Source organism: Arvicola amphibius, chromosome 10 (assembly GCF_903992535.2).
Source record: "Arvicola amphibius chromosome 10, mArvAmp1.2, whole genome shotgun sequence".
In the NCBI taxonomy this organism is placed as follows: Eukaryota; Metazoa; Chordata; class Mammalia; order Rodentia; family Cricetidae; genus Arvicola; species Arvicola amphibius.
This window is the reverse complement of record NC_052056.1, coordinates 59,194,954-59,266,322: the sequence shown is the minus strand read 5'-3', so window position 1 is coordinate 59,266,322 and position 71,369 is coordinate 59,194,954. Positions and strand designations below refer to the sequence as shown.

Here is a 71,369-nt window from a genome sequence, read left to right as displayed (position 1 = left end):
TCTTTACATTTTAAGGTCTGTTTTAATGATGAAGAGGTGGTAGTCATGTGCATGTGACATGTGCTCTTGGAGGTCAAAGATGCCAGATATCCCAAAGCCAGAGTTACAGGTGGTTATGAGCCAACCAGCACGGGTGCTAGAAACTCAGCTCGGGTCCTCTGCAAGAGCAATGTGCACTCTTAACATCTGGGCCATCTCTGCAGCCCCTCAACATGGTCTTTTCCACTTACAATGGGATTCAAAGTCAAGGAACATCTGCATACTTTTCTGTGATTTAGAAAAGGAACAGTATAGGAGAGTGACCCATGGAGGGTTTCAGAGGTTAACTGAAGCAGCCCCCACCTGGAGCATATTAGAAGCACAGAATCCAAGGCTCACCATGGATTTATAGGATAAGAAATTCTGGGGTGAGGCCCAGGAGCTTGTGTCTTAATAAACCAGCCAGGTGCCTCTGCATGAGTTTAAGTTGACCAATGGAGGAGAAAGAAGAGGTAGAGGCAGAGGAAAACAGAGAAGAAAACCAAAGAGAAAGAGGAGAGGGGGAGGGAGGCAGACGATTAGGCAATCAAGACTAAAGAGAAAGGGGCCAGCAAGGTGACTCTGCTAATAAAAGTGCTTGCTGGTCAAGCCGGATGACCTGAATGTGATCTTGGAGCCCGTGTGTCCTGATGGCTTTCCTATTGCTGTGAAGAGATACTATAACCAACGCAGCTTACAGAAGGCAGAGTTTATTGGAGTCCAGAGGGTTAGAGCCATGGCCATTATGGCGGGAGAGCACACCACAGGCATATTGCTGGAGCTGGTGCTGAGGGCTTACATTTGATCCACAAACGAAAGACGGAGAGAGCTAGACACTGGGAATGGCCTGAGGTTTCTGAAGTCGCAAAGCCCGCCCTTGTTGATGATACACTTCTTCCAACAAGGCCATACCCTCTAAATTATCCTAAACAGTTCTACCAGCTGAGGACCAGACACTCAAATGTATGAGCCTAGGGGTGCCATTCTCATTCAGACCACCATACCTGTAAGGATAGACAGAAGCAACTCCATAGAGTTGTCCTCTGGCCTCCACACGTACATTGTGCACATACAATAATAACATTTTTAATTAAAGAAAAAGAATAAGAGCCTTGGGGGCAGCAGCAATGAAATTAATTTGGGTGATATATATATATATATATATATATATATATATATATAATATACTTTTTAAATTGCTCTCTAAATCTAATTCCAGATATCTATTTTTATTTCCCAAACAGAATTGGTCCTGATGGCTTAATCAAGGTGAATGACTTTACTCAAAACCCTAGGGTTCGGCTGGAATAAAAGCACAATTCTGACAGTTTTAAAGGAAGATACAGAGGTGTACTTCAGAATAAGTGAGCTCCAGACACCACCCAAAGTCAATTTTCTTTTACAACTGGCACAACTAATAAACAATTAGCCAGAAATGTGTGGAATTCAGATGTAAGGTTGCTGGGACAAGGCACTCACACATGGTGTAGAGGTGGCTCATAAAACTTGGTTCCCAAACTCATCTCAAGTCACAGCCAGACTGAATTTTAAAAGGCAGAAAGGCCGACTGCCGTGATTGTGATGCTTTGTGATTGCTGGGTGTCATTTACATAAGGATCCTGGTCATCAACTTTTGCTCATCCACTGCTCCATTTGCTCATCATGCATCTATTCATTTAGTTACCAATTTTTATTGAGGTATAAGGTTGCAAGGTAAAAGTTAAAGTACCCAGTTGAACATGAATTTCAGATGAATAACAAAAATTTGTATAGCATAAGTTCTAGTAGGTCTTAACAATGAAAGCCCAGAGTCAGATACTGGGGGAAATGCTGAGATCAGAGAGACAAAGGAGCAAAACCACAGCCACTTTACCTACTCAACTTCACTGCTGAAAGAGACTGAGCTCCTCTCTCCTCCTGCCTTATCACTTCCTCTCTCCTCCCAGCCACAGCACTTCGTCTCTCCTAGTCTAGCCTTATCATTTCCTTTCTGTCTGTACAGACATCCAGAGCTCTATGGTTAGCTAGTGGCTAAGCTCTGCCCTCTAATCTTCAGGAAAGATTTATTTGTACAAACAAAATATCACCTTTCCCCTTTTATTGTCTAAAAATTTAAAAACATGTTATAACTTATGTAAGAAACTATATACAATAAATACAATAACTACAATATATACAGGCAATAAATACATCAACAATGTCTAGTCCATTAACAATAGACAAATTCAGAGAAAATACTCCATATCTATCCTATCTTGGTGAGTCCAAAAGGTGGTACCTAATTCACTTTCTATTCTAACTTGCATTACCAAAAAGACTATCTTTTGATGTCTCTCAACCTTATATATTTTACATTTCTTCAGTGAATTTCTTTTCTGAATCTGGTAACGAGGAAAACTAAAACTATAGCTATAAAATCATCAATCCAATCAAAGACCCCAAAATGGAAATAACAGTACCTGAATAAGCAGGAAGTACAAGCTAGCAGCTTCCAAAAAAAAGTGAGAAATGACAAAAACAGCTGGCTGCCTGGAGTCACCCCGTTTCCTCTGCAGTGTTGGGACACTATCTTTGGCCTGTAGGCCTAGCATATCTGACAGATTTCTCTGTGAAGCAGGATATTCTGAAGGACTCTCCTAACTTGTCTTGGCAAAATTTGGCAGTTGTCCTGCTTGTCCAATTTGGATAGCACACTGTCAGCGGTTGAGGCAAGAACACTTTCCTACCCAGTAGCTAACCTTTGCCACAAAGAAAGTTTCTTTGATGCTCATCATCTTCTCTGAAGTAGATTGGTGCTGCCATTGTCCTAAAAAAAATAAGAATAACCTATGTTAATAAAACATCTTAAATGCCATAATCTGCAGATCTCTGAAGTGTTTGAAGATGGTCTGCCTATCTAAAATATATCTCTGTTTGACCTTGAAAACAAAACTAATATGACTACAAGTTCAATTGTAATAGGTGATTAATTGCTAACCTGCATTTCCTTGTTATCCTAAATAGTTGGGAATAATAGCTTTCAAGGCCTAGACATTTGATTTACATTGTTAAATGAGTTTTATAGGTTTTATAACAAGATTAGAAATGTATGTACAGTATGTTCTAACAAAAATAATCTCAACTTTGTATCAATATACAAAAATCCAAACCAATGCAAAATATTTAAAACCAGTAGTAGCTTTTTGGTTAAAAGTAGATTCAATAATCTACTGTTTAATCCTATTTCATTATATCCCCCTTTATTTCTTTTCAGAGTAGATTCAATAATCTTATATCTATATTTCTCCCTTTTTTGAAACAAGAACTCTGAGTCTAATCTCCTTTATTCAACTTTCTACCTATAACCAAGCCCCCTAAACAATGACAAATATCAATAACTCATTGAATGATCATAAACCACACATCCTATCTCTTGGGCATGTAGGCGTCTTGCTCTTAAATTTACTTCTTGCTATATGGGGGTGATAGCATCTTTAGAGGATCCTGAAAAGAAAAATTGGGGTTAATTGTCAAGTTCTGGGAGAGAGAGCTGTTTCATTTGTTGTCCAATCTCTGTGTAATGAGAAAGTGCAGGATTTGTCTCAAGTCCTGGCTAGAGTAGTCTGGAAGGTTGGATCATCTCAGCTAGCCACCTCAAAATGGTCCTGAGCAGTTTGTAGTCCAAAGCTGATTTTTAGATGGTGATTTTCAGCTTAGTGGTGTTATCATGGTCCTGAAGGAATCATCGTTGTAGGACCCCATCATTCTTTTGTGTATTCCACAGTTTGCTGTTAGACATGGTCATGGTTCACTGCAGAAAACTTAAACATTTTAAATGTCATATGCAGCAGATCTCAAAGAGATTAAATGATCAATATTTGTTATGTACATCCAGAGTACAAAAACTTAATTTCTAGTTACCCGATAGAGACTCAAACCCAAAATCATGTACAGAAAGCTAGAGGAAGCATTTTTCTAGAGTTAATTACTACTCTATGTGACCATTAATATCATGATAAAAAACTTTAAAATATATTTTAATCTTATAAATTTTTAGATAATATATATACCTCAAGAAAAACTTCAAAAACTCAAAATAAAACCAAAGGATTATGAGATTAATGGCAACAAAATGGTCATTTAGTTTTTGTTTCTCTTTTATCCAATATCAGGTGACCCTTCTGACTTGAGACAGAGATTTTTTATTTTAATAAGCATGCTTGGGTTTAGAGAAGGATTACACTCCAACTTCAAAGCCAGCTTTAATTTTTAATTGGACTGAGGCTACGAAAAGAACATTTGCCTTATATGTCTGTAAAGAAAAGCAGAAACATTTAGGATGATTTATGAAATTATATCCCATTGGAGATATAATATACAAATAGACCAAATTACTCTTTTTCTTGGGACATTTTATTCTGGATAATTTGTTCCTTTTCTTCATATGTCTCATTTGTCCAGTAGTCTTCAAATTCCTTAGCTCCTGAGTAGAAAAAAAAAACCCTTCCCCAATTCTAATTTTGGAGAAGTTCCCTTGTGGCAAGTAATATCCAATCAAATGAGTTTACACAGAACCTCCTGCCTCAGTGTCCTGAGGGCTGAGATTAAAGATGGGCACCACCTCTCCTGGTTTGTTTTCTGAGACAAGGTCTCTCACTGGAACACAGCACTCACTGACTGACTAGAATGGGTGGCCAGTGAGTTCCAGGCATCTGCTTGTGCTGTGATCCTAGGCTCAGAATCAACCCAAGCAGACACAAGCGGGTACCATAAGGCAAGATTTAATGCATGGCAGAACAAAAGAAGGGGGAAAAAGAGGAGGCTTATTGATCAGGGCCACAGAATAAACTCGGAAGCTGAACTGTGACCCTGACTGTTAGTTGAAGCAAGCATTTAAGCACACAAATCACCAACAGTTGTTGTCAAGTTACAGTTACAGTTTTTACCAATAAGGATCTAGAGAATAGGGGCTTCCTTGAATGTTTCATCATGGTTGATCGACTTACAATGCCAGCTTTCAGTCCAACCATCAGATTCATTTGTTCCTCTGTTGTTAGGAACAGCCACGATGTTTCTAGAGAACTGAAGATACATAACTATGATTATGGTATGGCTTAAGGAGGAGGTGGATCAGCCTTGGAAGGTTCCCAGCACCCCTAGGGCTTGGGGGCCTGAACTTTGTATCCATCCCATAGGTAACATAGAGTCTAAAGTCAAAATGGCAGCATTTAGGACAAGAAGTTTTTGCCTGTTCTCAACACTTGTTTTTGCCCAACCCAAATCCCTTTTTCACCTGCTCCTTCCCCCACTGCAGCAATCTTGGCCAGCTTTTAAAACATAAAACATTTTTATTAGATAATTTCATACAGGTGTTTTGATCATATTCACCCCTGTTCCATTCAGATTGACTTCCAATATCCCCATCCCTCCCAATTGTGGGTCCTTTGTTTGTTTGTTTGCTTGCTTGCTTGCTTCAGTAAACCAGACTACAAACTGTCCTGATGCTGGGATTCCAAGGATCTGAACTCAGATTCTCATGCTCACATGGCAGGCACTTCACCCAACTTATTTGCTTAGCCTTTTTTATTCTTTTTCCTCAAGGCCCAGTGAGCCACATTAGTTTATATCCATTTATGTCTCTGCATAAACTAGGGAGAAATGTATCTGTTAGTATCTAAGGTAAACAAAGACTATAGTGGAAAGTCATCGTGGATCCTTAGTTTCTTCCAGAGCAGAATTTGTATACCTGCAAAGAGTGTAAGGATAAGAGAAGAAGGAGGAGGAAGAGGAGGAGGAGGAGGAGGAGAAGGAGGAGGAGGAGGAGGATGAGGAGGAGGAGGGGAGGAGGAGGAGGAGAAGGGGAGGAGGAGGAGGAGAAGGAGGAAGAAGGAAGAAAGAAGAAGAGGAAGAGGAGGAGAAGAGGAAGAGGAGGAGAGGAGGAGGAGGAGAAGAAGAAGAAAGAAGAAGAAAAGAAGAAGGAGGAGGAGGAGAAAGGAGAAAGAGGAGGAGGAGGAAGGAGGAGGAGGAGGAAGAGGAAGAGGAAGAGGAAGAAGAAGAAGAAGAAGAAGAAGAAGAAGAAGAAAGAAGAAGGAAAAGAAGAAGAAGAAGGAAAAGGAAGAAGGAGAAAAGGAAGAAGAAGAAGAAGAAGAAGAAGAAGAAGAAGAAGAAGAAGAAGAAGAAGAAGAAAGAAAGAAAGAAGTAGAAGAAGAAGAAGGAAGAAGAAGAAGAAAGAAGAAAGGCAAAGTTGGTACCTTTCAGCGGGCCCTACCAATGTGTGACACTAAACAAACACACCATGCACAACAGTGCTAGTGCAGGAGGTTTACTGGGGGAGTAGGGAGGGGACAAGAAAGAGCAAAAGGCCATGTAGAAGTGGGGACATGAGATAGGCAAGCAGACAGACAGACAGACAGAGAGGAGGCAAGAAACAAGAAAGGAGAGGAGCAGGAGAGGAAAGAAGGGGCAAGGGGTGCACGTGTTGCACAGCTGACAGTGGAAAGGCACCTGCCAACAGGTGATAAGACACTACTTGGCAGAGGCAGGCTGCTGCCATAGCAGAAACTAATGGGGTGGGAAGCGCTAATTCTGCTCGCCTTCCTGAGCAAAACTCTAAAGTAACTCTAAAGTTAAATTCATAAACATAAAGAGAAAAGGGAATACAAAAATCAAAAACCGGGTCTCCGGCAGCCCTGAGTATAATCCTAGAATAAAACTGGAATTTCACCCATTAAAGTGTGTGGAGTAGGGCCATCGAATTAATCCCAGCACTGGGGAAGCAGAGGCAGGTGGATCTCTGCAAGTCCGAGGCCAGCCTGGTCTACAGAGTTGAATTCTAGGACAGCTAAGGCTACTCAGAAAATCCCTGTCTTGGAAAAGAATAGTGCATGGAAGGATCTAGATATAAAGTTACAGATGCTACTGTAGTCATCAGCTGAGACAAAGCAACTGGCAACACCACTATTGCATTGTTGCTCTTCAAAAAAAGTGTTAGGCTGGGTGGTGGTGGTGCACGCCTTTAATCCCAGCACTCGGGAGGCCGAGGCAGGCAGATCTCTGTGAGTTCGAGGCCAGCCTGGTCTATAAGAGCTAGTTCCAGGACAGGCACCAAAGCTACAGAGAAACCCTATCTTGAAAAAAAAACAAAACACACAACAAAAAAAAAAATTGTTGGAGTGCGCACGCATGTGCGTGTGTGTGCATGTGCGTGTGTGCGTGTGTGTGTGTGTGTGTGTGTGTGTGTGTGTGTGTGTGTGTGTCCGTCCTAAGGTTTGCAAACGTGGGCAGTTAGGGGACAACCTGTGTGTCAGTTCAGGATTCCACTTGATTTTGTTAACAGTCTAGGGGTCTTGATCAGTTTGTTTTCTCTGCCAGTGAAATAAAAGACAGGAAAACTCTTAAATGCAGTGGGTAGCAGCCGAGAAATCTCAAACACTGCAAGCAGAAGCTCACAGAACTGGCAGTTGAAGAAAGGATTCTACTGTGAGTGAAGAAACACACATACAGCAGGCACAGAGAAAGACCCTCTGCTAAGTGGATGGCAGACTAGGGAAACCAAAGCCCAGTTTCTCCCTATGGGCTGCTGTTTGTTTGCTTGTTTATTTTTCAAGTCTTTGAAGGGTCTTCTGTCCCAAGCCTAGAGTTGGTCTGCTGGAAGGATGGTTGATTGATCGACAACTGGTATGTAGACATGTCCTGATCCCACCTTGAACTTGTTACATAAGTCCATCAGCAAGGGCCTACTGGCGGGAAAAAAGCCCACAATGCCTTTGTTTTAAGATGCCAGGCTCTTGTCCCAGTTGCAAGGGTGAGGAAAAAGCCATCGACTTTAGAGCTTCACTGTCTTTAATAGTCATGGTCCCTCTCCTTGCTTGCCGATCAGGGAGCCCATCTAATCTCTACGTGCCCCTGTTTGAAATAGGGGTCTCTTATTTGCTGCTTCTATATGCCAGGCTACCTGGCCCACAAGATTTCCCTGGCGTCTCCTATCTCTGGCCCGTCTCTGTGTAGAAACACTGGGACTGCAAATGTCTGCAGCCGCATCTAGCTTTACGTGGATTCTGGATACTCACACCCTTGTGTGGCAGATGGTCTACCCACGAAGCCATCTCCCTAACCCCACATTGCTGCTCAGTTTCTGAGGTAACATTGGCGGTCTATCATTTTCCCCCTATTCTCTGTGCTATTGATTTTGCTAAGCCTACAGTGCTCACCGGAATCATGTCCTCCAGCAAATCTGCAGAATCAGTCATGGTCAGCATTCACCCTAAGGGTGGGAAACAGCACTGGCCTCCAGCGCTATGCTGTATGCATTAGTCACGTTGCTGATGCGGTCATAAAGCATCAATCAAAAGCAACTTAAGGAAGCTGGTCTCAACTGAGGTGCACCCCTCCCCCCACAACCTCCCTAAACACCACCAACTAGGGACCAACTGTTCAAATATCTGGGGCCACGTCTTGTTCAAACTCTCCTACCGTATCAACTAAGTGTCATGTTAATGATTGGTATGGGTTGACTATGAAGTGCTAATCACAGGCTCATATAACTGGGGAATTGGTTACCAGGTAACAGGCTTTTGGGAAGTGATGAGGGGTTTGGGGGTCTCTTACCTCATCAGTTAAATAACCCCTGAATGGCTTCATTGCATAGCATCATTGGGGGCTTGTTAGAAGTGGGAGATGAGGCTCAGATAGGAGAAGTGGGCCACGGAGCCTGTGCCTGGTGGACATACCTTGCCGTGGCCTCTTCTCGTCTGCTGCTCGCATTCTCAGCTGCTTCCTGGCTTCTGTGATGGAGCCGCTCTGCTCTGCCACGCCCTCTCCACCATGACAAACAGAAACTGCAAGCCAAGACTCATCTTTTCTCCTCCAAGTTGCTTTTCTCAAGTTGGCCAGCTTTTAAAACATAGAACATTTTTATTAGATAATTTCATACAGGTGTTTTGATCATGGTCACCCCTGTTCTTTTTTGAAATTTGAATACAATAACCGTAACCAATATTTCTACTTCATTTACCATGTACAAAAAAAATGATAGGAAACATGTTTAAGCGTATTCTCAGATTTTTTTCTTTGAATCAAACTGTATAAAAGCTGTGCCATTATCTCATTTTATAGATGGAAAAATTGTCTTAGAACAAGTAGGTTTTTCAATGTCATTGAAAAGTGATTTGAATCCAGGTCTCTGTGACTCCAGGTTAAGAGCTGTGTTGTTTGCTTATATGCTCGGGGCCTCACTACATACAGGACCCTCCTGGAAAGGATTCCGAGCTACTCCTGTATTTAAGTCAGAGTAAGTTATAAAGGAGACATTCCTAGGAAGTATGAGGAGGGGATAGAGTGAGAAATTGTGAAAAGTAGTCAGTCATAAAGGGTGAGTTATCCCGCCTGTTAGCCGTGAATCCCAGTTCTGCCGAGGACCTCTGGCAGACAATGTAGAACATACGCAGTTGTCCCAGCCTGGAGCGTGATAAAAGCTCTTCCCCTACCACTGTTGAGGGCTGCTTCCTCACCAAACCCCTATCCGTAATTGTCTAAAGGCTTAACTTTCTCACGTCGTTTGTCCAGGCTTGCTCAGTTTGCGGCAGAATCTGCTCTCAGGCAGGAAGTCACAGGTATATGCAATGAGCAGCCATCAGGATCCACAGCAGGCTTTACAGAGACTTAAATGAAATTTTAATATTTAATCGTTGTTACTGCTTCTCCATGGGCCTGATGCAAGTCCCTGGAGGCTGTAGGGCAAGGTATGACTGATGAGGAGATGTATCAGAATTCACACATGACCCAAAAGCCTGGCAATACCCCACCCCTGCGCCCACACTGCTTAGGTTGATCCTTGCTGCCAATACCTGTGTCAGACTTGTACCTCGGGCCTCTCTTTCATACTCGGCAGTTTCGGAATCCTAGCATGACCCTGGCTAAGCTGTCAAATGGAACTCCTCAGAGCAGATGGTATGTGTTTCTTCCTTAAAAAGAAAAAAAAAATACATTCAGGAAGCAATAAACTCAGGATTTTATAAAGAAAAAAGAAGTGGGTTCTTTTTCCCCTAAATTAAGCTATTTAGATTAAAGTGAAAGCTGCATCTAAAGATACATTTAAAACTTCAGTGGAAAATGCAAAACCATGGTTTAATTTCATTCCACTGTATTTCATGCCCTGCCAGCTCTTTGATGCTGTTCAATCGGGGGTTTCCCCCTACCATCCCTATTTAGCTAACAACGTCCAGGGTCACCTTGCTAAGCAAGCAGAGCTGGACACTTGACTCTGGATGGCTGATTTTTGAAATAGGTTAGAAGAATCTTAACTTGAAATTCTTGGAGCGGTTCCTGAATACCTATGATGATATTCCAGGCAAATGTGTTGCAGAAATGTACACATTAGCATTTTTTCCCCAAGGGGGAAAAACTTAAAGTTTTTAGTGAATCTCAAAGTTGTAAAGGTTAAAAACCTTTTGATTGGAAATGGTTCCAGAAAGCACCGAATGCCTTGGGGAAAGGCAACAAAATAGTCCTCAAATCTTTTCAAGCCCAACAGAGCTCACTACGCACCCAGAATGTAACACAGTCTCTTGGGTTCTACATTTGGTTTGAAACCTGTGTTTTAAATTCAGACCTTCACATGCATGCAACTTTGGTTTTCTTTGGAACATGGTCAAACACGAACAGACTTAGGCCCTTCAGAAATGAGTCACCTGGAAAGTCATTGGTCCAGTGTGCTGAGTCACCTGGAAAGTCATTGGTCCAGTGTGCTGAGTCACCTGGAAAGCCTTGGTCCAGTGTGCTGAGTTACCTAGAAAGTCATTCATTGGTCCAGTGTGCTGAGTTATAAAAAGACTGGATAGAGAAAGTAGAGTCATGTACTTGAATTAGCAGAGGAACTAAAACTTCCATGTCAGGCCCACAGGATTAGCACTGGGTGGTCCTGAATCTTGGACATTTAAGTAGCTGGCAACTCTGGTTTACCACAGCAGTCCCCCAAATAATTGACTAATTTATTTACTTGAATGATTTTTAAATTCCTACCACATGCAAGGCATTGTGCTAAGACAACAGAGATTTTCACTGAATAAGGCAAAGTCTTTGCATTCTCAGACACTAAATTCTACTTGAGACCACAGACATAGAGCTAGCCATAAGATTATCGTGATGAGAACTGATGTTAGTCCATCTTAGCCTGGAGCACACAATCTCGTATTCGGGAGCAGGGCAGAGATGGAAGGAAAGCTTTCCTTGAACTAACCTGAGAGCAAACACAGAAACTTCCATATGAAAGAGATGTGTTTCAGCCCACACCTTCTTCACCAAGTTCCAGATTCAAATACCTACCAATCGCTGACTCTGTCCTCTGGAGTGACTCCAAGGCTTTCCATAATTCAACATGCCCCCAGACACATCCTATTTGGCATTTTCCCACAACAAAATGTCTGGGGGCGATTGAGTTCATAAGCGTTCCTCCTCAGTGTTGATTGTTCCTGCATAAAAGCATGCAAAACAAGGGCAAGGAAAATATCTACCCTTTGCTTTCCCAAATATCTCCCCAAATCCTATCCATCTGACTTCCCATGTGCTTTCAAGTGTGTCCTTTTTATCCTTCCTCACCAGTTAGACCTCTTCTCCATCCTTCTCAATGCCATTATATATTGAACATAGACTTCCAATCAGTCTGCATCAGATAGGAACAGAAGACAGCCCAGTGTTTAAATGAAACCAGCTTTACAGAGTCATGGACAAAGGAACCATAAAGGAATATTGAGGAACTCAGGAGGTGGCAAACCATCAACACCCTTAAGACTGAATAGATGAGGGGAGACAGTATTTATTGAAGGCTGGAGAGACCTGGCGCCCATGAGCCCATAAGGATCTATATTTGTAGAGATCCAGTGCACCAGGTGCTGAATGGAGAAACACCTCAATCTCACCCTTCTCTCCTGTCTTTGGCTGGTTATTCCTGTGGACTAAACAAGACCTGAAACTGGAGAACAAGTCTAAGTGATGTTGTTCTTACAGGTCAGTCCCTGAGACAGGGAAGGGCGGAACTGGAGGTGGGGAAGGAGCTCACATATGTGTTTGCCTTTCTCCTGAAATAGTACATCCACCATAAAGAGCAAGGCAGGAGATCGTTTAAGCTTTGAAGGACATGGGGTCTCTTTTAGTGCTCAGCTCATTTGCTGTGGCAGGAAAGGAGCTGTGGATGATCAGAAAGCCCATCTTGACTGTTCCTGTGCTGGACAATGCCCACCAACATTGAGGGTGGGCCTTTCCTGCCCGCTCCACTAAGGACACACACACACAGTTCCTCTGGGAACCATAATCAGAGACTGCTTGCTCATTTCCCAGGTGCCCAGACCTGAATAATCACACAAAAATTATATTAATGATAACACTGTTTGGCCAATAGTTTGGGCATATTCCTAGCTAACTCTTACATCTTAAATCAACCCATTTCTATAAATCTGTGTATCACCACAAGGCTGAGTAAGGTGCCAGTGGTGCCCTTCTCCTTCGGCAGCTACATGGCGTCTCCCTGACTCTGTCTTCTTTCTCCCAACATTTCTATTAATCTGTGTTTCACCACAAGGCTGTAACCTATCAGTAAGGTTCCAAGGGCATCTTTCTCCTTTGGCAGCTGAACAAGACCAAACCAGTCAAAATTCCACTGTGGATAAAGGATGGGCTCACAAAGGTCCCACCTCTAGCTGAGGAGCAACTGAGAGCTGATGGCTGCTGGAGGAGGGAGACTCTTCTTTGGGGGTGTGGCCACTTGAGGGTGCCTGTGCTCTGATGGATACCTCTGCTTCTGTGTGTATGGAGACAGTGCTAACAGACTCAGCGGGATATTTATATATCTGTATCTAGAAATGATATGGGAGAGTCTTCTGTTTGTGTTGATTTCATTGGTTAATAAAGAAACTGCTTGGCCTGATAGGTTAGAACATAAGTGGGTGGAGTAGACAGAACAGGATGCTGGGAGTGAGGCAGATGCCTCGAGCAATCATATGCCTCTCCTCTCTGGGTCAGATGCGATGGAGCCAGCCTCCAGGTCAGACATGCTGAATCTTTCCCGGTAAGACACCACTTCATGGTGCTACACAGATTATTAGAAATGGGTTAATCAAGATGTGAGAATTAAACAATAAGAGGTTGGAACTAATGGGCCAGGCAGTGTTTAAATGAATACAGGTTGTGTGTTGTTATTTCTGGGGCTAAGCTAGCAATGCGGGAGCTGGGTGGGATGAAAAGCAGGCCCGCTCCTCATCACTACATATAAATACTTGACATGAAGTTGGGATGTTTTTGGAGGGAGTCCTGGAAGAGTTGGAAGGTGAAATGCCAGACAGATATGACCAAAATATATTGTACACATCTATGAAATTTGTAAGGAATAAAAAATTTAAAATCAAAACATGAAGCCTGAAAGAAAAAGAATATTCCTCTCCCCTCTCCAAATTCACTTTGACATCTCTCCCTACTGCTTCATTTATAATATCAAATAACAAACCAAAAATAGAAAAAGCAAAAGGAAAGAATAATGGAACTGCACACAGCCATTCTGTAATTGTGTATGAATAGGGAAATGCTAATGTGCTACTTAGAGAAAATGTTAATACCTATCCAAAGTGTATTTATAGATAAATATTCAAGTAGAAAAAGTCTGGAAGAAATGTGCCAAGGAGTGGTATGAATTATAGGTGACTTCTCTTTCCTTTTTTTTCACTTCTTACATATATTTAAAAAGTAAGTATGTACAAATTAAGAAAACAATGTTTTAAAAAATCAAATTAAGAAAAATATCTGTGGGGCTGGAGAGATGCCATAGTGATAAAGAGCACTTCCTGCTCTTTCAGAAGACCTGAGTTCAGTTGCCAGCACCGATATCAGGAGGTTCACAATCACCTGTAACTCCAGCTCCGGGGGATCCTGAGGGGGTCCCTGCAGGTGTCATATGGGGAGGAAAACCAGGTCAAGAGATGAGAACAAAAACCTGGTACAGATTGACTTCACCAACCTGGGTCAGATTTTGGGGAGTCTAATGCCAGGCGGTTCACTGTCAGCATATTTAAACAGAGTACAATCTGGGAAAGGTTTCCAGGCAGCAGGCAGCCCAATTCCAGGTGCACAGTGAAGCTTAAGGCGTGACTACACAGAAACTCCTTTACAAGTACATGTGACCACGAGGGTGGGGTCTAGGCTAAAAGGCCTAGAGTCTGGTGTGGTCTCTGACCATAGCATAGAGGTCAGCAGGCCATAGAGTACTTGTGACACCTCCCCTAAGGCTGGGTGACAGTCCAGGGAGGGAAGAGTCTGGGGTCGTCATTCTGGGGAATTGGAGTGAGGTCTGTCTTGATATCAAAAAGTCACCAGGTCATTATCAAAATTTACTTTCAGCTTTCTGGATGGAATGTAGCTATTTGATGTTTATCTCCTCCACTGAGACGACACCCCTCTGTGATTAACTGTTTCTCCTAGCTCTTCTCTGTGAGTGCAAGGACCTCTGTGCCCCCAACAGGATTCAGTGCCCTCTTCTGGCCTCTGCAGGCATTGCACTCATGTGCACAAACTCCTACACAGACACATATACATAATGAAAAAGAAAATAAAAGAGAAACATTTGTAATTTTAGGGAAACACTTACCAGAGGGCTGGAGAAAGAAAGAAGTGTCAGGAGTATATAGGTATACCCAGCCTTTTGAAATTGAAGCATAAGGTTGTCAGTTATAAAGTTTACACTGTAGAACCCCAATAGAGTAAGAAAAAACAAAAGCAAAACCTTCACCTCATAATGTAATAAGTTTAAGGTTTCTTTTGGGTGGCATTCATAGGTATCCTGGGGAACATGCCACCTAGTGGCCAACAACAAACATACTTTGTAAAATCCCTCCAGTAGGAGTGTGAAATACACAGGAAGAAAGATTTTACTTGTAGAATATGTACCTATATATAATTTTATATATATTTACATTTAAATTTATTAATATATATTAATTGCTATGCATATATGTGTCTTCCTTGTGTGTATGTCTGTACTATGTGCTGTGTAGTGCCTGGTGACCTCAGAGGTCAGAAAAGAGCATTCGGGTTCCTGGAACTGGAGTTACAGGCAGTTGTGAGCTGCCATGTTGGTGCTAGGAATTGAACCAGGACTCTCTGTAAGAGCAGCCAGTGCTCTTAACAGATGAGCCATCTCTCCAGCTCCATTTTAATGAATTTCTTTAAAAAGATTTATTTAAGTAGGGTGTTGTAACACACACCTTTAGTTCCAGCAGAAAGCAGGCAGATGGAGGAGCATCTTTGTGAGTTCTAAGCCAGCAGGGTCTCTACATAGTAAGTTTCAGGTCAGGCAGTTACTCACATGTATGTATGTGCACCACTTGTATGCCTGGTGCCTGAGGAGACCAGAAGAGGGTGCTAGATCTTCCAAAACTGGTATCAGGTGGTTGTGACCCACTGGATGTGGGTACCCAACCTGAGTCCTATGAACGAGCAGGAAGTCATCTCTACAGTCCCCAGGGTTTTAAAGATTAATGCACTTAAAAAAAACAAAGGTAGCTATTTAACCATAGAAAGAAGAATCAACTGAGTTAATTTCTCTGCATCTTGACTTAAAACAATCCCAAATACAGTGTCTTAAACCTCATTCTCTATTTAGCAAAGCTGTCAGTGATAAAAATACTGTCATTCTCTATCAATAGCAATGATCTCAGTAGAAGAATAGACAACCAAGACAGAAGAAACCCAAAATCCCAACTATTGAACACTGAGCAGAAAGGCCACAATGAATAATTCTGAAACTGCCATCGGAACCAAAAGTTAATGTTACCGAGCTTTAATTTTTTTAACACGTATCAAGAACAAATACATTTAAAACAGCTCACAAAACTTCAGGTCACTTCTGAAAACCAACAATAGAGTCCTCTATGCTGGGTCCTTCCTCTGGCGCTGGCTGATTCCCACTGCAAGCAGTTGAAACAGGTGCCGCAGGGCCAGTGAGTTCCTTCTTCTGTTGCCTGTGGTTTCACTTAGAGCAGAGCCTCATCTCCTCGCCCCGCCCCTCCCGCCGGGCCCCGCCCCGAGCCCACCCCCCCGTATCCGCCCTGCCCCGCCCCGAGCCCATCTCCCGTATCCGCCCCGCCCCTCCCGCCCCGAGCCCACCCACCACCGTATCCGCCCCGCCCCTCCCGCCGGGCCCCGCCCCGCCCCTCCCGCCGGGCCCCGCCCCGCCCCGAGTCCACCCACCACCGTATCCGCCCCGCCCCTCCCGCCGGGCCCCGCCCCGAGCGTGACGAGATGGAGAAGGGCGAGTCTGTTGCGCACGCCCCGGTGGCCAGGTCCGGACCCGAAGGAAAGACCTTAGCGCCAAGGAGGCCATGAGGCGCGGCGTTCGGCGGGCGCCTTCCCGGAAGCGGAAGCTTGGGGGGCGGGACAAGGGCCGTCGGGACGCCTCGGCGGTTAATTCTATTTTCCTGACGGCTTCGTTTCCCTACGTCTGGGCGGTTCTGAAGTTGAGAGAAATGGTCAGGTCCGGATCTCGCCCGGGCCAGGTGAGGGCTGCGGACCCGAGGAGTCCACTTTGGGGTGGCGAGGGACTAAAGGGACTTAGGAAGGTGCTAGAAAAAATAAAAACAAAGACTGAGAGTGGTGAGGACGTCGCTAGGTGAATTCATTGTTTTAGGCGTCCCAGTCTAAAAAAAGCGCTGGGTTTGGTGTCAGATCCCAGGTTCGAACTCCAGCTCTTATCACCGGTACAGTGACTTAGTTTTAGTTAATCCTTGCCTCCATATCCAGCTTCTCGGCGCTGCCACCAGTGCTTTAGTGAGCTGATCTCTGTACCAGCCCTACCGTTCTCAAATGCATGACTCTCGATGTACTCTAGTAACTGCCCAAAGTACGACAGGAACCCTATTTCAAAATAAATATTCTTTGGCTTGGAACCGAGCTGTTTTGGATCCTCTTCAGCCCCCGCCCCAGTCCAATCAAATCCAACACAGCTAAACTAGCTTTGGCCCTGCAGTTCCCTGCGTGCTTCCATGCTTTCTCACACTGTGGTAGTTCCACTTTCTGTCTGGCCCTCAGCTCAAGAGCTGTCTCTAGACTCTGTTTAACGCCCTCACACCATTTGTTGGGTGTGCTTTTTCAGGCCACCTTCCATATCTTGTACTAGAATATTCCTTCCCTATCTTGGAGATTTAGAAATCTTGGCATATATGACAGATTGGGGTTTGGTTTTGTTTTCCATCATTTATCAATATACCTATAATGTCTTTCCTACTAATGTGAATTTTGCATGCTTTTTTTCGTGACCTGTCTTGAGACTTCCTTTTTTGAATGGATGCATGTTGCCAATATGTGCATGAATATATGCTCTAATAATCAAATGGAAATTAAAACCATGTGATAGTTTCTAACACAAAATAAGTGTTAATGAGAATGTCGATACTCTTGTATACAATCCTGGTGGGAATATAAACAGTAGAGCTGCTATGAATAAGTGGGTGAAATTTTCTCAGGAAATAAGCCAAGCATGGTGATACACAACTGTAGACCTAGTACCTGGGGACCTGAGGCAGGAGGATCATGAGTTTGAGGCCAGCCTGAATAACAGTGAAAGTTTGTTTCATAAAACCAAATTATTTAAAGTACAGCTGATATGACCCAGCCAGATCCACGACTAGGTATTTATTCAAAAGAATTGAAAGCAAGATTTTGAAGAGTTGTTTGCATTTTCGTTCATTGTCGAATTATTTACAATAGCCAAGCATAAAAGTAACCTAAATATCTACAAGTGAATGGGTAAAGAAGTGAGCGGTTCTCTAACGGAATATTATTCAGCCTTAAGGAAGTTCTGCCGTATGCAATAGCAAATGTGATGTTTGAGACATTCAGAGCGGCAGTGAGCTAGTCCTAGAAGGACAATACCGCATGACTGTACTTTGGTGTGGGACCTGAAGTGGTTCGGTTCAACAGAATATAATGGCGACTGCAGAGGCTGGGCTGGGGAGAAAGTGCGGTTGCTACTCAAGAGGTATAAGTTTTAAATGTATGATAAGAAATCTAGAAATCTCTGCCTGTAGTTAACAAAGGGACACTAGCTCACTCAAGCATGACTGACAGGCCTTGCCCTTCTCTCCTATTCCCTCTGCCTTGCTAAAAACCAGTAGATTACAGTCTTAAAGGTCTATTCCCTTATTTGGCCACTCTCTCCTCTTGAGGCTGACAACCAAGATCCAGCTATCAAACTATTGAAGTCCAGCAATCAAAAGCCCTCTTTGACTGCTCTAATTAGCTTGCCCATTTAAAATTACACACCTCATCCTAATTGGGGGGAGGGGGTTTCCTTATGCCTTCATAAACTGCCCTTTTCCTATGCTCCACATCTGTCACCTCTGTTTAGAGACAGTCCTTTGTCCTCTTGGGATAAATGCTCTGGCCCCCTTTCCCTTGTCCCCTCTCCTTCTCTATCTCCTATCTTTGTTTCTTATTCCCTGTCCTCTGTCCCTCTGGGGCAAATAAATCTCCTTTGTGCTGAGAACTTGGTCTTGGGGGTCCTGAGCTGATACTTTTCCTTTCAGTTGATACTTTATTTTGTTAAGGTAGATGAAGTATTAAATATTTATATAACAGTCTTTATAAAAAAAAAGAAACAGCTCAAAAGATTCTGAGGCTTGGTTAAAAATGATAAAGTAGCCAACTTGGTGGTGCTTCCTCTGATTGACTGGAAAAATTTGACCATCATTTTTTTTGAAAAGAAAGTTTCATAAACTTTATTATTAAAAACCTTTCTCTAATGGAAAATATCACAAAAGAAAATTATTCAGTCTCAAAGTCTATATAACTCAGTGAATTCTGCATAGTTAGAACAACCCTGCTGAAGCTGTGAAGCTTCACATTGTATTTTATACTTTAGCTATCAAATATATTTTTATGTACTTTTCCATCACCAAAAAATGAAAAAGCCATGGCTTTTATAACTGTCCATTATCTGCATTCAGTCCTTCTTCATCCCTAATGTTTATTCCTTCTTGTTTTTTTCACTTTTCATATTGTATCCACCTGTATATTTGTTTACATATGAGCATCAGTGTGAATGATAATGAATCATATTTGGTGTGTTGACTAGATAGGAATCAATGTTTTCACACTAACCAGTTAGCAAGGAAAAAAGAAAGGTCCTGCCCTAGTTCAAATTTATTAGTTGAAATTAGCTAATAAATGTAGAACCAACTGTATAGCAAAATGAATAAATCAACTTTTGATAGATCATTGACTTAACAGGAGTCATAAATGGATGTTCAGACTGCCTAGCGAAAGTCTGACGATATCCACATTGTGTCAGGGTATCTTATAAAACGCTTAATTAGAAGACTAAAAAAATAGTAACCTTAATGATGAAAATCCTGGCAGACACCATCTTAAATTCATTTATATCACCAGTAACAGGACAAACTAATGTCATTTGTCTACTTGTATCGAAAATGACACATCTCTTATAGTGTTCCTGCCAGAAATGGATAGCCTGAGTCTGATCCTGAGGAAACAGTCCATCTAAATGTCCAGGGGGTCATTATGCAATATAACTAGCCTTTACTTTTTAAGTATGTCAAAGCTAGGGAAGATAGTGACAGCTCAAGGAATTTGGATTTTTTTTTTTTTCGAGACAGGGTTTCTCTGTAGCTTTTGGAGCCTGTCCTGGAACTAGCTCTTGTAGACCAGGCTGGTCTCGAACTCACAGAGATCCGCCTGCCTCTGCCTCCCGAGTGCTGGGATTAAAGGCGTGCGCCACCACCGCCCGGCAAGGAATTTGGATTTAAGGAGATTCAAGGACTATAGCAATTTAGTGTGGTCCTGGACTAGGTACGGACTACTCTTTTGAAGGACAGTATCGGGATAAGTGTAATATGAATCAGGTCTATTTAGTTAGATTATAATCCCAAAATTTTGAATTTTTATGGTTATATTAGGGAATTTTGTTCTAAAAAAACATTTAAGAATATTATGATTGTGACTTATTTTGAAGTGGGCAGACAAAAAAATAATGGTCTTTGTTTTGAGACATGATTGTGTCAGGTAAAACATTTTTTGTTTTTGTATGATATTGTAGATTCATGACACTCCATCAGATTCCAAAGCATCTCAGAAAATGTAACTCTAACCAATCCAGTTTTGTAAAAAATGTATTCTCAATAATATTGGAAGGGGCAAAAAATACATAATGTGTGCCAGAGAGAGAGAGAGAGAGAGAGAGAGAGAGAGAGAGAGAGAGAGAGAGAGAGAGAGAGAGAGAGAGTTTCCAAATAGAGAACAGTAAGCAACTCAGGAAGTTTGGTAGTTACTCTCTAAAGTATGAAATATGTAAATATGCAAAGACTTAAGTGGATGCCAACACTGAATGGATCTAGGAGTAGAATGAGAAGAGGATTATGGGCTTTGGTGTCTTAAAATTTTGTTTTGAGTGGAGATGCTATTATCAGATACAAAGTTAAGATATAAGGGTATATATGATAGAAAGGGTATATATGATTGCCCTGCTCTGCAAGTAAGTCTCTCTAATCTGCTTCCCCAGATACTCAGTTTTCCTCCCTGAAGACATCCTTCTTACACAGCTTCCAAGGTGCTGAGTGCATGTAAAAGCAATGAACATCTTTTCTTTAGAAAAGCTATATTAGTAAAATGCAGACATAAAATTGTTATTTGAGTTTAAAAAGAATAAGAGAAGCAGATCTAGATAAAAGCAGGATTTGTTTTTTTCTTTTTTGTTGTTGAGGCAGGGTTTCTGTATGACCATCCATACATGGTTGTCCTGGAACTTGCTTTGTAGACCAGGTTGGCCTTGAACTCAGAGACCCTCCTGTCTCAGCTTCCTGAACGCTGGAATTAAAGGCGTGCACCACCACTGCCCAGCAAGGAAGTTTTTAATGTGCTAGTTTTGTCGCACCATCTAAGAAGTTAGAAGACAGAGCCAGAATTCTGAAGAAAGCTTTTACTTTGTAGTGCATGTGGATGGGTGTAATCACCTCTGCATATGCGTGGGGAGGTCAGATCAGTTTTCTAACACACTTCACTTTATTTTTTGAGACAGGATCTCTGACTGAACCTGGAGCTCTCCACTGTTTTGGTTTGACTGGCTGGCCAGTGGTCCCCCAAGAATCCAGGGGTCCACTCCCCACTCCATTGCTAGGGTGATGGACAGGGACCCTAAAGCCTGACTTTTATGTAGATGCTGGGGGTCTGACCTCAGTTCGTCATGCTTGAGCTGCAGTCAGCAGCTTTGTCTCCCTGGCTTTGTTGTGCTGGACGAGCGCGCTTCCTCTAAAGTGCCTTCCTTACCCCTTTGTCCTCTATTTGGATTACATTATCAGAGAACTTGGAGACTTTAGAACATGCTCAAGGAAAGAGTATAGTCCTAATATAGTAGTAATAGGTCCTTTTGACTTAAAAATAATTTGAGTTTTCTTTGCAGACGTAAGAAGTAGACTAAAGGAACAAATGTGTGTGCTGCTTTCCTCACATTGCTTATAGAACAGATTTATTGCATAAAAGCTAAATTACAATTGTGCAGTTTTAAGATATTTCCCATTTATAAAGAGTAAGTGGCATGCTACCTACATGAAATGGAATAGTCAACCTCATAAAAGAAAGGAAGTTTTGGTTTATGCTGCAGTATGGATTAAGGTTAAAGATACTCTGCTAGTCACAGAAGGACAGATATTCCATTTAGAAGTGGTTTCTAAAGCCAAATGTTTTAGAGAGTAGAAAAGTGGTTGCCAGGCAGTGGAGACTATGATTCAATTTTTCTTTGTGGAAAAAAAAATATTTCAGGAATGTTAGGATGCCAACCTAATAGAACAATAATTATATATCTATTGTAATATAATTTATTATGTCATAGGTGATATCTTCAGGAAGGTACCCGGGATCTAAGGTAACACATGGAAAGAAAGGGTGAGTACTTGTCAAAGTTTCTAAGTTCAGGAAACACTTAGGTACATCTTCATTCAGGTCTTAGGGCTTGACTGTATTTGCCAACCCCAGGAAAATAAGTGGGCTGTGCCTCTACGAGTAGTTAGTTGTTATGCAAATTATAAATCATTAGTGAGTAAGTCCAATTCACTAATAATACGTCGGTGTCACACTGAGAAGAAAAGCACCAAGAGTGAGTCCAGATTTGAATTCTCTACATCAAATTCCCTGTCTTCCATCCTCTGTTTTATGAATCTGAATCTCTGCCTGCCTAAAGGCTGTCTTGTGAATGTGTCCCTGTGTCTGTATGTGTCTGTCTGTTTTATGTGTCTGTGTATAAAAACAGAGGATTTTGCTCTGAATTTCTTGAACAGTACAGAAAGCGTCACATGGGGGAAGGAGTAGGATACTTTATGGAAATCTTTAGCAGAGTTTTACAAGGGCTTTTGTCACTCCAACTGACCAGACAACATTGTTATCAGCCAGCATCCATAATAGTTGCTTCCAGCCTTTACGTGGTGGATTTTAGAAAGTTGCTTTCCACTTGTGTTTTGGGTTTTCAGCAAATGATACACACGGGCACGGGTCAGGGGCATGGAAGAGGGCATAAGATTGCAGCTGTATATTCGCTTAGGTTGTAAAAGTTGATTACAGGGAAATCCACGGCAGTTAGTTTGGGTGCTTCTCTTAAAGGCAGGTTAGAAAAAGGTCTACACACACAGTAGGAGAGCAGTCTTAGTCTTACGTGACCTCAAGGTATATTATTCACTCTGGCTGTGAGATCCAGCAAAAGTTCCAGTCTTTTAGAACAGAAGAGATGTTCTCAGAATATTGCATCACCACGTGGGTCATACCAACTTGACTGAGCGATTTTAGTGTCTAGTAGTCCTCATAATATCCACAGTGTGTTCATTTCATGTGTGGTTAGATGAACTTTATTCTTCAATCTTTACTGGAAAGGAAGTGATTAATTACATATTTTGGGTTATCTACTTTGTTTTCTAGGACACACCCAAGGAAAGTAGCACATTTTAATGCAGATTCTGCCTGTCCTGTTTATTCTGATTCGGAAAGTCAGGTAATGGATACAATAAGCCAAGTGAATGGATACAATATGCTATTTTAATTAGTCCTCAAGTAAAAGCTAAGAAGTGGGACTGCATACAGTCCAAAGGTAAAGTGTGGTTTGCACCAAGGAAATATGTTGGCTGTTGAAAAATGTATTTGAGCCAGGCAGTGGTGGTACACACCTTTAATCCCAGTGCTTGGGAGGCAGAAGCAGATAGATCTTGGCCTGGTCTATAGACTGAGTTCTAGGACAGCCAGGGCTACACAAAGAAGCCCTGCCTTGAAAGACCAAAAAAGAAAAAGAGATGCATTTGAAGTGGCGGGATGTAATTTATCTCTAAGCGACCCTCTTCTTCCAGACGGAGACTGTGCAGGGACTTGATGGCTGTGCTTCTTTGCTGCGTGACATTTTGAAAAATGAAGATTCAGGTTTTATTTTTTAAAGTTCTTTGCTTATCACCTTTTATCAATGAACTTGTTCTTCTTAATGTTTACAGAAGTTTGTTTTTTTATTATTAACAGGCTCGGAAATAGTATATTCGGAAAACAGGTGCAATGCCAGACCTTTAGGAGGCAAAACTTGCAGAGCTAAAAAGAAAGGACCTGGAAAACATGCTCCTTCCGTGGTTCGCAAAGAGATATGTAAGCATTTCCCCCATATTTACTTAAAGGTTGTGCGTCTGAGAGTGAGTGTGTTTGTGTTTATTTAGAATGTGTGTGTGTAGAGTATGTTTGTGTGTGTGCATATGTGTGTGTCTATGTAGAGTGTGTGTGTGTGTGTGTGTGTGTGCGCACGCGCAATGCCAGGCATCTCCCTCAGTTAATCTCCACTGTTGCAACAAGGTCTCTTTCCTGAACCTGAAGCTTACTGGTTCTGCTAGAGGGTTGACCAGCAAGCTAGGGATCCGTCTGTCTCTGCCTCTCCAGCACTGGGAGTGCAGGCACCACTGTGCTCAACTTTTCACACGACTGCTGGGATTTGATCTCATACCCTCATTCTTGGGCAGCACGCACTTTATTGACTGAAATATCTCTCCAGCTCTTAAAGATAACAATTCTGGGATTTTGATAAATTATCAGGCTGATACAGATGTCTTTTTTATTTTATTTAGTTTAAGTGTGTACTTGTTTTCTATAGTCAGCTCTTCATTGCCAGATAGTCACTCTGTTAGCTGTCACTTTCTTCAGAGCAGGGGATGAGGTTCTTTTCTGGGTGTGCAGTATAGAAATTTCTAACTTAATGATGTTAGGAAGTGTACAGTCAGCTTTGTTTACACTGCCATTGTTTGTTTGCTTGATTGTTTGAAACACGATCTCACTGTGTAGCCCTTGGCTGGCCTGGAACTCATTATGTAGATCAGATTGGCCTAAACTCGTAGAGATCTGCCTGCCTCTTCCTCCCTAGTACTATGATTCAAAGTGTGTGTCACTATGCCTGGCATATTCTTTGTTTTCATAGCTAATCACAAACTGGTTGCATTTGGGGTATATACTTACATATATTTTAAAATGAACTTGTGAGCATACAATTTAAGTTAGTTAAAGAATAAACTTGTTGAACTGTGCAGTTAGGACAAAACGCCTGCCAGTGATGGACATTGAATGTGTCCAGAGACATGGTAGTTCATACTTTCATGGCTATCCTTGCTGAAGTGTAGTGACTGAGGAAATATTTTAAAATACGAACCTTTTGAGAATATTGTCTTTTAAAGACCTGTAGCACAAAACAGTTGACACAGTCTACATTATGAAGTCCATTCTTAAGTTAACATGGAATTATACATACTTATGAGGTACAGTCAAATGTTTCTACACATGTATACAGTGCAGAGTAATCAAATCATATTACAATGGGAATTGTGGGTGGAATCAGCTAGTCCTATTCTTCAAGTGGTCAAAATGTCATTCAGTACATAAGTGCATGCTTACATTTAGCACAAGGAGAAAAATTTAAAAAAGCATGTAAGACAGTCTCCCTAGATATTAAGAGATAAGATGTAAGCAAAAAGCCTAGAAAATGGAAGTGGAAGGACTGAACATTGTCATCCCATCTGATCATCAGTTAAGAGTGAAAGCCAGAAAAACAGCTTTCAGGTTTTCATTTTGGAGACCTATCACCGTATATTGTGTTTCCCTACACTGTGAATAGGGTAGGCACTAGCCAACATGTGCCTACTGACCCCCTGAAATTGACTGATACAACCAGTGGGCTGAGTGTGCGTGTGTGTGTGTGTGTGTGTGTGTGTGTGTGTGCACACATGATTACTGTGGCTGTGCACCCATGTGCATACACATGGCATCTGTCTTTCCTTATTCACCCCCGCCCCCCACTGAACCTGCAGCTTGTAGGTTTGAGTAATCTGGCTGGCAGTGACCTTCGTGGTTCTCTCTGTCCCTGCCTCCCTAGGCGTGGGTTAAAGGCCATGCTGTCAGCTCTCTGGGATCCAGACTCAGGCTCTTGTGTTTGAGCAGCAGGCACTTCACTGACTGAGCTACCATTGCAACCCCTAGGCTGGAATTTTAATAAATTTGAAAACTGATATTGATGCAATTATAAAACTAAGAATTTTGGAATAATTTGCATGTGTAAGTCTACTCTTTTAACTATAAATTATATTCAGTCTAAATGGAGATGAAATATCTCTGATTAGCATCTAGTTTAAGGTATGCTTTGTGTAAAATATATGCTGAATTTTGAAGATTGAATACAGAAAGTATTTTGTTCTGGGCATTACACACTGAAATGTTAGTATTCTTGCTACATTTCCTTATTTATTTTTATGGTGTTGAGGGTCAAACCCAAGGCCTTCTACGTGCTAGTCAAGAGCTATACTATTGAGTTGCAACCCCAGCTCTGGCTACATTTAAGTAACACATGGAAAGTAAGTCATCCTTTTAACTACATTGTAGTGTGACTACTTAAAATTTTAAATTACATATATTGCTTATATTTTGTTTCTGTTGGACAGTCTTAACTAGGTCAGTACCATATAGCCAGTTGTGTTTTTAGAAACAATATTTAGGTTTATTTTGTAACTAAAGTTTTGTTGGAGTCTGCTGTTCATATATTCTCCATGGCTGTGCTTGTGCTGCCCTGGTGGCACTGAGTAGCTGCAACAGAGACTTTTATCTCAGTAAGCCTTTAATGTTGACTCTGGCCTTTTAAGAAGGAAGCTTGTGTGGAGTTTGTTAATTTGAGTGAGCGGTGACATCTGCTGGCAGAGACAGGGCAGTATGTGTAGCTCAGGTGACCGAGACTACAGAGAGAAGGTGGAGGAGAACTAACGGCTGGAGGACTTGGGCCCGTGAGCATGAAATCAGAACTCCTCAGGTTAGACAGTTCTTAAGGAACCAAAGGAAGTCTAAAAAGAGAGGCCTGGGACTCTAAAGGAGAGGACAAGGCTGTGTGCTCTGTGGTTGTGTACAAAAATCTCCTGTGTTTCACCTTAGACTTCAAAGTGAAAGTATTTTTAGAGGATATTTCCTATTTTGTTTATTATAAAATTGTATTTTCAATAAAAACTGGTACTTTATAGGAAATTATTAGCTAATTTTGTTGTGGCTCATCTGGTAGAGAAGATCCATTATTGCTTTGGATATTTTGTTTGTTTGGTTGGTTGGTTAATTTCGGTTTTTTGACACAGGCTTTCTCTATAGTTTTGGAGTCTGTCCTGGAACTAGCTCTTGTAGACCAGGCTGGCCTTGAACTCATAGAGATCCGGCTGCTTCTGCCTCTGAGTGCTAGGATTAAAGGTATGTGCCATCACCGCCCAGCTTATTGCTCTGGATTTAAATTGTCTCAGAGGGATCATGTTTGGAAGTATATCTTAAGATAGCAAGACTGATTTATTAACACAAAATATTTACTTATCTGGCCAGTTTGAAACTATTTGATGATATGACATGTTGAGTTTTTACTATGTACCACATATTGTTCTTATGGGTTGCCAAATTTATTTATAGCCCAAGTGTCTTGAGGTTGGTGATTTTATTTGCATTTTACTCTGTGTTTAATAACAGTGAGATTACATTAAAGTAGAAAAAGACAAGTACAGTATTATTGGTTCACTTTAACTGAGAGGGCTCCTTCAGATAAGGAGTAACCAGACAGTCGGGTTTTTATGATGTGTGACCAGCTTTGGGGACGGAATGAAAGAATAACAGGGAAATTGAAGGAGTAAGTAGGGAACCTTGATGTGAGGTGGTGATTGACGACATTAAGCAAATTCCTTTTCTACTCTCAAAATTATAGACTATACCAACCTTTCCTAGGGTTTCCATCTAGTGAGGAAACATTCAGGAGGTGAGGAGACTAGTGATTATCCTGTCCTCACACGAAAGAAGAGATGGGGCTCAGCTCTTGAGTGCGTGTGCGCGTGAGAGAGGCTGCTGTCACATGTCCCGTCACCCCTCATCTTGCTAATCTATTTGGTAGCTCTGGGGCTTGAACCCGGGGCTACATGCATGAAGCACAGGTTTTCTTCATTCCCTCCCATCTTATTTGTTGAGGCAGTTTTTTCACTAAACCTAGAGTTTGTTCCTCTAGCTGGACTGACCAGCTGACCAGCGAGCTCTGGGGATCCTCTTGTCTCTTACTCCCCAGCACTGGGGTCACTGATGCCTGTGGCTATGCCTGGCTTTTTAAGTGGCTGCTTGAGTGGCAAGCACTTTACCCACTTAGCTGTCTCCCCAGGCCCCAGGCTCTGTCTTATCTGAGAATTCCACCAGGCTTCTAGAGTGCAGTTTGAAGAGTTCACAATCACCTCCTAGTAGGGTTTCCCCAAAATGAACCTTTTGGGTTCTCCACACCCCAGTAATGCCTAACAGAATTTAAAGATTCACTTTCTAAACATCGAACTTCTCTCATTGTTAAACAGCATATCGTGTTGTTTGGTTATAGAAGAGACTCTAAATCCAAATCCATCAGTCAATGTTTCAACTCCCTTCTTTAGATTTCTCCAGTTTTCTTGGATGTTGCCCCACAAGATTCCATTTGGTTAGGAGCTTTCCCATAACTGTTTCAGTGTGACAGTGACTGTGAGCCTTGTGTTCCTGAGGGTTGGATTAGAGCAAACAACATCTTCTTTCCATCTCTAGAAAATTATCTTTGTCTCCCTGTGAATCTTACATAACATGTTCCTCCATGTTCAGGCATTGCATGCAGCTGTCCTCTCTAGCAGTCCATGCAGTCTTCATAACAGTACTGGTTTTGAAGACTCGCCACTGTGATAGTCTCCTGCATAGCAGGCAAGAGACAGAATTTGGGCTTCTTCCCAGGAAAGATGGGGACAGGGCCTGCAAAAACTGCACCTGCCTTCTGTGGCGCTTGGGTCTGTGAGGTGACTTTCCATGCAGATGCAGCAGGCATTCTTTCTGAATTTATTTTTGTAAGGACTTTGTCATCCCTCCTATGCTTTCTATTGTGGTATACTATTTGTGTTTTAATAAATAAAGCGGCCTGAAGATCAGAGTGTAAAGCAGCCACACTAGTCAGCCATACATGCCAGGGAGTGGTAACATACACCTTGAATCCCAGGACTCGGGAGATAGAGACAGACAGATTTTTGTGAGTTCAAGGCCACCCTGGTCTACACAAGATTGAATCTGTCTAAAAGAGAAACAGAGCTCACACAAAGGTGATCCGAGTACTTGGGATCATACAATCCCAGCACTGTGGAGGTGGAGACAGGAGCTGTATGACTGGATGGAGAGAGGAATATAAAAGGGAAGAGTCAGGAACTCAGTGGAGTGTGGAGTCAGGTTGTTGGAGAGTATTGCAGGATTGCCTTTTCAGTCTGAAGATTTGGTAGAGGCACAAGGTCTTTCTAGTGGCTGGCTGTTTTGCTTTTCTTATCTTCAAGTTGAACCCCAATATCTGTCTCTGAGCTTTTATTATTTGTGCTACAGAATATTATTCCTGCAGAAGTAACAATATTATGTCAGAATAGGAGTCAGGCCTCAAAGTCTTCAGCAACCCTAAACCCACTCTGCTTTGAAGAAACTGTATTCTTTTAGTCATTTTTAAAAACCATTCTTTTTAACCTATTTTCTAATAAGAATGAGGAGGTAAAGAAAGGTTAGGCATATCCTCAAGGGTACTCAGCTAGTAAGTGAACATTTTAGTATGTGTCCTTTAGTAGCCATTAATGCTTGTGTGTTGGAAGTGGAATTGTGTCATAGCTTGTATGTAACTTTTGTAGGTGCCATTCCAAGCTATTTTTCAAAGTCTATTTTGTATCTATATGCTCATTTCTGTTAATGCTATTTAGCAAACATTAGGGGAGGGGGGGTCTTGTTAGACAGGGAAATAGAATTTAGACTTTCTTTTGGTGACCCAGCCACAGAAGAAGCAAGATATGACTGCCTTACTGAATAAGGTACTGAGCCACATGGCTAAAATAGACAAGAATAATGGGCTAATATAAGTTAAAAGAGTTAATAAGAAGTCTGAGCTACTAGGCCAATCAGTTTATAACTAATGTAGACCACTGTGTGATTTCTTTGGGACTTAACAACTGCGGGAACTGGGCAGGACAGAAACCTCAGGTAACAGAATGGTGCCTACATGGGCAACTGCATCCACATAAAGCTTGACAGAACTTGGAAAGTAATTCTAGACAAAAAAGAATAGAGTTAAACATGGGTTATTGATAGCAGCACTTTCTTGGGTGGGCTCTGTTTGCTAGAGGCAAGCACTCTCACTTAAGAGAGGCTTCCTGACTCAGCATTAGCTGCAAAACCTTGCAGCTCTTTTAAGAGGTCCTGTCATAAAACACTTATACAAAGCTGACTGCATGCTTTTTGGTGGTGGCAGGGACCTTGAAATGCCATAGAGTTGTGGCAATAAACACGGCTACAGCCAGTACCTCTGCCATGAGGCTGAAATCTTATAAAGCCAAGGAATGGGCTGGATCCAGCCACCAATGCCACAGCTTTAATCTTGGCCATATTGTTTAGCAAATTAAAGACTCATGTGGTCAGAAAAAGAGAGATACAGTAAAGATAATTTCAGAAGAAAAAGCCTCTAAACAGTTTACAGTGTATTTAAAAATATATGTAGGCTTGGGAGAAAAGAAAAAAGGTTAAAGTCCTTAAAAGAAAAAAAGAAAGTAGTTGGGTGTTTAATCCCAGCACTTGGGAGGCAGAGGCAGGAGGCTCTCTGTGAGTTCAAGGACAGCCTGGTCTACAGAGTGAGTTCTAGGACAAAGATACATAGAGAAACCCTGTCTCAAAAAGCCAAAAATTAAAAATAAAAAAATCTAGATTTCTTTTATACTGGTTGTAGGACATTGCTGTGTCAAGGTCTTTTTCATTCTTTAGCTTATTAATACTAGGCGTGTGCTTTGCACATACACTAGAGAAGGCTTTAATAATGAAGTGCAAAACAGCCCTGCCTAGAGAAGCTAGAGTTTAGTCAGAGGGCAAAGATAATAAAACATAAGTAACATAGACCAATATATGTATCGTCTTATGATCTAAGTAGACACTGTGCTCTGAGATGGTGAAGAATAGGCATCACTAGACTCATATGAGGAACACTTATGTGAGCCTTGGTGAAGGGATTGGAAGAGATAGTTCGTCACAAGCAATGTTATAGCAGGCAGGCCAGGCTTCCTGGGTTCTCTGCTACCCTAGTGATGATCATTCGAGTTGTGGTTCCAAGAGATCTGGGAAGTAGGTGCTGGTCAGACTTTGGGAAACATTAAGTACTAGGTGAAGATTGAATTTATGCATTTTGATTATCTACTATTATTACCGGTTGGCCTTCTATGAAAACATAGAAAGTTATACAATGTCCTGCCTTTCTTATTCTGTTTTCCACTGAGAAGAACTGGACAAGGGACCGGGTGCAAGAAGCTTACTGAGCGTTCGTGATAATACCCGTAACAGGTGTTGAAACTAAAGGGAGAGCTTTCAAGTAGCCTTGAATGGAGAGTTTAAGACTTGGGATGGTTTTCTTCAGGGAGTTGAGTAAAGCCCTTCTATAAAACATATGATCAGTTGAACTACATCTGAGTCTTTTCCCACCTAAGATACTAGAGTAAAAGTTGTTTAAGACGCGTATTTAGAACTTACTTCCTTTCTCCACATTAGTGTCTTCAGAAAGTAAGAAATGGATATCTAGTGAAGCTTCGACTGGAAGTGAGAGAGACACACCAGACACAGCACAGCACTGGTCACTACGAGACCATTATAGAATGTACTCACCGATAATATACCAAGCCCTCTGTGAGCATGTGCAGACTCAAATGTCACTGATGAATACCTTGGCTTCAAAAGATGGCCCCAGCAGAATGCCTACTGCGTGTCATACTGTGTCTGGTTTAGGTTAGTATGATATTTGAATATTGAATGTAAGCTGCGATTAAATTACTTTGTTGTTATATAAGCACTATAAAATGTGAATGATACGTATACTTTTTTTTTTCACTTCTTTTAGAATCTCGGGCAATACCAAATTCTGGTTATGGCTGTTATACTTCCACTTCAGTCTGGTCACCTCAGCAGCTGTCCTGCCCTCTAATGGTTCACTCGGTAGGTATAGTTTGTATACTAAACAAGAAACAACTTAGTTATAGAAATTGTCATCTTAGCAATGGAATATTGAATTAACCGATCCAATGTACTAGGATGTAAAACCAATTTTGTGTATTTTTTGTATTAGAAAAGTTTTACCTGTTAAGAACATAGGTATTATTAAGAAGCAGTCCTGAGGAAAGAAACCAAGCATACCCAGTACCCAAGCACAGCCAACACCTGATGATGCGTGTCTTTACTCATTTAATTCTGTGTCTTATTTTCTGTTCAAGTGATTTTCTTTTTAAAATATATGCTATAGTTTTATACAGTTATATGCTGCTTTTTTTCACTTAATACATTGTTAGTATGACTGTGTTCTCTCTCTCTCTCTCTCTCTCTCTCTCTCTCTCTCTCTCTCTCTCTCTTGTTTATTTGGTTTTTTGAGACAGGGTTTCTCTGAGAAACTGCCTTGGCTCTCCTGGAACTCACATTGTAGACCAGGCTGGCCTCGAACTCCCAGAGACCTGCTTTTGCCTCCCAAGTGCTGGGATTAAAGGTGTGCATCATGAGACCTAGTTGATGACTTTTTATTACCATATACCTTTTATATAGTTGAAGCTGTGTTTTGTGGGTATTTTTCTCATAAGACAAATGTCTTTGAGCTAAGTTGTATAATAAAATCACTAGTCTCTGATTTGATATTGAACCAACAGCTAGTTTTATTATTTTAACATGTTCATATACATTCTATATACACACATGCATTTTTATTTCTGTGGTACTAAAAATTGAGCCCAGCACCTTACACATGCTGGAAAAGCACACTACCACTGAGCTACATCCCTAACTGAATAGATCTTCCTTAAAGTTCTGTATATGTGGTTTTTAATAAAATAATCATTTTATTTTTATTTTTTTTTTTTTGTGGAGATTTTGCCTGTATGTATGTCCGTGCACCACATGCATGATGGCATTGGGTCCCCTGGAACTGAAGTTAAAAAAGATTGTGAGCAGCCACGTGGATTCTGGGAGCTGAACCAGGTTCTCTGCAACAGTGGCAGTTCTCTACAGATGTGCTGTCTTTCCAGTCTCTTAGCTTGCTTCTTGTAATGTTTCTCAAAGTGAAAATATTTGTTTCAGTCCAAATGTGGGCTAGTGTTTTGATGCCTTTAAAGCATGTATGGTATTTGTAAACAATCTATTTTCATCATGATCTTATAATATTCTCATGTTGCAGAGTGAGCTACTTAAGCTCTGAAAAACTAGTCTTTGTTGTGTAGTGGAGAAATCCAGCTTGCTTGTAAGCTGAACCAATCACAAAATTGGTTTTTAATGGTAGAAAATTATTTTCTAATATTACTGGTTTGTGTTTTTAATTGTCTACTAGTGATTGTTCATACTTTTGAAGGCTTTTGTTTTTCCTGCTTAGGGAGTTCAGACTGATGACGATAACCATCTTGCATTGCAAGATCAAGCAAGCTCTGTGAACTGCCCTGATGTTCCCAGGAATTCCTCTAGTGTTCTTCCTGGAATTCCTTGTGGCCTTCCCCACACTGACAAAGCAGCTCTTCCTACGCCTCAGCAGCCGACTCTTGCTAATTTGTCGTGGATGCTGCCACAACAAAGAGCTCCTAAGGAAGCAGACCTACGAAAGTGTTTCCAAACACATGTGTCTCTGTTTCCAGCTCAGGGAAGAGACGTTCCCTCGGACAGTCAGGCACACCAAAGCCCCACTCAGTTACAGCCAGCCTCCTTGGCCACTAATGAAGAAAAATGTGCCAGAGAACAAATTGGAGAGACCACAAACGAAGGAAAGTATTTAAGCATACATGTGCAAGATGCAAAAATAGCCAAGAATGTGCAGCAGGCAGAAAACGTGAGCCAAACTGCTGAAAAAGTCAGAATTGCCAAGTGCTTGTTGGGAGAGCTCAAGGCCCTGGTCGCAGAACAAGGTACATGAGTGTTTCAAACTTTCTGTAATGTGGTATAATGCTTAATAGCAGTGCTGAGTCTTCTAGCTGTCATTCCAGTGACAGTGATTGCTAAGGAGTGTCTGGTGTTTTCACAGAACTGTGTCTTAACCCAGTAAGGAAAAGAGTTCTGTTTGTTGTCTTACATTTTAAGGCTTTTGTTTGTTTCCTGAGACAGGGTCTCATGTATTCTAAGATGGCTTCCAGCTTGTGTAGCTGAGGGTGATGCTGGTCTTCCTCCACTGCCTGTGTGTTGGGGTTCCTGGCACTTGACATGTATTGAGAAATATCAAACACTTCCAAGTGTGTATTCATTCTGCTTGATGCAAACAGACTTGAAAAGATCCAGTACTGAGAATCCATAGAAAGAAAATTATAGTAGTTAGATGACTATTTTTTGGTTTAACAAAGATCCAAATTTCCTTCCATTATTTTATAACTGACTGTTGAATTGTTCAACAGATTTCACTTTGCCTAGTAACCCATGCCACTTACTGGCCTTTTAGTTTGTGTTTAGTATTTTTCTCTTAAACCAATAAAATGTTTTTGAGCCAAGTTGGTGATTTTTCATTATGTATGTATTTTTCTGAAGTAGTGGCTTTTTCTTGGAATGAATTGCAAATATCAGAGCTATGAGTACAAAGCGCAGTAATTGATTGTGAAGCTAACAGAATAGCTGCCATTTATACAGGCTGACATACATACAGAACTCTAAAGTCCTTGTGAACAACAGCACAGTTAAGGTATAGGTTAAGTGTGCTAAAATTGTTACATTTCCAGAGCTTCAAATTAGACAGGGTTGTTTTTTTGTTTTTGAAATAAGAACTAACTGTATAGCTCTGGCTGGCCCGGAACTTGCTGTGTAGACCCAGACTGGACCTACAGAAACCTAACTGCCTCCGCCTCCCAAGTACTGGACTAAAGGTGTGCACCACCACTCTTCTCATCTTTAACCAAATGTTCAGTCATGCTCGCAACAGTGTAGGACAGCACCAGTGTTAGGGGTCTAGAATACTCACCAGGGCCCAACACTGTGCTCTTTCACTTGGGCGGCCTCACCCGAGTCTCACAGCAGAAATGGTCTCCACTCTCGGGAAGGAAATGACTTTTGGATAACAGTATCTCATTCTGATCTCCGTCAGCCAATAACAGACTGCTTTTTTAGTTCCATTTAACTATGAAGAAATTTAGACTTCAAGAGTAAAGTAATTGAAATGTTGGCCAGAGTATATAATAAATAAAAAGAGGAGGAAAGACTAAAATCAAGAGATCTGATATGCAGTATGGTCACTGACTATACTAAATAACAATGTAATTTTCAATTGCTCAGAGATTAGGTTGCCAGCCTTCTCATTACAAAAAATTAATACATGAGGCAATGCATATCTATTAACATAATTTAGATATTGCACTACGCATACATAATTCAAAACATGTTATATGCAATAAATCATGCAATTTCTTTGTGGCTTGACTAAGGTCAGAGATGCTATAGTGGTTGAGCCAGCACTTCACCCTCAGAGCCGCGAGCAGAGCCACGGGCAGAGCCACTCTAGAGAAAGTGAAGACTGCTCAGTTGCTGGACATAGTTGTTCACTGTGTGCGTGGGCTTTTCATCAAAGTGTTCAAATACTTGTGGCACTGAATATATTTTTATAACTTGATTATCCTTGCAATATTATATTAAGTAAACACTTTGACAGAAAGGAGGAGAGGACAAAAATAGATAGAAGATCTGATACTCGCTCCTTATATCTGTTGGCCATGTGTAAACATAGACACTCTCTACAGTTAGTACCAAAAGAGAGGGTACGCTGGGTCACAGTAGTGCTTTATAAAGTTAAGTAATGGCATATCCTAGGAAACCCACTTACAATATTTTGCCAAATTAATCACTACATATATATACAGGATTTCCCTGTGCATCTTTGGAGCCTGTCCTGGTACTTGCTCTGTAGGCCAGGCTGACCTTGAACTCACAGAGATCCATCTGCCTCCTGAGGTGATTTGATCCTCCTGAGTGCTGGGATTAAAGGCATGCGCCACCACCGCCTGGCCCAAAATTAGCTATATTTTTTAATGCAAGATCAAAGATTTTATTACTGATGTTTATAGAGTAGCCAATTATAGGAAACTTCGACAGCAATGATGAAATCCACTATAGATCTTTGATAAATGTCAACTAGGAGATATGTGTAAATCTGTTTCCCACTTCACTTAACTGAACCAGAAAATCATTAAATATAATACTGTGATTTAAGAGTAATCTTTCCTTACTTGGTGTAACTTCTTTAGAATTGATCTGAGTGAGCAAATACAGACAGCAAGATAAAGGGAAATAGAATTTGTATAATAATCACTAGTAATGAAAACTATAATGGGTATATATTTGTCTATAAAGATTTTTAGTAATACATGCTAATAATCTTTTCAATTTAAAATGCTGTTTTTACTAACCTGTCTTTTATAGAGGACTCGGAAGTTCAGAGATTGGTAACAGAAGTAGAGGCATGCGTATCCGGGCTTTCAGCAGTGAGTGGCCGCACAAACATAGACGTTGAAATAGCGCTGGCCCTGCAGCCACTGAGAAGCGAGAATGCTCAGCTGCGGAGGTGAGACCTGCTCTTTAGTGTTTTGTCTATGGGTACAGGAGTTCCACAGCCAGTGCACAGATGCCGAGTGTGCTAGCTAGGAGCAGTGCTCCAATATTTATGCCTTTCCTTTCTCATCTTCCAACGGCATCTACATTCTTCAACTTTCTACTACCTCTGCCCACTAGGATACATTTTCTCCCACCAATATCCCTCATGTCACTTATTAGCATGTACCTAGGAAGGTGTACCTGCCTCATGTAGTTTGTGTGATAGTCTAAGTTTTTTACAGTAACAAACGTCTTGGTCACAGAAAAAGTGTAGAAAAGGGAAAAGATTCCTTCTACTTTACAAAGCTACTGTCTCAGTATGTTTTCCAGGGGACAGATGGGGACAGGGAGTGTGAATATTACGTGTCTTGGACCAGAAGTAGTCATTTCGCCGTCCTTAACATTTTGTAGTCTAAACTTAAAACCAGTCAAATGCTGAGTCGTAATACAATTGCCTACAATGTGTGGTCAGGGAAGAGAACCCGGATAAGGGTAAGCTGAGTGCTGGTAGCCCTGACACACTGAGACACTGGACAAAACTTACTTAAATTTTTAAATACTTTTTTCTTTTTAGCTCTATTAACTTACTGGAATTATATTCTTAATTTGCTTAAGAAAGACTTAAACCAGTGAAGTAATTTTGAAATGTAGAGGAAATCACCCATATAATCTCAGTATTGTTTTTACTTTGAGTGTTTCTTTGATGACCACTAAAGCTTAAGTCCGGGATCTGTTGTGCTTTGTACTGGGGTTCGTTTTCAAATGCTTCTGCAGCTCTGTATTGTGAATGCGCCCTGAGTGTTACCATGGGGATAGATGGGACTTGCAGGGACCTACACGAAACTTGAAAGCTGTAAAGGATTCCTAGTTGGAGAGTAGCTCAAAGTCATGGCTCTGTAGCACACAGAGATGACATCTAGTGAGATTTCCTTGCTTAGGATCCTTAAGAGGTCATTTCTGGATAGGATTGCTGCATTTAAATGCGAATAACACTGTCGTACTGTCACCAGTCCTGATCTGAGGGATCCCTGTAACAGTCAGTATTAATCTTTCAATATTAAAATCAGGATTAAGTAGTACGAAATGGATAGCAGTGTGTTTGTCCTGTGCTGGCTGCTGTTCTTCATAGGTGCCGTCGCTCGAGTCCCCTCAGTAGCTGTGTACAGTATTATGCTATTTCATTTGGAGAGGAGGAGACCAAGGCACAGAAGGGTATGGGATTTGCTGAAACTTGTGTATTTAGGAATTGAGGGAATCAAGGTAATTTGATTTTAGAGTCTCAGATCTTAGCTGTGGGCTTCTACAGTAACTCCATGAGGAAATAGACACTGGCTTAATTAAAGGTCACTCTTCAGGTGTGTTTTGCAGAACAAAAGAATAATACTAATAAGTGCCTATTATTTAAAAGAGTGATAATCCAGTAATTGGTTCTTAAGCATACCAGAACCTATCTGAGAACATTATCCACTTAGCATGTCTCCATGGAAATATCGTTGCTCCTCACTTCCGTCCCTCAGAACATTTCAGAATTGCTGGAGTTCATTTGTAAACCGCTCATGAAATGGAGGCTTACTCTTTAATTTGTAACCAGTTATTTTTAAGTTTTCTAAAGGTGACTTAGAAAAATGAACTTAACTGGTATCCATTTCTGATTAATTGACAGCAGAGATTTTTAGCTGTCTGTCCTTAGGTAAAAAAGACTGTAGAACATTCTCTTGCCACTGTTAGTTACTTGACTTTTTAGAGGATAAAATTACTGAAAAATGAATTTGTTAGAGTTCCTTAGAATAGGCTGAGGCTTCCAGTAGCCATGTGGGAATTTTATACTATTTTTATCTTTATTCGGAAAGAATAATTCATAAATCTCACTATAAATAAAAAGTAGAATGGGTGGACTTATTTAGAAGTGATTTTCTTTTTTTTTCCTTGTAGACATTTGTAAACTACATGTTTTTAACTAGAAACCTGATCCTTTCCCTTCCCACCCACCCCACACAACTTAGTGCATCGCCATCTTGTGGCGAAAAGAAAAACTGCTGGGTGCCTTGCTTCCAGTACTTTGGGCATTTTCATGTCCAGATCTTCTGCCATATTTGAAACACAGTAGTCTCTTATTTATTCTTTCTGTTCCCAACGCACAAGATATCTGTAATCTGTAATGTTTTGTTGACTCTAACTATAGGAGCCCTTAGTACATCTCAAAATATCCTTGATGGATTCAGAGTAGAATGTTATATCGTATTAAGAACCTTCAGTTTAGAGAGTACCTTAATATTTGTGAGGTGACTTAGGATTTATGATCACTTCCTGATTTCAGACTCAAATATAAGCTCATTAGAGTCTAGACGGAGCATAACAGTTTGAGAGCAAACGGGCAGAGTTGAGGAGAGGTGGTGGGAGAGCCAATGTGTGAAAATTTAGATTTATTCTGTTGTCTGGAGAAATAAGAGAGACTATTGCAGGCCACTCGAACTTGGGTCATATGAACACTGAATTATTGTATTGGTTTGGGGCTTTTGTGTTTTTTTTTTCTCCTTCCCATTTTAGTTTCTACTAACAGTCTTATTTCTTTTTCCAAACACTTTACATTTGTGTCTCATCGTCGTCCCTCGTCCCTTGATGTGTGTGGGGGGAGGTGTGGGATTCGGTGTTCTGGGATGAACCCTGTGGCTTTGCATATACTGTGTAAGCTTTCTACCACTGCTTCATACCCTAAGCTCAAGCTCAAAAATAATGTTTTGGAGGCCTGGGGATAAAAGTGCTTGCTGCACATGTGTGAGGATCTGCATTTGTATCTTTAACACCTACATAAAAATTCCATATGGGCCTAGTGGCCTCTAGCTTGGGAGATAGAGACGGGTCTGTGAGCAAGCTGCTAGCTACACTAGCAAAGTCGGTGAACTCTGGGTTCAGGTAGAGACCCTTCCTGAGCAAAATAGAGAACAGAAAAGACACCCAGCATGAACCTCTGGCTTCCACATGCTCATTCACACTGTAGATGCATATGCACCAGCACTTGCGCCTTCATTCATGTGAGCATGTACATATCACACACACACACACACACACACACACATACACTCACACTGTCCTCTTTTAAAATGTACTAAAAATGAATTGTAACCATTATATCATACCATATACAAGTTAACTTGCAAAGAATGACAGCACAGAAGCTGGTGGGTGTAAGCATAGGGAGGGTCCTATAGGGTCCTCTATCTTTTACTGGAGAAGATTTCTTAATAATCCCAAAATATAAACTAGATGAAGTAATTATATTGAAATTCAAAATTTCAAGTTTTGTTTTTTAAAAGTTTAAATACTGTTAATCCAAAATGAAGAGGCAACCAACAGACTTTGAAAGAAAAGTGTGCAAAACATATCTTACAAAGAACTTATATCTAGAATGAATACAAAACAGTTACAACTTTATGTTGTAGCTCTGTTTTTGTGTTGTTTTCAAAATGGGTAAAATATTTGAACAGGAACTTTATTACAGAAAGCACACAGAGCTGGTCACAGAAACACATACCTGCACTTGAAAGATGGAAGTTAGAAGCAAGGGTAATCCTAAATTCAAGGGAAACCCTACACAGGAAGATCCTTCCCTCTAAATAAATAAATATAAACAAACAAAACAAGGCTTGGGTTGAGGACGTGTGTGGCCTAGTAGGACATCTCTCGCATGGCATGTGTGAAGTGTAGCTGGAAGTCTTCCTGTCCCATCCAGTGTTGCTGGACCAGTTTCTCTCCCACCTGCTGGTCCCCACAGCTGCTTATAAAATAATCATTCGGAGGCTTAATATTAATTATAATTGTTTGACCCCTGGCTCAGGCTTCTTACTGACCTGCTCTACATATAAATGAACCCATTTCTAATAATCTGCGTGTTGCCACATGCCCATGACCTACCAGTAATGCTTTAGGATCTTACACCTCTAGCCGCTGCTGGCGTCTCCCTAACTCTGCCTTATTTCACCCTGTATCTCTGCTTGGATTTCCCACCTCTACCCTGCCATAGGCCAAAACAGCTTCTTTATTAACCAATGGTAATAAAACATTCACAGCATACAGAGGGGGCATCCCATATCAATGAAGCTTAGGGTTGTAATGCATGGAAATCAAATAAGAACACAAAAAGATAGTTGTCGTCATCAGCCACTGGGAACCTGCAGGGTAGGAGCGCAGTTGAACATCATGGCACCATTGGAATAGCAGCAATAGAGAGCAGCCATTATTAGCGAGGGTGAGGAGCCACCTTGGCTAGTAAGAATGTGAAACGGTAAGAGCACTGTGGAAACAAGTTTGGGAGTTTTTTAGAAATGATGCGTAAATTTGTCGAATGATCTAGCTAGTCCACTTTTCAGCATTTTCTCAGAAATGAAAGCACATATGTTCATAAAAACTTATATTCATAGGAAACAAATGTCTGTTGACAGGTGTTCATAGTGCTATTCAGCAATAAAAAAAGGAATTGTTGATACATGCAGCAGAATGGGTGAACTTGAGAATCGTTATGCTGAGTGGAAGAAGGCAGGATGTCAGCATATTTATTTCAGGATTCCATATCTATAAAACTCTAGGAAATGAAAACAGTCTAAACCATGGTTAGTTGTGTGTCCAGGAAATGACAGGTATGAAAGTGGCCCGAGGAAACTCCAAATGATGTGGATCTTACTATTGTGAGGGTTTTATCACACATATGATAAAATACACTTCAAGTATATGTATATTAGTGTATATAGGCTTTATCTCCAAACAGTTATGTAAAAGTAAGCCAATTAAAGAATATTTACTTAAATGTCATCTGTCTTTGGTTAAAATCAAATATATTTAAGTTGAACACATTTAAAATAGTATATGTAATATCCATTCCTGAGAGATTGTTTTTATTGTTATGAATTTTTAGTATTTATAAAACAGCAAAAATTTAAAAGCAGTGAATAAGAGAGAAAAGAGTGGTTACTGGTACAGTTGGACTTAAAGGAGTGTTTTCATCAATGTGGGAGGAGTTTCAGGGTACACCTTGGCTAAGACACAGGAGTCAGCCAAAGGAATGAAGCTGCAGGCGCAAAACTGAGAGGGGACAGAGAGAGAGAGAGAGAGAGAGAGAGAGAGAGAGAGAGAGAGAGAGAGAGAGAGAGAGAGAGAGAGAGAGAGAGAGAGAGAATGAGTTCTATGTACAGGCTGTGGAGACCAGATGAAGATGTTGAGCGCCTTCCTCAATGGCTCTTCATCTTATTCCTGTAAGATAGGACCTGGAGCTGAACCAGAAGACTACTGTTTTGCTAGGCTTGCTGGTTAGAGAGCCCCGGTCACTGGGGCTGAGGTCATGCACAGCATACCCACTCCCAAGCTCCACAAGCTCTCTCACAACTGTACCTTCAGCAGGCCCTCCACACCTTAGAAGGGCAATACTTAGAGAACAGGATCGGGGGTCTGAGGCTAGGAAAGTTCAAATTGGCTAATGTTTTCAAGGAGAAGAACCTGAACAGTAGCATTCAAAAAGATGATTAAAAAAAAAAAAAAAAAAGCATTTTCCCATACAAGGTACCTGCTGGTTTTCTGGAAGATACCAGGAGAGGTATTTTGTTTTATATTCTGGTTCATCACTCTGTTCTGCCTTTTCTAGATCTGCATGTTTTGTTATTGAGGTGAACCCTTTAGGAAAAAAAAATAGCGTTCTGTCTGCCGCTTATTCTTTTCTACTTTATAATGTGTTTTAGAGTTTTTTGTTTTTTTTTTTTTCCCCAGTGGTGGATATTGAACCCAAGATCTAGCACATGCTCCGAAAGTACACTTATCACTAAGCTAGCCCCAAGCCCTTTTGGTGATCTTTCTATGGCAGTACATATGTATATTTTATTATTTTTCAATGCATATTAGTATTTCATCATATGGATGAGCTATAATGTGTATCACATCTTAAGGTGTTTTCAGTTTCTCATCGAATATAACACTATATATCTTGTATATATCTGTAATGTTTTACAGGCTTTTGTATTTCTATAACTATTTCTCAGAGTAAGTAACCTATGGGTAAAACCAGCTTTCCAGAGATGGAGCGATGGCTTAGTGGTTAAGGGCATTTGCTGCTCTCACATAAGACCCAGGTTTGCAGACTCAGCACCCACATGACAGTGATAACCATCTGTGACCCCAGTTCCAGAGGGTCTGACACCTCCTTGGCCTCACTAGCACCAGGCACACATGTGGTGCACAGACATGCAGGCAAAACACCCATACACATAAAATGAAATTAATTTTAAAAACTATTCTGTCAAAGATATATGTTTTTTAGCTTGGATGATGCCAAACTGTTATCCAAATGGTTACAATAAATTCCTACTGACTGAGAAAATTCCCCTATATTGTCACTAATGAAGAACTATTTCCTTTTATTTTATATTTTGTAATGTATGAGTGTGTGTGCATGTGTGTGTGTGTGTGTTCTGTACATTTATGTATTTGTGTATACACCTGGAGGCCAGTAGTATCATGCCACTATGCCTAACTTCTCATGTGAACACTAGGAATCCAAACTCAGGCTCTTTGTTTCTGTGGTAAGCCATCCCCTATCCTCAAGCAATGCATTTCTTGGATGCTTCTTAATCATTTAGCTTTCTTAGATAAATTGCTTATTTTATCATTTTACAGAACTTCAATTCTAAAACAAGCTTCAAATTGTGATGTGTTTAAACTTTATATTCTCTACTTGATGGTTGTTGGATTTTGAGTCTTGCTTAGGGATGCCTTCCTTAGTTAAAGATTATTTATATTTTCTTATAAAATTCGTGTTGTTGGATTTTGTGTTATTGGTATATTTTATTTTCTTAACTCTATCAAGAATTAATACTTGTGAATGGTATTTGGTAAGGGTACTATCATTTTAGATTCAATAACTAAATCAAATACTTTAGTTCAAAAAGTTTCCGGTTCTGGAAAGATATTAAATACCAGAGAGTTTTTGCTTTGTGCTAATCAGTACCTACTTACATATTCTTGTTTGTGAAACAGGTACATATTATGAAAACAGTGTTGATACCAACATTCTGATGAAGTAGCTATTAAAAATGAACTTTTCCATCTAATAATGAAATTGCTGGAGGCATAGACTTATATGTCTCAAGTTGTTAGTGTATCACAGACGTGAAGCAGAAATATATCTGGTAGTTGAAACCTACAGGTATTTTAGTTGACACCAATGACAGTTATTTTTAAAGGTAAACTACAGTAGTAAAGATTCTGTATATGTATACACACAAGTATTATTTCAAAAGGGATGTGAAGGAAAAGATATGGAAAACAAAGGAAACAGCTGGACATGATGGTGTGATGTGGGAGAGTCTTCTGTTTGTGTTGATTTCATTTGTTAATAAAGAAACTGCCTTGGCCCATTTAATAGGCCAGCCCTTAGGTGGGTGGAGTAGACAGAACAGGAAGAAGGAAGTGAGGTAGATGCTTCAGGCAGTCGCCATAGGCAGTCGCCATGCCTCTCCTCTCCGAGATGGACTCAGGTTAAGATCTCTCCTGGTAAGTGACCACCTTGTGGTGCTACACAGATTACTAAATATGGGTTAAAGCAAGATGTGAGAAATTAACCGATAAGAGGCTGAAACTAATGGGCCAGGCAGTGTTTAAAAGAATACAGTTTCCGTGTAATTATTTTGAGTGTAAAGCTAGCTGGGTGGCGGGACGCAGCCCCGCCCCTCCTTCTACAATGGTGCATAAGTATTGTCCCAGCTCTTGAAAGGTTGAGGTAGGAGAATCCGAAGTTCAAGCCACTGTGAGCTACAGTACTGTGTTCCAGGCCAGTCTTGGAAACTGTGGGGCCGGGTTATGGTGTCCTGAACAGTAGTTCTGCAACTATCTGTCTTGGTGGTGCAGATCTGTAGTCCAGCTGCGGAGGCAGGAAGATTTCAAGTTCAAGACTAGCCTTGGAAATTTGATTGAGACTTTGTCTCGTGTGTGTGTGTGTGTGTGTGTGTGTGTGTGTGTGTGTGTGTGTGTGTGTGTTCTATGGATATAAAAAGTACTTGGGGGGTCAGGGTCTGCTGTGTTCAAAATGGACCCCTGAATAGTGTGTCTTTATTGTTTTGTCCATTTAGATCTTGTGTTTGGTTTGGGATTTGAGATGGACAGGTGATGATAGTATTTGTCTTTTTTGGTAAATGTATGTATTTTTGATAGGGTATCAGATATATACTGTAAAATGAGTTTAGGATTTTTACAAGTCTTCATTATTTCCTTTAGGCAACTAAGAAGTTTGAGCCAGCGTCTCAGAGAAGAAGAGAAAACTCCAAAGGCACCTAGTAACCTTGAATGTAGGTAAAAGAACTTTAAGAAATGAAACAGAAGTCCTTGTTACTCTGGAAATGTTGGTGCAGACTTGTGCTTTCTCAATTACTTTGTCTAAGTGGGTTTTCTCTCTTTATCAACTTTAAAATTAGGAATTTAAAACAGTTACTAAGTATATTCTTAAGCCCAGGACTCGTGAGGTAGGAGGATTGCCACATTTTGAGGTCAGCCTGGGCAGACATATCGAGTACTACTCCAACCAGAAGTGTATGCAGTAAGACCCTATCTAGAAAAACAAGTTAATAAATATGGATATATCTTAAATAACCACATAAGTATTCTTCTTGTTGACTCTCCTGTATTTAAGGTCTACTGAAAGATTCTTGGGTACTTTCAGCCTTTCCTACAGTGTGAGCAACAATGAAGTGAAAATCTCTGTACCAATGTCTGCGCATACATACACATTTTACAGGGGAAATGAAGATCTCTGTACCAATGTCTGCACATACATACACATTTTACAGGGGAAATGAAGATCTCTGTACCAATGTCTGCACATACATACACATTTTACAGGGGAAATGAAGATCTCTGTACCAATGTCTGCACATACATACACATTTTACAGGGGAAATGAAGATCTCTGTACCAATGTCTGCACATACATACACATTTCACAGGGGAAATGAAGATCTCTGTCCCTATGTCTGCACATATATACACATTTTACAGGGGAGATTTCTAGGAAAATTGATAAGCCAAAATGTATATATAGTGACTGTTATGACAGATATTGTCAAATGACCCCTCTTTTTTCTGATGTTTTGTTCTAAATGGGGGTCTTACTGTGTTGCTCAGACTATTCTTCGACTTCTTGGCTCAATTGATCCTCCATCCTTACTCAGTTGCTGGAATTACAAGGTGAATACCAAATTGTCTTTATGGATCACAGAGCTTCACAGAGAAAAACAAGAGCATAAGAACAGATGAGAATGATTTTTAATGTTCTTGGAGTTTTTTCTTGAGTCTAATATATGTGAGAAGTACATTGATGCCCTAGAAGTTTTTTCAATTTCTGAATGATAAAATATTTTCAAAAAGTATCAGCAGAAAAGGGAAAAGCTCTTTTGTAATATATGACATAACAGACTTATTTCTTTTAATGTATAACTCTCTTGCAAAGCAGAGAAAAATCCAAGCAAGCAACAGAGTAAGCATTTTTCAAAAATGCCTAGCTTCAGAGTAATTTATGGTAAGTCTTTCTGGTTCTGCTGTTAACAAGGGTGTGGGTAGGAAGAAGGCCAGAGAGGAGGCCATACGGAAGTGGGAATCAGCAGTTGCCTCTCTAAGTGGCTTATCTCTTTGTATTCTCATAATCATTTACCTTGGTGTACTTCTTCGGAGAGTATTTATTACTGTTTATGATAACTTGCTTACTACAAGCTCCATGAGAAAAAGGACCTTGTCTGTGTTGCTCACTGCTGCATACCCAGATTCTATTAGTGACTCATACACAGTAAGCATTCACTTAGATTAGTCACTGTATTAGATAAACAAAATGTTGCCATATACTTTCATGTAATTTCATTTATTCTTTGAGAATTTTATGAATATATACCATGCATTTTCATCATTCCTACCCCTCAATACCACTCTTCTGACTCCCAGGAGACCTCCCAACACATCCCCTGCCCAACTTCATGCCCTCTTCTTTTCTTAAAAACCCCACTGAGTTGAATTATTGTTGCCTCCAAGTGTGTTGCTGTGTGGCCTTCTATTGTAGCATAGGCAGCATACCGATGGCATTCCCCCAAAGAAAATGACTCAGCCCTAGGGATCCATCAGCTACAAAGAACTCCTCCATTCGGGCAGGCCTGCAGTCCTTCCACTATTAGGGTAGGGTTTTGACTGGTTCGGCCTTATTCAGGTAACCATAGCTGCTGTGAGCTCGAGTGCAATGCCCATGTTGTGTTCACAGCATTCTTCCCCATCCTCTAGCTCCTGGTTCTTTCTGCCCCTCTTCTGTGTTCCCAGAACCTGGGGAGTGGGGTTAACATAATTGTCACATTTATGTCTGACATTCTGAGTCTTTTATTTCCAGCACTTTGACCAGTTATGAGTCTCTGCATTGTTTCCCACTGGAAAAAGAAGTTTTTCTGACCACAGCCATGAGCAGCATAGATCTATCAGTATAAACATAAATCTTCAGAGGATAGCTTGACAGCATAAGCGTTTAACAAAACAATAATAAACAAGTTCCCCTTAGGGCCTATGACCTCTTGCATCATGAGGTTTACCGTACGAATTCCCTCCTGTATAGCAGGGCTCAAACCCAATCAGACAGTGGTTGGCTGCCTCCATCACAGTTCGGCACTCTTTAGTGGGCACGTCTTGCCTAGCAGATCAGCACTGTGGCATATACCAGGACCAGTTGTAGGTATGACTGCTGGTGTCTCCTCCCCTACCCGAGTTTGTGCATTCCCTGGGGTTTCTCTTGTTCATCTGTAGTCTTACTCTATTGTGATCAGATATATAACTGTAGGAATTGTTTGAGTCTTCCTATATTTGTCAAGAGTTGTTTTGCATCCTAATACATAATCTATTTTAGAGAACTTTCCATGAGCTGCTGAGGGAAAAAATGTGATTTCTATAGTGTTTGGGTGGGATATTCTGTAGATATCTGTTAAGTTCATTTGACCTGTAATATCAGGTATTTCTGTTAATTTTTTGTCAGGATGACTTAACTGTGAGTGTGGGATACTGAAATCAGCCAGTGCTATTGCAGTGGGATTCATTTCTGACTTTACATCTAGTTTTATGAGGTTGGGTACACCAGGAATCCAGGGACATACATTTAAAATCTTAATGTCCTCTTGATTGATTGTTCCCTTAATCAGGAGGAAGTAACCTTTATCATTTTTTTTTACTAGTTTTGGTTTGAAATCAATTTCGTCAGGTATTAGAACAGTGACCCTTGTTTGTTTTCTAGGTACGAATTACTATTTATTTATACTTTGTTCCATCTCTGTTATCATAAGGTAGTGTCTGTCTTTTGTGGTGAGGTGAATTTCTTGGAGGCAGTACATAGATGATTCCTGCCTTTTGATCTAAATCCACTAGCTGTGTCTTTTGATTACAGAGTTGGCTCTGCATTGGTATTCAGTTGTTTTTGGAAGGTATGTATTGATTGCTGCATTTTGTTGATTTCGTTGTGTTCAGTTTTTCTTCCTTTGTCGGTTATTACTCTAGCATGTGTTGTTCTTTCTTGTGACTTCATAGGTAGAATTGTGTTTTTCTTCAAAGACTCTTTCTAGCATCTTCTCTGGAATCAGCTTAGTGGTCATAAATTCCTTTAGTCTATTTTTATCATGGAAAGTTTTTACTATTTTTTCAGTTATGACAAATAATTTTCTTGGTGAGTAATCTGTGTTGGCAATGCTATTCTTCAGAACTTGAAATTTAGCTTTTCAGGCCCTCCTGGCTTTTGATGTTTCAGCTGACAAATCTGCTACTCTGATGGGCCTGCCTTTATATATGACTTGGTGTCCCTTTCTTGCTGGTGTTTCAGTTGTTCTTTATTCTGTATATTCAGTATGTTTACTCTGTTTTCTGTTGCTGTGATTAAACACTGACCAAACCAGCCTAGGGGAGGAAAGAGTGTACCTGACCTGTGTACCTGACCTGTGCTTCCAGGTCACACTCCATTACAGAGAGAAGGAGGTCAAGGCAGGAACCACTGAAGGAACCCTGCTCTCTGGCCCATTATTAGCTAGCTTGCTTATGTAACCTAGGACTACCTGCCTAGGGAATGCCGCTGCCCACAGTTAACAAAACAATCAAGACTGTCCCTCACAGACACATCTACAGGCCAATCTGATAGACAATTGCTCAGTTCAGATTCTCTCTTCAGGTGGTGCTAGGCTGTACTAAGTTGACAGTTAATGTTTATTAGAAAAGTGCTTTAATTGTAATCTGACAAGGGGAGGTTGTTTCCTGTTCAGTGTTTTAAGTAACTTTTTTTTTATCTGGATTTGAATCTTTTCCCAATTCTGAGAAAATGTATTTTTCTATGCAAGTACAATGAGATTCTTCTTCTGTGCCCATTGCATGTGGATGTGGTCTTTTCTCAGTGTCGGGTATATCTTGAAATCCCCATGGTGCCTTGTTATTTTATCTTTGTCCTTGCTGAATTGTTCCAAGTCTTCTACTTTGTCTTCAGACTCCAGTGTTCTGTCCTCTTCTCCATCCAGTCTGTTGCAGAGACTTTCTGCAGAGCTTTTTGTTTGATTCACTGCTTCTGGTTTTATTTTCAGCAATTCAGAAAGGGTTTTCTTGAACATTTCTCTGTGTTCCTTTTTGCTATTGTTTGTGTTTTTGAGCATATTTAAAAGATTTTATTCTTTATTTGTGTGTATGTATGCACGTGTGTGTGTGTGTGTGTGTGTGTGTGTGTGTGTGTGTGTGCGTATGTGCATGTGTGTGTGTTCATGTGTGAGAGTACTCATGGAGGCCAGAAAGGCATATTGGGGTTGTAAGCCGCCCAATATGGGTGCTGGGAACCAAATTCTTGTCCTTGAAAGCAAGCATTCTTTAATGGCTGTTTTGCCAATCCCACACATAATCATTATTTTTAGTTCTTTTTTATAGATTTCATCAGATGCCATTGCTGTCGGAACAGTAATTTTTGGAGAAGCTGTTTTGTCTTGGATTTTTTGTTTGTTTCTTATGCCACAACACTGAGGTTTATACCTCTAGTATTATTTTGTTGCTTGGTTGTTTTTTGTCTGTTTCTGTAAGCTGTATTTTTTCAGTTGGAGGATTTGCAATGTTTAAGTGGTCCTTATATAAGGTAGAGTTGAGTGTGTAGTTCAGAAAATAATTTCTCAGTCTCGGAACTCAGGGTTGCTAGCCTTATGGAATGACTTGCTGGCGTGGTTGCACAGTTGGAAGGTAAAGTCTTTGGATCCTTCTGACTCTAGAGGGCTCCAGTGCTGCTATGTGGGAGAGGGGAGAGTGCCATTGGTCTCTGCAGCCTCAGCCTTCTTGGAGTTCTGGCAAAAGCAGGAGGGGAGCTTGTAAGTTTTCTAGTAGTGTCCTGGACCCCTGCACTCTGCTGTGGTTCTGCTGTGGTTTGTGTGGTGCCTGTGAGGAGCACTTCCCTTGCAGCTTCCAGTAAGCCAACTGGAAGGACTTCCGATTGCGCTTGCATCCTTGGTTTTCCTGCCTGCTTCCTTGCAAGGTTTTCCTTAGGCCATTTACAGACCTCATCTCTTGAAGGCAAGGGCTCACGTGTATTTTGTTTTTTCCGCTGTTTTCTTTCACCACATTTCGGAGTCTTCCAGACTTCCTTACATGGAAGTCTACGTGCACTTTTACAGCTCTGACAGAGACTGGTAGATCTGTGGGCTGACATGAGCAGTCTACAAGGGGAAAGGTGTGGAATTAGCAACTGTGGGATAGTATGATTCTTTTGTGTTTAAATATACATTTATGTAAATCATTATCAGCATAAGTATTTGCTAGTAAAGTAACCGAAATTAATAGTGTACGATTCTGGTGTGAGAGCTAACGGGGGATAGGGAGAACATATTGAGAATTTTTTGGTGGCATCTTTGGCATTTTTGTGGAGTTTGAGATAATTATTTGCAGATGTACTATTAATTTGTTTTAAAAGGTAAAAACAATGTATAACTAAAATATCGATTGGAGAAGACATTTATTTTGTAAGATGTATTTAATATTTACATAGCCTTATTGTGCATAGTTACTGTTGAGGAAAATCAGTGGACTTACGGGCTTTTCTTTTTTTTCCTAAAAACAGGTATTTTGGGGGCATGTTTTAAAAACTGGGAAACAACTGTTTGATGTGTTTATCTTACAGTGTTCTCCCTACAGTCGTTGAATATGTCACTGCAAAGTCAGCTGCAAGAGTCACTGAAGAGCCAGGAGTTACTACAGAGTAAAAATGAAGAACTCTTAAAAGTGATAGAGAACCAGAGAGATGAAAACAAAAAATTTACAACTTTGTTTAAAGACAAAGAGCAAACTCTTGTGCAGAATAAGCAGCAGTTTGACATTGAGATGACGAGGGTAAAAATTGGTGTGTATTTGAACTGTAGCTACAGTCTCTGTTTCTACAGCAGTAAGAAAACTGAGGTTGCTTTTGTTGTTGCTTTAGAGTTGGAGGATGCCTTGGCCAGTGAGAAGAATTCTCGGTTTAAATTAGAGACTGCAGAAAAGGAAAATCAGATACTGGGAATAACACTACGCCAGCGTGATGCTGAGGTTGCTCGACTTAGAGAACTAACCAGGTAAACTCGCTTCCTGTGAGATAACCCAGGCCTCTTATTAGAAGTCTTTATAAACCCCCAAGCCACAGACCTTTCTTCCTCCTTTTTCCCCGATAGTTTCCTTTACCCCCCCTTTTAATTTCTAATGTGTTGGTCTATTTCACTTTAAAGATTCCAGACTTGTATAAGGCCTTTTTTAAACCATGAGGTTGTAGATTATGGGGAACCAATTGATGCCAGTGAAGTAGTGGAGCTCCCTGGCTCGGACACTGAGAGGCCTGAGTGGACTCTCAGCCGTGCTGCATATTAGCAGAGTAATCATGTGTGTGTTATTTAACCATTAAAGCTCTGTCATAAAGTTGTCAGGGAACCACAAAATAGTCCGTGGTGTGCATCTAACATGTCGAGTCCTCATCCACATGATATTGGGTACGTCTCTTAACCTCTTTGGCTTTCTGATTTTCATTTCATCAGTAAAGTGAGAGACTTGACCACAGGCTCTAAATATCTTCATTCTTTACTCAGTCTCTTTCCAAATAAATAAATCTATCTTATTTTTTATACTTTTATAGAAACCTTACAAAAATCAGGGTTTTTTTTTTTTTTGAGACATTTGGTAATCATTGGATTTTCAAGTACTTTTAAACATTTCAGAGAAGTTAGTAATTATAGGCCAGAAAACCAGTAGCTCTTGACTATTCCTCTAGTGATCCTGGAAGCTCATCATTCCAAATGATTCATTTTTAATTATAAGCTTTTTGGGAACTAGATGTCTGTTATATATAAATTATATGTTATATATAATGTGCTTAGTTTATGAATATACTTAATAATTTAATATAGAAATTCTGCTTTACTTTAGCATACCTCTTACTAGGCTGATTTTTTTTTTAACTCAAAGGTTCAGTTTGCAATGTTGCCCAAGAATAAAATATTTCTATACCTTAAGAAAAAAATTGTGAGCCTTTCCCTTTAGGTATGATAGTAAATTGGTATAAATCAAGATCTTTTGTCATTTGTTATTGTAATTTTCTGTTGTCAAAGCCTTTCAACACTAATTTTCATACTTGCTTTAAGTCCTTCTTTTAAAGGATAGAAGCATTAGAAATGAGCTAAGAAATTGCATAAAACAAACAGTAGTGTTCTTCTTGGCAGAACTTTACAGAACAGTATGGCGAAGCTGCTCTCAGATCTCAGTGTGGACACTGCCCACTGCAAGATGGGGAGTAACCTCACCAAGTCACTTCTGAATATTTATGATCAGCAGCTTCAACAGGACCCAGCCTCTTCTCACACGTCCATAATGAGCTACCTAAGTAAGCTAGAGACGAATCACAGTTTTGCTCACTCAGAGCTCCTTAAAAACGAGAAAGCCACAGAGCCGCACAGGCTCTGTGAGAACGTGCTGCCTGCACAGGGCCCTCCACAGAGTGACACCAGGGCAGTGGGTGGGGGTCCTGCACCTGGAGTGGCTTCTACTGCTGTGGTAGAGGATTCCGATACAGAATGTGAAACCATCGCTTTGACAGAAGATGAGTTTAACGTGGATGGTACACTTTATATTCCTTTTGCAAGAAGCACTTCTGAAAAGCAGCCGTCACTTTCTAAGAGACTGTCCCCCCAGCCAATGAGAAGTGTTGCTACAACACAGCTAGCCAGCGGCATCACACCCACCTCTAAAAGAGAACCCATACTGTGTGCACCTGCAGCTTGTTCTTCACGAAACGAAGCAGAAGATGCACCTGGGAGACTTCCCAGCCCATCTGACACAGAGGACATGCAGCTCCTCAGGAAAATAAAGGAAGCGATTGGTAAGATCCCTGCCGCTGCTGCTGTCGCTGCCCAAGCTGAGCACCCAGAGGTACAGGCCACACATCATGGGCTGTCAGCTTGTCGTAGCCCTGTTGTCCCAGCGAAGGGCAATGTCGTCAGTGATATCAGCTTCCTAAATTCCGACTTGACATCAGACTGGAGCATCTCCTCTTTCTCAACGTTCACGTCTCATGATGAACAAGACTTCAGAAATGGCCTGGCAGCTTTGGATGCCAACATTGCTCGACTCCAAAAGTCCCTAAGGACTGGCCTTCTGGAGAAATGAGTTTGGAAGAAAACTGACTGGGTGCTTTTTTTTAAATAGTAGAATTTGGCTACATTCATAGTATATTTTAGGTTTCCTTACAGAGAACATTTTATACTATTAATTATGTATGAAATAATAATGGAATAAATTTATTATTGCACTGTTTTAACACCTGAAGCTTATAAAAACAAATTCTCTAAAGAAATTAACAATTGCTAAGAGAAGAAAGTTGTGTCTAACTAAGCAAGTGTCGTGTGCCTCACTGTGTCACAGAGAGAGTCTTCGTGTGGAACTGCCATGTCCGTGGTGCGGGTACCGAGGACTGCGACTGTCCAGAAGGATAATGGGAAAGGAGCTGGCAATTAAAGTTTCCTCTCTGCTTTGGAATATCTGTTGTTTGTATGTGAGTGATAGTGTGCTTATACGTGGGATCCTCTGGGTTATAAACCATGGTATTGATGACGTGCATTAACATTTCTGAGAGAAAGGTGCCAGTATACCCACCTCATACAAAGCTTTGGTTGGTCCAGGGAAATATAGGTGATATCCTAAATGATGATCCCTAAGTCTTGGACGTTTTATTTATAATTTTCCTAAATGTACATTTTAAGTCCTTTCAAAAATAAAGTCAGACTAATCAGGTAATGCTAACAACCAACTTTTACCTTAATAATTTTATTTTTTAGTAAGATTTGGGTTTTTCTTTACTGTCTTTGAAAATGACGGAGTTTGCAAATCTCGGCACTGGTGGTAATTCTGCTTCTCTGGCCCAGTTTTTCCCCATCATTTAGCTGAGAATGTTGTTCTGTGGTTAACATGAACTGTGTTGCCCTCTCTGCTTTTCAGTACCAGCCCATTGTCCTATCTTGCCATATAGCCCAAGATGACCTCACACTTCCATCTTCCCACCTCAGCCTGATGCCGTGATTACAGATGTGCAATGGATGCACCCACACTTCCTAACTGCCTGCTGTCACCTCTCTGTGTAAACACCTTTGACCTCTTAGAAGCTAAGTCTTGTGCTGTCGGTAACTCTTGGTACAAGTCACCTGTCTGGTGGAGCTGATTTTGGTACTTGGGCATTCAAGCATTCTGCCAGATCCAAGATTCCCTCCTGCTGTGTTTTCATAGTGCTGCAACCTCTGAAGGACCCTGATAGACTCTTTAATATATCCAGACTTCATAGAGGGTTTTGTTTTAGGTATGAATTTATTAAAATGAGTTGTAAAGTATTGTCATAGACTTGTTCATCAACATTTTAAGCATACTTACTTTCAGTGTTCCTAAGTTAATTTGTTTACTTATTTGGAGTTAATAGGTCACAGCTCTTCATCGAAGTTCAGAAACACAAAATAATATAAAGAGGAAAACCTGGGTCATCTTTCTGCTCTCAGGTGTCAACTGTTACTCACAAACCCAAGTCAGTTCGGGGGCCAGTTAGATGGCTTCCCCAAAGGTGAAAGGAGAACACCAACGTTGCGAGTTGACCTCTGACCTCCGCCTGTGCGCCATGGTAGATCCGTGCCCACACACTTAAACCCTTAAGCCCTTTGCTATGACAGTTCTGAATATGCACAAGAAAAGAAGTGTTTCTCTTACTATACACGGACACCACCTCATTCCCGTGATCTCAGAATGCATAGGGACTTCACCTCACCAGCAAGCAAACAGTGGGTTCTGCAGAAACTCCAGTCCAGTTCAGACACTGTCCCTGGGGGAGAGTCAATAGATTGTGGTCTCAATGCCAACAGACTTTGAACATTAAACACCTTCAGATGCTAGTCACAAGTTCACCACTGACTGAGCAACTGTACATCAGGGTTCCTATGAGCCCCTTAATAGACTTGATCAGTGTGCTGGTGAGTTTTTGTCAACTTGACATAAACCTAGACATTATCTGGGAAGAGGGAATCTTAATTGAGAAAATGCCTCCATAAGATTGGCCTGTATGCAAGTCCATAGGGTATTGTCTTGTGCCAGGCTTTTACTTTTGGGTCACCAACCAGCTCTCAATATCATGCATGACACAGAGACTTGTTATTAGTTATGAGTGCTTGGCCTAGCTTAGGCTCATTTTTGACTAGCTCTCTTAACTTCAATTATCCTATCTACATTTTGCCTCAGTACGTTTTACCTTACTTCTGATATCTTTCCTGCTGTCTCTATGGCTGGCTGGAAGCTGGCTGGTTTCTGGCCCTGGGTGTATCCCTCTTTCTCCCTCGTTCTCTCCTCCTCTTGTTCCCTCAAACCTAGATTTCTCTTGTTTATTCTCTCTGCCCGCCAGCCCCACCTATCCTTTCTCTGCCTAGCTATTGGCCATACAGCTCTTCATTAGACTAATCAGGGGCCTTAGACAGGCAAGGTGAAACAAATGCAACACATCTTTACAAAATTAAATGCAGCATAAACAATTATAACAAGCCTTCACACAGTTAAAATAATATTCTTGTCTTGATTACTGATTGATGTGGGAGAGCCCAGCTCACTGGGTACAGTGCCATCCCTAGGCAAGTGCTCTTGGGTTGTTGCATAAGAAAGCAGACTAATCAGTTGGATGATGGTGGTGGCAGTTCACTCCTTTAATTCCAGCACCTGGGAGGCAGAGGGCAGTCAGATCTCTGAGTTCGAGGCCATCCTGGTCTACAAAACTGGTTCCAGGACAGCAAGGGCTGTTACACAGAGAAATCTTGTCTTGAAAAAACCAAAAAGTAGAAGTAGAGAAGGAAGAGGAAATAAAGACTGATCAAATGCCATGGGGAGCAAACCAGTAAAGTGATATTCCTCCATGACCTTCAGTGTTTGCCTCCAGGTTCCTGCCTGGACTTCCTGACCTAACTTCCTCAATGATGGGGTGTGACCTGAGAGTTGTAAGATAAATCCTTTCCTCCCAGGCTGGTTTTTTGTCGTGGTGTTTTTATCACAATAGGAAAGTTTGCTAGTGCAGCTCACAAAACTGAAGAAAACACATTTACAGGTTTATCTTAAAGAAGGTAAACAGCCAGAAAAAGAGGTGGATAGGACAATGTGTGGAAGGATACTACCTACAGTTTCTGTCCCCATCAAGTTGGGTTATTGTGTCCTCTAGGTGTATGGGTTTGTACTTGTTCAACCTCCTATAAGCCACATAATCCAACTGCCTAAAAGCTCTCCCTCCCCTGCCCTTCACTGAGATGGCTTTGCAGGATCACAATTGAAGCACAGACATCCACGTGGATCAGTGGTTCTCAGCTCTCCTAATGCTAACCCTTCAATACGGTTCCTCAAGCTCTGGTGCTCATACAATTATTTTTGTTGCTACTTCATAACTATAATTTTGCTAGTCACCAATTGTCCTGTACATATCTATTTTCAGATGATCTTAGGCAACTCCTGTGAAAAGGTCATTTGATCCCCAAAAAGGGTCACGTCCCACAGGTTGAGAAACGCTGACATAGATAAATGATCGGACAGCAAACCATGATCTAATGCCCAGCAGGCCTGTTTAAATTCTTGGCTTCTGTACAGCATTCCTGCTCCTGAGTGTGACGGGCTGAAGTGAGTCTTATGATCTACTCTCAGAGGAGGTAGGTGAGAATTCAATATGGGGGAAGATTTTTCATTCTGCGATGCCTTGAGAGGAAATTCCAGTTCTGGTCTAGGAGGAAAGAAAAAGGCTGAAAAAACAACCCAGGCAACACTCAGTGTGTGTTCCCGCCTCACTTGAAATCCTTTCCCAGAAATCTACACTTAGTACTAATAATGATGTTTTCTGGGTGATGAGTGTCTTAGAGATGCAGAAGGCCTGCTTCAAACACATGGGAAGAAGGGCGGAATTCCTCTTTGGTAGAACAGAATGTAGCCAACCCAACAACCGACCAAGGATATGCTCCCTGTGTTGTGATCCCTACTGTACAGGATGCATAGTGAGGGAATTGGCTTAAGTTTTCACTGAAGTCAGAGGCCCATTTCTAAACTTATAAACGTGGGGTGTTCAGAATCAAAGCAGGTAACCAGTAAGAATTGGATTCTCTTGGCACAAACATTCCCTTAGTCACTCAAGTCCATTGATTTCTATTCAGACTTGTTTAGGGTTCTGAGAATAGAACTCACTTTACATATGAAACCTCACGTTTCTCTTCCCCATGTTTTAAAACTTGGAGGGAATTGGGCTTAAACTAAACTAAAGCGGTTGGCTTGAGCTGGACCTCCCAAAGAATTTCAGAAATGGTAACGTCTTAAAAACTTCTTAAGAACTTACAAGTTGAGTTTCAAAAGACTTTAAAAGCCATCTTTATAACTAGAGGGAGTCTCTTCTATAGTGACAGTACTGGAGAGACCCCAAGCACATCCAGTATTCATTTTGTCCAGCGACAAGTCCCTATCAAGCCCACCATACTGCTTGTGTTTGCCTTGTTGATACTTGCCTGTTCATGTTCAGGTTTCTCTACCCTGCCTAGTCCTGTTCATTTCCCACAGCACAGCCGGGCGGTGGTGGCGCACGCCTTTAATCCCAGCACTCGGGAGGCAGAGGCAGGCGGATCTCTGTGAGTTCGAGGCCAGCCTGGTCTACAAGAGCTAGTTCCAGGACAGGCTGTAAAAAAGCTGCAGAGAAACCCTGTCTCGAAAAACCAAAAAAAAAAAAAAAAAAAAAAAAAAAAAAAGTAGTACAGTCATTTCCCACAGCACTTGTTAACTCTCATACAGTGGGTGACAGTAATTCCTCTCAGTCTTCACTAAATCCCTGACAGACAGCCCTAGGCTTCCTGGGATGTTTTTTACTTGGCATTAAGTACCCATAGCAGTTTATTGCTTTATTCCACTTAAGTTGCTAACCTTAGCCTGCTGTTTGGAAATCTTATCCTTTTTATTCCTATTATTTTCAGAGGCAGAAATCCCTTTGCTAGTAGACGACACATGCACAGCACTATTTATGAAGAGATAGGACAGAAACTTAATCATGTCGTCTGTGCAGAACTTACCCACCAGCCTTCCTGGCTGATTTGTGTGAAGGATTAATGGGGGCAAAGCTGTTGAAAACTGGGCACTGTGTAATCTGTAACTTGTGGCTTTTTTTTTTCCTTTGTTTTTTTGAGACAGGGTTTCTCTGTGTAGCTTTGGAGCCTGTCTTGAAACTCACTCTGTAGACCAGTCTGGCTTCGAACTCACAGATTTCTGCCTGTCTCTGCCTCCCAAGTGCTGGGATTAAAGGCGTGTACAACAAATGCCCAGCAACTTGTGGCATTTAAAGAGCTCTTATTTACCATTCTGTTTGTCTTTGTTCTGGTGTTGGCCAGTTTACCAATGAGTCTTTTAAATTATAGATACAGCAACTATGAGTGGATGTGATCTGATCAAATGAAATACAGGTCAAATGACTTTCCTATAATTTGTTACAGTTGTCTTAAAATAGGCAACAATTGAGTTGGCTACATATCATGCTACAGATCATATTAGGGATACAATTTCCAGATAATCACATTGTCATTCCTGGAGGTAAAATGGTACCATGTTAGAACAGACATTTCCAAATAAGTAGTCAGTTGTTCTTAAGGAAAAGCTCACATTTACTGCAGAGTCAAAGTACTTTTTCTTGAGGTCACAATAACTAGAAACAGGAAAACCAAAATGTGAAGTTAACATAACCAGATACTAATTTACTGCCATGGAACACCTTAAACAAGGTAGAATAATCTTCAGTCTAGTTTCTTATGTTTTCTTCCTGACATCAACTAACTGCCATAACTGAACACATGGGACCACACAGGGTTCCTGAGAGCCAAGGTATAATAGCCAAGAATCCCCTCTGGGATTTGTCGTGTGTATTAAACAGGATAGCTTGGAGTTTCTCTGAACTAAACACGATCCCGATGAGTGCTGACTGCCTTTGGCCACTCGTGTGTGTGTGTGTGTGTGTGTGTGTGTGTGCGCGCGCGCGCGCGCGCGCGCGCGTGCATGCGTGCGTGCGTGCACTGTGCCAAGCTCCCAAGCTTTTTTTATGTTTTCTGAAGACACACTGTTCTTAAAATCTTTGTCTGGCATGTGACTAATAGAACAAGACTCCCGCCTGTCACTTGGCCAATTTTATTATGAGTTATTATTAAAAATGGTTGTGTTTTTCTCCCTTTGGCACCGGCATTCGGTGTGAGTCCTCTCAGTTTCCAGACTCCGGTACCATCTTCGCACCTTCATCTCATGGAGATTCCAAGGAGACATGCAATACCACAGACCATCCTGAACTTAGCCCCCTTTGAAACAGGGGTCGTGTATTTGTTTGCATCTTCATGAAGAATGTGGTCAGCCGTTCAGTAGGGAGCACACAGCCAAGTATGGATTTTCACCCCACCATCCTTTCCAGATTCTTCACTTGGCTGTGAACTTCAGGTCCAGAGAGAGGAGACGAAAATCAAATACCTTAAAGCCAGCTGCTCCAAATCAAGCAGAACAGCCCCTCTTGGAGGGTGGCAGTTTGGCTCGGCAGGAAGAAACTGGCAAAAGGAGAATAATTTTCAAACGCAGAGCTTTAATGAATGGAGAAAAAGATAACCATTGTTTGTTTTCTTCTCTGCTACCTTTTCATCCTCCCTCCCTCTCCCTCCTTCCTTTCTCTCTCTTCCTCTCCCCTCTTCTTTCTTCCCCTCCCCTCTCTTCCCCTCTCCTCACCTCTTTTTTTAATTATTTATTTATTATGTATACAATGTTCTGTCTGCATGTATGCCTGCCCACCAGAAGAGGGCACCAGGTCTCAGATGGTTGTGAGCCACCATGTGGTTGCTGGGCATTGAACTCAGGATTTCTGGAAGAGCAGCCAGTGCTCTTAACTTCTGAGCCATCTCTCCAGCCCTCCTCTCCTCTTTTTTCGCCCACCCTGCACCTTTCTCTCCCCTCTGCTCACTCTCCTGTGGGTTGCACTTGCTGTCAATAGGGAAATGGAGTGGTTGAGAAAGGAAATTAAGGCAAGTTGATAAGCACACACTTGATAGAGCGTCTCACTGCTTAGACACTGATCTTCCTGTACCGTTCCATGTTGTCTGCCTAATCTCATTGTCACCAAAGACCTGGCAAGTCCCATAAAAAAATTAACAAGATCTTTAAGGAAAAATAAATGGAGCATCACACAACATTCATGGGTTATAGGTCTCAATAGATAAAGATGGCTGGCTACTCTTCAAATTAACCTGTAAGTTCAAAGTGATTCTATTGAACCTTTCTTTTCAGTATGACTATGAAGTGATTGGCTAAACTTATTTGATGTGTTTCAGCCCATCATGGTTGTGATTTTTTTTTTTATAAATGCTCATGCTGTCCATTAGATCCATGGAAACTCTGGCGGCTAGTGTCCACCAATGTGACAAACATCAAGAGATGCTTTTGTCACATCTCGTTTTTGTTTCTCTTGTTTCTCCTGAGTTTCAGCAAGCTCATGTTTGTGGGTCCTTTGGTACTATCAGTGAACTATTTATATTCTCTTCATGTTGTTGGTCATTGCTTTTCAAAGGGTATTTTGTGTGGAAAGAGAAATGTTGTGTCAGGATAGCAGTTTCTCAGACATATTGCTATTCACAAAAACTTTTTCCAGACAGGGTTTCTCTGTCGCCGTGGAACTCACCCTGTAGACCAGGCTGGCCTCAAACTCACAGAGATCCACCTGCCTCTCCCTCCCAGGTGCTGGGATTAAAGGTGTGTGCCACCATGGCCCAGTTCACTCACAGACGTTTCTAATAACCAGTGCTACGCAGCTCTCAGTTATTCACTCTATGAATACACCTTATGTCCTTGCGGATGGCATGTTGATTTCAATTCAGTTTTGTAGTGGTTTTGGTATCTTAACAGCTTGATATGTACACACTTTCTCTTATATTTTTGTGCATGTATTTGTATGTGGTATATGAATGTTCTCATGTGGGAGGCACATCTGTATGTGCAGATGAATGAACATATATGTGCACATGGCTGTGGAGACCAATTCTGATGTGTTGCCTTCCTCAATTGCTCTCTACCTTACACAGTGAGGCTGGGCCTCTCATTGGTTCTGGAGCTAATGTAGCTAGTTAGCCTGCTCCAGAGACCCTTCGTGTGTCATTGTGGGATGGCAGGCAGGTCACCATGCCTATCTGGCATTTAAGTGGGTGTTGGGGATCCAAACTCAGGTGGTCATGCTTGTGTGACAAGCCCTTTCCTTACCAAGACATCACCAAGCTCCTTCCTTACAGTTTTCAATAGTTTTATAGCTGTTCTTTGGTATCCTTTATTTTACATCTAGAACCATTTTATCTATTTCCAAGGGAAAATTGATTGCAATAGCAATAAAATTCCTTATTAAAATTTCTAGAGTTAAATTTAATATGAAGTCTTTCCTCCTAGGAAAAGGATATGACTTTCAGTTTATTCAAATCTCATCTTGTGCCTTTTAATTAATACCTTTGTTCATCTTTAATAATAAAGATCTTGAATCGTTTGGTTAAATTTATTCATAAGCATTTAGAGTTTCTGTCACTACCATACTCGGAGTAGGTTTATATTAGCATCATGAATGACAACCTAAGCATTATGAGAAAATTTCCCAGGTAGAACTTCAGTCACTGAAATGCGTAGATTGAAAGCCACCGCTCATTTCCTAGAGGAGACAAATGGATGTGTGCCTTCTACAACTATTGAAGTGTGGCCATGCTGAGAGACGAGCCCCGGCAGAGCTACAGAGCCCTGGATCTAGACCACGGCTACCTTAGCTAACTCCCTAATGTCAGGCTTCTGTTCAGGCCAGAGTTGTTGACCTAATTAGTTGGTTTTTCTGATGGGTAAAGAGACATGGAGGGAACCATTCTAAAATGGGCAGGGCTAATCCAGAGCAGAAGTTTCCTCCAGTGGATTTAACTTCCAAGGGACCTGGGTTCAATTGCCAGCCCTCACATGTAACTCACAGTTGTATGTAACACTAGTTCCAGGGGTTCCGAAACCCTCTTTGGACCTCCATGGATGTGGTCAGATTACAGATAGGAGTATTAGCACCACCAACAGCTAATGTGCTATGGGATAATGTTCGTGTACACTGTAAAGATTTGTCACTAGTATTGTTTTGATTAAACTCTGATTGGCCAGTAGAAAGGTGGGTAGTATAGGCTGGGAAACCAGACTAGGTGAATTCTGAAGCAGAAAGGCAGAGACACAGTTGCAAGCCAGATGCAGAGGAAGCAAGATGAGAATGCCTTACTGAGAAAAGGTACCAAACCATGTGGTTAAACATAGATGAGAATTATTGGTTAAGTTGTAAGAGCTAGTTAGTAATAAGCCTGAGCAATAGACCAAACTGTTTATAATTAACATAAGCCTCTGTGTGTTTATTTGGGACTGAGTGACTGCAGGATTAATGAGTTCTGGATATTGGAACCTGATCGGCCAATGATGAGGAGCTTATAGCTGGAGGTGGTTGCAGGTATTTGGTTTACATGCTTGAACAGATGTGTATTGAGGAAATCATTCTGTCAGGTAGTGTGGATTGTAGAGTACAGGGATAAGACTAGCGCACACAGACAGTTGGAAGGCTGTCACCATCATGGGACAGTGAAGGCAAGTGTTAGTGCTGAGAAAGGAGAGGAATTTGCCGTCCAACAGGCAGCTGATGCGCAAAGGGCTGTGATGCCTAGCTGCTCTGACCAGACAGCTAGATAGGTGTCAGTGCTAATTTTACCCTCTACCCCCACTTCCCTTTTTGTCCAAGAAAGCTTTTTTCCTAGATGATATCATTTGGTAATAGATTCTCATTGTGTAGAAATTAAGCTTGCGGAACTTAGTAAATAAGAGGTTTTACATAGAATATGTCAGATGTGCTTTATATGATCCATTTGCTCTGCTCCTCTCCTAACTAGATCACCATCACTTTTTGTCTTACCCACTGTTTCTGTTGCTGTGAAGAGACACCACAGCCATAGCAACACTTATAAAAGAAACCATTTAATTTGATTTGCTCACAGTTTCAGAGATTTAGTCTATCATCATCATGACAGGGAGCATGGCCGCATGCAGGCAGACATGGTGCTAGAGAAGCTGGGAGTTCTGCAACCAGATCTGCAGGCAGCAGGAAGGGAGGGCTGCTGGGCTTGGCTTAGGGCTTTTGAAACCTTGAAGCCCTCCCACAGTGACACTTCCTCCAATAAGGCCACACCTACTTTAGCAAGACCCCACCCCTAATCCCTCTTAAGTTGTGTCACTCTTTGATGGCTAAGCATTCAAATAGATGAGTTTATTGGGGCCATTCTTGTTTAAACAACCACACTTTCTGAAAGTCGACATCTGCAAGGGGTTTGCAATCGTTAGTTGAGGGAGTAGAGGACCCACAGATTATTAGGACTGTTATAAAAATGGGGGGGGGGGAATGACAGAATGTAAAATAAGAGTATAACCATGTAAGTTCATAGTTTTATCCACTGTAAGTTCATAGTTATCCATTGTAAGTTCATAGTTATCCACTGTAAGTTCATAGTTATCCACTGTAAGTTCATAGTTATCCACTGTAAGTTCATAGTTATCCACTGTAAGTTCATAGTTATCCACTTAAGCCATTGGTGTTGCTCTTTTAGACTATTTAAAACAGAGAATTTTAGTTTCCTGAAAGGCCTTCAGTAAAAACCCAATACTTGAATGTGGGGGCTTGAATGAGAAATTCCCACTGTAAGCTTAGGCATTGAACACTGAGTCCTAGATGATGATGCTGTTTGGAACATTCAGGAGGTACAGCCTTGCTGGAGGAAGTGGATCACTGGGATAGGTTTTCAGTAGCCTTGTACTTCCTCCAGTTTGCCTTCTCTGCTTTGTGCTTAAGGTTGTGATCTCTCAGCTTCCTGCTCCACTCACCGTGCCTGCCGTTTGCCATCACACCTCTCTGCCATGATGGACTCAATACTTCCTTCCATAAGCTGCTCTTGATTTTATCACAGTCACAGAAAAGTAACAGGAAGTATGTCTCTGGAGACAGGTTTTAAGAGTGTGGAGCCTAGTCCTGCTTCCAGTTTGCTAAGGTAGAAGTTGGTATGAGGGAGTGGGCGTTCACTGTGAAGAGCCTGGCCGTGTTGCATTTGTTGTTGTTGAGAAGCGTGAGACTTTGGACTAAAAAAGCAGTGGAGGCCCGGACCAAGATGACCCAGAAGACTCTCTGCCTTCCTCAAGAATGCCTGGGTGAAGGAGCCAGTGTTGGTGGTGTTCTTCTCTGTCTGGGGCCTTGATATAATTATGCCCATCGTCAACCCCTACAGCAATATGCTACCATGATTAACCAGGCCACTCCCTACAAGGTGCACTCCTCAGTGTCTGTGTGAGATATTGGGACATGTCCAATGTGCCCAGCTACCCACGGGAATCTCAGGGCCCAAGCCTGGAATGGCTGGAGAACCTGCGAATACTCCCAGTGATGGAAGAAGTCCCCCTCCCTGTTGCTCCCTAATAAAAATGTGAAAACCAACACCGTAAAGAGCAAATAGAAAGAAAGAAGGAAAGGAAGGAAGGAAGAGAGGAAGGAAGGAAGAAAAAGAAAGGAAAGAAGGAAGGAAGGAAGAAAAAGGAAGGAAAGAAGGAAGGAAGGAAAAGAAAGGAAGGAAGAAAGAGGAAGGAAAGAAGGAAGGAAGGAAGGAAGGAAGGAAGGAAGGAAGGAAGAAAGGAAGGCAGTTGAAGGCTGCTAGCAGAGCATACAGGGGAGTTCTAAAGGAACCTAGGAGACAGAGTAAATGAGAGCAAGGTGACTGTAGAGACCCAGGTCAAAGGGTTTCGGAAGGAAGCAAACACTTCAACAGCAACTGGGATAGAGGCAATTCCTCTAATGCTTTGGCAAAGAATCAGGCTGCCGTCTGCCCTTGTTCTGAGAGCATTCCTGTGACTAAATGGAAAAAGAACAGACTAATTTTTTTGGTGGAGAAAATTCAAAGACAACACAGTGTTGGATCTATGGCATGGTTGTTACTGACAATGCTTATGCAGGACTTCAGTGAAAAAGGGTGAGTGGGGCAGAAAGGAGCAGAAAAGATAGAGTTTGGAGAGAAAATGAGCCGGAAGAAGCTGAATGTTACAGCCGAGGCGTGTGCTGGAGGAGAGGCTGTAATGAATTATTGAGGAGAGAAATGCCATTGAGCAAAGGCCTACTCTGTACTGGAACTAAGGGAAAGGTGCTGGGGGGGTGGAGCCAAGACCCCAGCTAACTAGGCTTCTAATGGATAAAGGGGAGCCCAAGTGTTTTCTGCCCCTAGAAGGCGCCTGATTGAGAGCACCACTACTAATGTGATCCAAGGCACCAGGGTGTCCCAGACTGACAGCCACACTGCTGTGTCATCCATTGCATTGAATGTAGAAGCATAAAGGCTACATTAATGGGTGGTCGATTCTTCTTCTGCACTTCCATAGAGCTGATGAATCCAAGCAACATGCGGCAGAGAAGTCCCTGCATGAAGGCCCTAAGTGGGCAGGGAGCCCTAAGAGGTCACTATGTGAAACAAAACAGAAGCCTGAGTTGGTTGCAGTGGAGACCCCAAGATGTTGGAGATGGCAGACCCATGAGCTATCTGCAAAGAAGTACTCCAAACAGGGAGTGGAACCAGACCAAGAAAGGTGTATACAGTAGGCAGTGAGGCGGGACATGGAGCTATGGGAGCTGAAGTTTGCCCTGCTGAGTTTTGGTCTTGCCTTGATCCTGTATTTCCTCATGATTCCCTGATTCCTCCCTTTTGGAATGGTAATGAATATTCTATGCCATTATTTGTTAAAAGTATCTAATTTGCATTTTTTATTTATAGGGGATTGCAATTAAGAGATTGCTTTGAGTCTCAGAAGAGACTCTGGACTTTTAAATAGTACTGAGACTGTGAGAGATTATGCGCACTGCTTTAGTCAGTGTTCTGTTGCTGTGAAGAGACACTACGACCATGGTAACTCTTTTTTTTTTTTTTTTTTTTTTTTTTTTTTTTTTTTTTTTTTTGGTTTTTCGAGACAGGGTTTCTCTGTAGTTTCTAGAGCCTGTCCTGGAACTAGCTCTTGTAGACCAGGCTGGCCTCGAACTCAGAGATCCGCCTGCCTCTGCCTCCCGAGTGCTGGGATTAAAGGCGTGCACCACCACCACCCGGCTGGTAACTCTTATAAAAGAAAGCATTTAATTGGGGCCAGCTTACAGTTTCAGAAGTATGGCAGTGTGCAGACAGACATGATGCAGAAGAAGTGTCTGAGAGTTCTACATCCAGAGCAGCAGGCAGCAGGAAGAGAGAGAGTCACTGGGTCTGGCTTGAGCCTTCAAATCCTCAAAACCCACCCCCAGTGACACACTTCCTCCAATAAGGCCACACCTACTCCAATAAGGCCACACCCCCTTATTACTCCCAAGGAGTGCCACTCCCTAATGACTAAGCATTCAAACACATGAGCTAATGGAGGCCATTCTTATTCAAACTGTCCCAGGGATCTTCTAACTTTGTAGTGATATTTTGTTTATGATCTAACAAATAAAGCTTGCCTAAAGATCAGAGTGCAGAGCTAAGACACTAGTTATCCATAAAGGCCAAACAGTGGCAGCACACACCTTTAATCCCAGCCCTCAGGAAGTAGAGGAAGACAGATTTCTGTGAGTTCAAAGCCACCCTGGCCTACACTGAGATTGAGTCAGTCTAAATGAGAAACAGAGCTCATACCTTTGATCTCAGCACTTGAGATTACACACCTTTAAACCCAGCACTAGGGAGATGGAGACAGGAGTGATATGGCTGGGTGGAGAGAGTTATAGATGGTGAGAGGAAACAGGAGCTCAGAGCGTTCAGTCTGAAGATTCGTAGGGACAGGATTACCTATTTGGTCTGGATATTCATAGAGGCAAGAACTCTCTAGTGGCTGGCTGCTCTGGTTCTCTGATCTTTCAACTTTTACCCTTGATATCTGACTCTGGGTTTTTATTATTAAGACCAATTACATTGCGCACAACAAAAATTGGACGAAATGCATTTTGCCTTCTGTTACAGCCACGAGTCTCTGGTGGCCAGGAGAGAAGTATGGTGTTTTGAAAGAGATGTACCCTCGTAAGTCTTGGCATTTGAACATTAGGTTCTGTTTATGGTGCTGTTTACAGTGCTGGGGAGGTACAGACTTGCTGGAGGAAGTGTGTCACTGGGGATAGGCCTTGAGAGAGGGTGTAGCTTTAGCCTACTTCCCGTTCACTTTCTCTACTTTGTGCTTGTGGTGGAGCTTGATCTCTCAGCTTTCTGCTCCAGCCACCATGTCTCTCCATCATGATGGATTCTTATCCCTCTGGATCTGTAAGAGTGCTGATACCAACTCCCACTTTGCCACCCCAGACACTTCCTTAGACTCTTGTGATCGTAGTCTTCAGAGACATGTGCAAGAGGCTTCTCCCTCGTGATCCCAAATGGGACAGTTTGAGCTCTAGAATTTTGGTATATTGAAACTCATTAAATATATTTAAATTTATGAATATATAATGATATTCAAAAGAAACTGAGCCCTAGCTGGGAGGTGGCAAGCACCTGTAATACTAGCATTTGGGAATCTGAGGCAGAAGGATTATATGCCAGGTTTGAGACCATTCTGGGCTATGTAATGAGACATTGTATTAAAAGAAAGAAAAAAAGAAACAAAGTCTAGTAAATATCCTTCTAGGGATAAAAGCAATTTTGTTGTATCTTAAGTGGTAAATTAAAAGGGAAAGTGTTTATCCAGCTCTTTCTGCATGATCTTACCTCACAGGGGGAAGCCAAGTAGACAAGAGGTATATCCTCATAAATGTATTCGACTAATAAATAAAAATGTAATTGTCACCTTCAAACAATTAATTAATGAATCTAGGAATTAATGTTCACTGCTACTAACCCCCCAAAATGAACAAAAACCCGGGCAAGGGTGTTGGCTCAGTTGGTAAAGCATTTGTTGCCTGAGTACCTGAGTTTAGATCCCAAGCATCTCGGTAAAAAGGGGCCTGGCAGCATACATTGCAGTCCCATTACTGGGAGGCGGACAGGAGGGTGCCAGAGGCTTGCTGGCTAGCCAGCCTAGGTGAATCCAAAAGCATCAGATTCAGTAAGATAACCTGTCCCCAAAAATACTGTGGAACAATGTAGAAAAATATACACAATGCCAAACTTTGGCTTCCATGCATGCATGCATATGTGTGTGCCTATACACACAGGTGTACATGCATAGCACACCACAGCCCCCAACATGCGCGTGCGCACACACACACACACGGATGCAAAATGCAGCTATCTCCTGTCTTTTGGGGAAAATGTGTCACCACATACAATCTTAGAAAAGGTATCAGACCTTGGTCTGATGAAGTCTGGATCAGCTGCTAGTTTGCAGTCAGCACAGGCCCAGATCAGGCTGAATGTGCAGCTCCCACACTGGGGGGCTCTCGAGGCCTCAAGTTCTTCAACAAGTTAATTGTAAGGAAGAGACTCCAGAGACAAATCAAGTTAAAGACACTGGCAAGATGAGCCTTGGAAGATGCAATTGGTTAACAGACTAACAAGGGCTGGAGAGATGGCTCAGTGGTTAAGAGTGCATCTACTTTTGCAGAGGATAGGGGTTTGGTTTCCAGCACTCACATCAGGCAACTCCAGATGTGGTAACTCCAGATCAGTAGGATCTCTGTCTCACTATGTAGCCAGGGTCCTACCGCAGCCACTCAGGTGCCAGGATTACAAAGGTACATGCCGCTACAGCTATACAGAACTGTATTTCTTGATTTGAGTCATGACTCCAGGATGCTCCCTTCTCAATAACTCAGTCTATGTGTTTGTCTTTGGTGTTCTCTACAAGCAAAAGAACAAAACCAAACTAATACTAAACAACTCCAAAGAAAGTCCAGACAGAGAGATAAGGAAACTTAGAAAGATTTCTTATTAAGTTCAAGCAAAATGAAAAGGCAAGCCCCTAAGCCAGCTTTTGTTAGTTTGTTTTGTTTTGTGAGACAGGATTTCTCTGTGTAACAGCTTTGGCTCCATAGACCAGGCTGACTTTGAACTTAAAGAGATCTGCCTGCCTCCAGAGTGCAAGGATTAAAGACTAAAGCCACCACAGCAAAGCCCAAACAAGCTTTTAAAAGGACTTTGAAGGCATCTTCCAAACTCTGAGGATCTTCACAGACAGTAAAAGGAATATGTCAGAGAAACCGTGAACTAACGGTCCAGAGCTGAGAGATGCCTGGAAAACCATCTAACAGAGACCCTAGCAGCTGTGGAACTGGAGCTGGTCCTCTGACATCATCATTAATTAGATTAGAAAATCAAAGACCAGAGTCAGGCAGGACCTCACCAGCCCACAGGGCCAGCTCTATCAGAACCAGACCTAAAACTCAGCTCTCCCCATCTGGGACTTTCCCATGACAGAAGCCACCAAGAGAATGCTTCAAAGAACACCAGGGTTTGGTTTTCTTCGGAGAAAGCAGGTCCAGAAACTTTCTAGGATGGGATCTGATTAGCCTGAAGGATTGGGTGGGTTATCCTTGGCTGGGCCTGCAGCTGTTTTTTCTATACTGCTTCTGTAGCCTTTCCCACAGTCTGCTCCTTCTGCCTGCCCGGCAGGTCTGGCTACCTCTCTCTCAGTCTAAATGGCTTCAGTTCAAACTTGCACATTTCAGATTTACTAGTAACTGCATGTTCGGCATGGTTGCAATGACCTGGGGTAAGAAAATCTAATTTGTAAATGTTAAGTAACATGTCCAAAGGTTTGTAAACGAGAAGGGGGTAGAATCAATTCCAGAATCCACATTTTAAAATGCTATGTTATCCTATCTACGTAATTTGTTTTTCGTCATTAATTGAAGGAAATTGCATGTAATGTAATTTCGAAAAAAAGTTAAGGCTTTCAGGATACTTTGTAGAAAATGTTTCAGTACACACGGTGTGTGTGTGTGTGTGTGTGTGTGTGTGTACACGCGCGTGTATGCGCGCGCGCTGATGTTAACAGCTATATCAGTGAGAGACAAAATTCATTTTCCAACGTGTGATGCCTGTTTGTTCTGTGTTGAGAGTTCTTTCATGAGATGCAAAAGTAAAATTTAAAAATCGGGGGCACCGCTGTTCGTGGCGCGCTGGGAAGAACTTGGTAAAGGTGCGGGGTGAGGGTAAGAGGGGATCCAGACCCGGTCTGTCGCGAGTAACCCAGGCACAGCGGGAGTGGGCGTGGCGTCAGGGTGTCAGGTCCATTCCTGGAGCTCCATGCAAATGACATGCAAATAAGCGCGTGGAAGTTGCAGCTCTGTGAGCTTTCCCAGTCCTGAGAGACGCGCTGCGGCCCTCCGGCTCGGTCCGCTCCCGCCCGCCGCTCGCTGTCTCCGCGCAGGGTCGCCACCTCGGCGCTCGCTGCCCGTCCAGCCCGAGGCGCCTGTTCGACCGGCCGCGGAGCCCGACGCCTGCGGCTGCACGCCAACCCTCGAGCACCCGAGCCGGCTCGCACCGGTCGTCGCCGCGCGGGTGAGTGAGCTTGCCCCGCACGCTTTTGTCCTGCCTCCGTCTCCGGCGAGCGGCGAGAGTTTGGGTGTAAGGGGAAGCCAACACCAAAAGCATGGCTCCTCCTCCAGTCCCGGCCTTTGCAGACAGCTTGATGACCGCCTGGTCCCCACACCCACCAGTGTGATGCTGGGACGTGGACCGTCTCGCGGGCTGGGACTCCGGTTTGCTCTCTAGCACCGCACCGAGCCCGCCGCGCTTCGCCTCCCTCACTTTAGCTGGGGCGCCTTCCTGAAGGACTTTGTTAGAGATGACCGCTGTTGGGAAGTTTGGGATAGATAAACCGATTCCCTAAGGGTAGCTTAGATCGTGCCCCTCTCTGGATCTTAGGACTTTGTAACCCTTCAAAGCTCAAAGGACTGAGCTTCTGAGATTGGCATGGCAGATGGAAAGATGCTGTTGTGGAGAGTGTTTGAAATTTTTTTTAAGTAAAACTGAGGTGAGAATATTATAAAGAGAAAAACTCCTCTCCATTGGGGTCTGAAGGGAATACAATAGCTATTGTGGTTTCAGGGAGCTGGGTGGGGCTTAGGGTGCACCCAGGCAGTGGACGTGGTGCTAGGGCTTAGGGAGCTGGCTCACCAACCCTCTGCTAAATTGCAAAGATTGGGGTATGTGAATTTCCCCTTGTCCCACCACCCCTCATACCTCATCTCTCCAGAGCCTGCTTGAGAGCTGCTTCACCCTCCCAGCGAGGTTGTGCCCGTCCCTGTGCTGGAACAATCTTTACTTGTTGGTTAAAATACACAACTCTACTCCACACACACTTTGGGTATCCACACACAGGTCTCTGGGGGGAGTGTGGTATCGCTGTAATCTGTGTTCCTAAAGGCCTCTAAGGTGTTTAGAATTGTTTTGTTTTTCTCTCCTTTCCTTCCCCATCAACTATCTTTTTCTTGTCTTGACCACCTTCACAACTGTCTTCTGGGGTCTGAGCCTCCTTCTCTGTTCTGCCCCAGAAAGAACTGTGGAGGGCGATGCCTTCACTTCTGTGCCCTAGGCTAGTCAATGGTCCTGTCCTGGTCCAGAGTGAGCTTGTCGGTGTGTTCCCACCCTCAGGGTCCACCGGAATACTTGGTTCTGAATGGG

General features: G+C 41.8%; 3 protein-coding genes and 1 pseudogene across 5 annotated transcripts in view; all 4 read left to right on the top strand.

Annotated features, from left to right (window-relative positions):
• The window catches only part of Ropn1 (rhophilin associated tail protein 1), a 12,340-nt gene extending 10,940 nt beyond the window's left edge, over nt 1–1,400 (top strand). Inside the window, exon 5 of the mRNA XM_038346777.1 lies at nt 1,263–1,400. Coding sequence (XP_038202705.1) covers nt 1,263–1,329 — 67 coding nt within the window. The 3' untranslated portion in view covers nt 1,330–1,400. The remainder of the gene's footprint in view (nt 1–1,262) is intronic.
• Nucleotides 1,401–16,380: 14,980 nt separating this feature from the next.
• On the top strand, nt 16,381–54,047 carry Ccdc14 (coiled-coil domain containing 14). 3 transcript variants are annotated; one of them, XR_005287240.1, is made up of 14 exons: nt 16,381–16,532; nt 21,878–21,930; nt 22,954–23,026; nt 23,376–23,445; nt 23,539–23,658; nt 31,111–31,344; nt 31,457–31,551; nt 32,966–33,488; nt 35,977–36,118; nt 44,401–44,471; nt 50,327–50,545; nt 50,624–50,756; nt 51,891–53,218; nt 53,662–54,047. XR_005287240.1 is itself a non-coding variant. In XM_038346511.1 (13 exons), the coding sequence occupies exons 1-13, from the start codon at nt 16,503–16,505 to the stop codon at nt 52,831–52,833; spliced, it is 2,706 nt and encodes a 901-aa protein (XP_038202439.1). In that variant the 5' UTR covers nt 16,381–16,502; the 3' UTR covers nt 52,834–54,047. The 3 variants fall into 3 exon arrangements, 2 of the variants coding, with proteins under 2 accessions (XP_038202439.1, XP_038202440.1); XM_038346511.1 differs by having other exon boundaries at nt 51,891–54,047; XM_038346512.1 differs by lacking the exons at nt 16,381–16,532; nt 21,878–21,930; nt 22,954–23,026; nt 23,376–23,445; nt 23,539–23,658 and adding an exon at nt 26,271–26,347 and having other exon boundaries at nt 51,891–54,047.
• A 6,833-nt stretch (nt 54,048–60,880) lies between these two features.
• Nucleotides 60,881–64,228, top strand: LOC119824259 (annotated as a pseudogene).
• A 5,996-nt stretch (nt 64,229–70,224) lies between these two features.
• Nucleotides 70,225–71,369, top strand: part of Mylk (myosin light chain kinase) — a 249,598-nt gene continuing 248,453 nt past the window's right edge. Inside the window, exon 1 of the mRNA XM_038344888.2 lies at nt 70,225–70,244. The gene's annotated coding sequence lies outside the window, so the exon portion shown is untranslated. The remainder of the gene's footprint in view (nt 70,245–71,369) is intronic.

What these genes read in the sequence shown, in the direction of transcription:
- Ccdc14 (XM_038346511.1), top strand. Translation starts at nt 16,503, where the DNA reads ATGGTCAGGTCCGGATCTCGCCCGGGCCAG. An exon ending in GAGAATGCTCAGCTGCGGAG is followed by an intron (nt 36,119 to 44,400) that starts GTGAGACCTGCT and finishes TATTTCCTTTAG; the next exon opens with GCAACTAAGAAGTTTGAGCC. An exon ending in GGCACCTAGTAACCTTGAAT is followed by an intron (nt 44,472 to 50,326) that starts GTAGGTAAAAGA and finishes TTTATCTTACAG; the next exon opens with TGTTCTCCCTACAGTCGTTG.